The sequence below is a fragment of the Nicotiana tomentosiformis genome, chromosome 12 (genome assembly GCF_000390325.3).
Source record: "Nicotiana tomentosiformis chromosome 12, ASM39032v3, whole genome shotgun sequence".
In the NCBI taxonomy this organism is placed as follows: Eukaryota; Viridiplantae; Streptophyta; class Magnoliopsida; order Solanales; family Solanaceae; genus Nicotiana; species Nicotiana tomentosiformis.
This window is the reverse complement of record NC_090823.1, coordinates 19,720,988-19,787,737: the sequence shown is the minus strand read 5'-3', so window position 1 is coordinate 19,787,737 and position 66,750 is coordinate 19,720,988. Positions and strand designations below refer to the sequence as shown.

Below are 66,750 nucleotides of genomic sequence, written 5' to 3'. Positions count from 1 at the left end.
GGAGCGTTATGTATAACGAAAAATCTCGTCATATACGACGGAGACACAATACCGTTAGACAACTACTCTCTAGTGGTGTTATCACAATTGACTACGTAAAGTCAAGAGATAACGTGTCAGATCCACTTACAAAAGGCCTATTTAGAGAGGCAGTTGAAAGATCATCAAAGGGAATTGGGTTAAGGTCTAGGACAAGTCATCATGGCGATAACTCTACCTAGCAGACTGGAGATCCCACGAACTAGGTTCAAAGAGATCAAACAAAGTTATGAATGACGGTTCAACATTGTCAAATAACTCAACCCATTCTCGTGATGAAGACAATATTCAGAATCGAGGTAAAGCATTAAGGCTTTTTGATGAGTCAACAAAGCTTAAAGGTTTTTAATGATTTGCTAAGTCTGGAAGGATATGATCAGATAGTGTGTCTATAGGATTACACGTTTAGAAATCACCTATGTGAGTGTGAAGTGTAAGCCGCTTCAAGGGGAATGAAAGTAAAGGCCCATTCTCTAAGCACTCATGAAACCAGGCGGTGTTCATGGCTGAAACGAACACAACCGTGAGAACCATAGATGGTTAAGGATTGATTGTGTGACTTATGTTGTCTAGGTATACAACAAAACTCGACGGTTCAAAGATATCAAATCTACCGATTGACCGAGAATATCCGATATAAGTTCACTACGGAAAGTTCAAAGGGAAACCTACTTATCCAGATGCAATTAATTCTTGCATGTAAAACACACACGCGTTTGTGCATTCCTTTATTTTATAGTCATTCCCCATTCATGTGGGGGTTGTTGGGATTTTAAGCTTGTGTAGCTTAAAGAGGGTGAATGAGAAATGGAGGAAAAATAAAATATTTGAGTTTCCCTCCTTGGCAAAGGGACATTGTCCCATATTGGAAGAAGAAAAGGCTTTTGATGGGTATATACATAATTGCTCTTCTTCTAGCTCTTAAAGAGTTAAGAAGAAGGCAAGCCTCGCGCCGTCGCTCGCTCGCTCGGCTTGGCTTCGGATTCGGATTTGGTCAAAGATCGATCGATTGATTAATCTTTTTGGACAAAATTTCTTTCAATTATTTAATTAATTAATTAACAAAAAATTCAATCCGGAATAACCCGCGATCCGGTCCGGTCAGGCCCGTTTTCTTTCCCGAATTATTTTAAATTTATTTTCCCGTAATATTTCAAACAACCTTGTTCCAACAGCCATGGCTGTTTCTGAAAGGTTGCAAACATTTTCAGAAACAATACCAGCAACTCTATAAATAGAGTTTGAATCCCAGAATCTTTCCTTACGAAATTTTCTGAGCTTCTTCTTCTTCTTCTGCACAAAAAATCCAGTGTGTTTTACAGCCTTCAAGTGGCTCGCTGTTCACCGGCGTTTTGGTACCAACACTCCGGTGAGTTAAATCGTTCTATCTTGGGAGGATATATTCCAGCACCTCCGGTACTTGAGGGGAATAATTTTCTTAAGGATACACTGTGTATTCAGTGAACTCGATTTATTCCTATACTGTTTTTTCCAGAATTTATTTCGTTAAACAAGTATTACTAACTTTCTATTTTGTTTATATATTTTAGAAAGTTTAATTGTTTATTACAGCAATACAGATTAATAACAAGTACTCCTTCATTCTTAACCCGAGGTCTCGGGTTCAAGTATGGATATAAAGTCGCTTTTGTTAGGGAGCATTTTACTCCTCAATATGGTATTTATCGGCGCGAATCCGAATTTAGTCGAGCCCCAAGCGAGTGAAAAAAAAAACAGTTGCATGTTTGTCACTTCCCCCTCTGTTTGTTATGGAAGCATTAGTAGCAGATAAATTAGGAACTATTTTTGCTAGACAATTATTAACAACTTGTTTGGATTGTTGTTACATATCGTTTCATAATATATCGTATTGTATTGTTTAATAAATACAATATTTGAATAGATTGTATCATTTGTCGTCGTTTCATGATGTCACACACCAACAATATGAACAATAAACTTGCAATATTATTAAGAAAAGATAGGATATATACAAAGTAGAATTATTATATAAAACAGTAGGATAAAGAAAAAAATATTATAATTTAATAATAAGGAAGGGCAAGATGAGAGAAAATAACAATATCACCACACTAAATACATCGTTCCATAAAGTGACACTTTTCGTCGTTACGTAACGATTGATCTAGTGCCACGATACAATAAAATTTTCAGTATAATGTTTTTTAAACCGTGAGAACTTGTGAATACTTTTGCAGCAGCTCACAGGTCACCTGCCGAAATTACACTATTTGTCGTCTATACTAGCGATAAGTACTATTATAATACAAAATTGTGGTACTTTTTCGAACTTTAACATAACTGTATTAAATACTAGTTCGTGTTACGAATATATTATATTATGAATGTTCATTTAATATTCTATTTTAAATAAGTTTTTCGAAGAAACTTATCCATATGGGATTTTGTCGTAAATATGTTTATCTATTTAGTACTCTATTAGAAATAAGCCTTTTGAAAAAGTTTATTCTTTCGGTACTCCGTTATGAATAAATATTATTTCCGGTAGAAGATTATATCTATAACTGGTACAATGAGCGTATCCTTTCGATACTCCGTTATGGATAAATATTACCCCCGGTAGAAGATTATCTATATCTGGTACAATAGCAGCTCACAAGCAGCTTGCAGTAGCAGCTTACACAACAGTTTCCTTTTTCTATAAACAAAGGAGATTTCAGTTTATTATGTACATTGATTTGAAATTGAATAATATATCAGTTTCTCTCTATACTTGTTTTTTCTTTACAGTCTTTATTTTATAACAGTTCGAACTTACAGATTTTATTTATAGTGAAAGCGAATTATGTGTAACTATTAAGGCTCGAATTATTGGTCGTTGAGAGTCCTTACAAAATGAATGAATTTCCATGTTTTTATAGACTAAATATTCTTCTTAACGTAGAGGAACCTCACTACTAAACCCTATCCGTTTTGGTATTATGAAAAGCGTCTTTTTCCAATACATATAATAGTATTTTATAGGTTTTCATTACGGTTTAGGGTTAGACTAGCTAATGAACCGATTTATTAACTAACACCCCTTATAGTTGCTAGACCCAAAAACTATATGTTTTTTAACAGTAAATTTTGCCAACAAAGTTATGTGGGGTGGCAAATATCCTAATATTTTTAATCAGAAGTATAAGATTTGAATCCAAGAAATGAAGTCATTATTATATGAAGTACTTTATCTTCCAAAGTGAAATTTTTTATCTTTCAAAGTGGAATTTTTCGACATAAATCAAAATTAATCAGGATTTAGGGCGGATATCAAACATCCGTATAGGAAACCCAAAAACGAAAATTTATACTCTCTATATTTCAAATTAGATGAGGTACTTTCCATTTTAGTTTGTTCCAAAATAAATGACACATTTCTAAATTTGAAAATAATTCAACTTTAAACTCTTTATTTTACCCATTTTACCTTCAATGAGAAGCTTTTATAACTACACAAATGTCATGGCCCCACTAATCTTTTACCCCTTAAACTTTTAAGACCACAAATTTCAAAAGTCTTCTTCTTCTTTCTTAAACTTCGTATCGAGTCAAACTATCTCATATAAATTGAACGGTGGGAGTAGTCAAAATTTGATCAATACACCACTAGGTCCAACTACTCTTCAAATAAGATAAAAGGCAAAACCATAAAAGAGAAAGTACACTAACTGTATCTCTATTCTCTTGAAATGTTCACATCTTTCACTGTGCGGTAAAGGGATGCTATGTCACAATAGCACTGAATATAATTGGTCCTATGTTGTTATGAATCATATGTTCTTTTCCTTGTATAGGTCCTACATTAATATTATCAAGGAATTGGGACAGATTAAACAAGATAAACTAATAAGTGTTAGGGCGGTTGGAAAAGACCGGACTACAATGGTCTATTATAAGTTAATTAGTGAAAATGATAAAAAAAAATATTATTTATATTTATGAGTACTTAATTTATTAGCATTAATATTTCAAGAACATAAAGAGATCACTTTATCCACCATATTTTTCATCTCGCTTGACTAGGAAAAGGACAAGAAAATAAGACGAATTATTCAAAAAGAATTTATCATATATTTTAGCTACCGTGCGTATCAAGTTTAGTAATCTTAATTTGAGTTATCAACCTTGCATTGATATAATTTCTAATTAATGGTCAATAAAAAATATTGTTTTGTTGTGAACCAATTAAATCCCTCGTTGATTGTTAAGAGTATTTGTAATAGGTTTATAGGTTTGAGTCGATTCTCCCAACTAATATGTCAGTCTTTTGAGTCAAATTCTCATATTTGTTTTAATTGTTAAATATCATAAAGAAAAATATTTTTCATGAAAACTTACTCCTTCATACCAAAAGGCACTTTTAGTTCCAAATAAGATTTTGAGATTGAATTTCTAATACAATTTGATTTAGGTAATAAAATTAAGATGAGGGGAAATGCCTTAAATGGTCAACTAGAGAGATTTTTTTGTAGACTTGGAAAGAGAAGTTTCATACTATCAATTTGTTTTACCTAGGTCCAGAGGCTATATTAGCTAGTGTTGTGCATTATTTGAGTCAACCCGAATATTTGAACCAATCCGTATTATTTGGATTGGTTTGAATTGTATTTTAGCTCTTTGGATCGAAGTTCAGATCTTTAATTTAATTATTTTGGATATCGGATTGGATACGATTTGATCCAATTTACATCCAAACCAATCCGAAACCCGAAATTTATATTTTACATGTAAAGTAAGGGTGCTCTTTTAAAAATTCTAAGGTTTCTTTGTTATTTCTCTCATTGTTTTTGCCTTTTCTTTCCTTTCAATATTAAAAGTAAAAGATATAGAAATAAATGAGTTTTGCTATTGAAAATGGTAGGAGATAGTATATTAAAATTATTTATTTTATCATCTTAATAAGGCGTACAATCTGAACCGAAATTCGAAATATTTTCCGATTCAGACATCAAAATCTGATCCGATCCGAGTTTAATTTGGTTCGGATTCAGATTGCAATTTACAAAATTCGAAATTATAATCTGAAAGATGCTAAATTCTATTCGATCCATGAACATACCTAATAGTATTAGCTATGAGTTTTGTCCTTAAGTAATCATTGTTCTATCTTGTGGGGCGCTAAGGGAAGGAAAATAAGTGGTTGGGGTGCGAATGGAAAAAAAAAAAAAAAAAAACACTACCACATAACTATTTACATCAAACATTCTACTTTATTATTGATTAAGCAATATATTGAAGCGAAACTTTACTTTAGTTAATCATAATTAAGTGAAAAATAAATATATAAAAAATACTTGTTATATTTTTATTAGTTTAATATAAGCATTTGGTGTAAATAATTTTTTTCAGAAGTAAAGAGAGGGTAAAGAAAAAAAGGATAGAAGATAGGACCAACTTATACAAATATCTTATCACCCAGGATTGTGGTGAGCTTCACTTTTAACCAACGGTCTCAGGTTCGAGCTCCGAAAATGAAAAAAATCTTGATAGGAAGCATTTTCCTTCCTTACGCGACTCAAATTTTCAAATACGAATATCGTACACATGGCGTAAAAGTTATGTGCTGAATCATAATGGTGCGCACGTGAGATCATGTGTAAAACGTAGGAAGTTCAACGACTTACTTTCAGATTGAACATAAATTCCATTTCTCACGAATAGAAAGAAGAATTGAATTATAACTAAAAGAATCATCTTTTAGGTACAATCCAAAAAGAAACGAATCACTGCTGATCGAATAAAAAGATATTTTCTTGCAAAGGAGGACCCTCAATTACCAATATAAGGTAGACAACGAACAATTTTTTGTGTACTATATAAATAGCCCACTAGTTTTCTAGAATTCTATGTATTATATAATTAATTAGCTGGAGAAAAAAAAGGCACCACTGTTCTTGAATCTGATTATTAACAGACCAAGAAATTCAGAACCCAACTTGTGTATTCTTAGCTTTAACACAAACCTCCAAATTCTTGGCTGTGTTTTTTGCATAGAGTCAAAGATCATTACATAATGGCACATGGGTGCTTAAAATTTCTCCATCTTGTGTATATATATGCATGTTAGCACCAAAGTGATCCAGATATCTCGATCGGGTTCGAGCTCCGAATATGGAGTTGCTTATGTTAGGAAGTTTTATCCTCAATATTGGATTTTCTGATACGAATTCGGACGTAGTCGAACTCCACTAATGTGGTTACTGAACCAAAAAAGTAGAAAGAATTCTACCTTTGATTAATTTTTCAGTATAATAATTATAGTGTCTCAATCTCAAACAAGTTGGGACGGCTATAATTTTCATTGTTCGTATCACTCCATTTTTGCCCCTTTTAATTACTCAGTAATTGTTTAGTTTTGATTTTGGTCTTTCTCTTCACTCTTAAAACACTTGAAATTGATCCACTGGTAAAAACAATTAAAATAATTAGCCTTGTTGCTAGCGGAATTAGTAAAATTGTAAAAGATGATCATAATAATCTCAGTAACTTAATTTGATGCATTATCTTTCGAACCCTCGGAAAACAATTGCGGGATTTAAACTTAATACATTGAACGTTTAAGGTTTTAACTATTCAATCTACTTGCACTTTTAAAAATATGATTTTAAAATTTAAAATTTATTAAAATTTTAGTAATTTTTAAATATTTATACATTTGTAATACATACATAGATAACATACATAGATACATATATCACCGCTGAGAGGTGTGTGGTAGGATGATTAGAATCTCTATATTTTATAGATTTCGAATTTGAACTCTAAGAATAGAGAACTAACCTTTTGATAGGGAGCAATTTACCTTCCTTAGTGTCCTTACCAAGCGCAAATCCAATTAATTGAATTAGTGAATTTTAAATACCTAACGATTAAACTAATGAAAAAAAACCAAAATCAAAAACGCCAGCAGTGCAAGGACTGAGACTGGAAAAAAAATTGCTGAATAAACTATGGTATAAATCTACTATTTCAACACTATAAATACCTCCATGCATTCACTACCTTGTACTCATCACTTCACCAAGAAAACTACTTCTTAAAATCAATTTTTTTTTAATTAAAAAAATGGCTTCCAACAAGGTTTTCTCTACTCTTGCTCTTTTCCTTACCTTTAACCTAATTTTCTTCACATTTGTTTCTGGTTGTGGAACTTGTCCTAAACCAAAACCACCCCCAAAACCAAAGCCTTCTTGTCCTCCAACTCCATATGTTCCAAAAAAGGAAACTTGCCCAATTGATACACTAAAATTAGGTGTTTGTGCTAATGTTCTTGGATTGGTTAATGTTGTTGTTGGTTCACCACCTGTGAAACCTTGTTGTAGTCTTATTTCAGGACTTGCTGATGTTGAAGCTGCTCTTTGTCTTTGTACTGCTATTAAGGCTAATGTTTTAGGCATTAATCTTAATGTACCTATCTCATTGAGTTTGCTTCTTAATGTTTGCTCCAAAAATGTCCCTTCTGGCTTCCAATGTCCTAATTAATTGAAATAAAGGACAGTGCAGTGCACAAAGTATTCTGTGCTCACTCACGATTCGGAAAAAGTTAAAATTCAAAGTTTATCTCATTGTTTGTATTTTCTTGGAGGGATTTCTATTTTTCATATTTACCTTTTTCTTTTATTTGTTTTTTTTGGGTGGGGCTTACCATTGAGATGAAATTTGTGGGTTGTGCTCAAGTATTGTTAAGTGTCTTATTTACCAGTCGAAGTTGTTTATTGTTGAGATTGGAAAAAGAAATTCCAGTTTTTATTCAGCATATCATATTGTTTTCAATGTGTAATTTGAGTTGAAAAGTTTTTTATTTTCTTCAATAAATAGTGGCTTTTATTAAGTGGCACTTAATAGTTCAGTTGGTTTGTTTCTTGTATTTTAGATTCTTGGCCTCATTTCTTCCTTAACATTATATCATATTCCACAGTAAAATATTCCAGCGGTTTCGATTTTTCCTTTGCAAATAAATATTCCTTATACATATCCGTTGATTAAATCAATCCAATATATACAAGATAGATGTTTTCATATACATATTTACAATTAAATCATGAATAAATAATGTGTTTTCTTTTCAACTTTTAATTGCTAAGTTAAACTGTTTGATTAGATTAAACACTAATTACGAGTAAGTATTTACTCAAATATTCTGGTGCATAACATAATCGGATTGTTTGCATTCATTATATCCTAATTCCTAGGAGCAATTTAGAAGAATAAATATATGTTTATTATTATAAAATTAACCATGCACTAACAATTGAATGTACGCTTATGCATAGCCATATAGTACGAGAAGGCTCCATTTTGGATTTGTATAATTTGTTCGAATTTTGAGGATACGTAAAGAAGCTATGTTTCGTAGGAGGAAGATAAACTCAAATGAACCTCAATGAATAACTGATTTTGGATCTATGTTTGGTTGATTTAATTATCTTAGCTTTATTATGTCAATTAAATTAGGTGGTCGGCTATTTGGGTTAATTCTTCAAACTAATAACTCACAATAAAAGTGGTGGACTTTTTCTTCCTCTAACAAGATGTCTTGAATTTGAGTCCTAGAAATAATTTTTTTTTTGTAAAAGGAGCTTCTCTCTTTAATGAGTCTTATGCAAAGCGAATCTGAATTAATCGGGACCCTAAAGTGAATATCGAACACTGGGTGGAAAAAAAACAAACTACGGATAATGACTCATATCTTAGTTTGCAATTAAATTCTCTAAGTCAGCTAAGAGGACCACAGCAGTTTGGGGAGATCTCAACTCTCGTCGCTCTTGTTTCTATCAGAGTTGTGCAAGTTTTGAATAGCATGAGATTATTTTGTGATCATATTAGTTCTATTACTATTAACCCACATTTAGTTTGATGTTTGTTTTTTGCATATATATATATATATATATATATATATATATATATATATATATATATATATATATATATATATATATATATATATATATAGCTAAATTTTAAGTCAAGACTATTTCTTTTTATGCAGCCAACCATGTTCAAATGTGACCCAAAAGGAATAAAGTAGATACAACTTTGTCTCCCTCCATGCCCTATATATAGCTGCAAGAATTTTGCTACCACATGGTATGATCCTTTATCCTTGTATAATTTTAATAGATAGAAGCTAAAGTGTTAGTGATAAGACTACTATTTACTCGTAAAATGGTATAGTTAAATTTATAACGTGGTTTATAGACAAGTAAATCGATTTGACCCAAAAATAATAAATAAATAAGAACGAAAATAAGATTAACGAATGAAATTAAAGGACATAATAAGCCCGACTAAAGACTTAACCTTTCAGATGACAAAGGTGAATGCAATGTTCAAATGTTAAAATTAAGCGTAATATCATAATAGATTATAGCTTTTCATGTCCCGAATGTTTCATGTCCCGCAATAGATGTCAATCCTCCCGGTTAACAGCAACTATATAAGGGTTCAATTCTTCTCGGTCAACAAAAGGCTCCAGTTTTAGTCAAATAACTAATAATGGAAATATGAAAAGCCCGTCTGAAATGTAGTTCACCGGTTCCATCACCATTCAAAAACCTTTTAATCACTTTCCACAACTTTTCGATAATGTGCTTCTACTTCCATTCGTTCCTCTTTATGAAGTGATGATAGATAAATTACGATTTACATACATCAAACTCTGGTATTATATATGGGTAGAACCGAGCTCTATGTTTGATTGGGGCATTTGGAACAATAGGTCAAGGCTCGGCACCTACGTAAGAGATCGAAGTTACAGATGTAACTGAGCTCGATATCGAGGATCGAAGTTCGAACAAATTCATCAGATTTGTCCTCGAGTTTATCGGGGGCACGACCGACCCCGCTTCTGATTAACGACCTCGAAGAAAAGTTTTGCCAACTCACACGACAAGTATCCATGATTTTCGCATTGACCAATCATTATGACGGAAATTACGGGATTAAGTCAAAAGGGGAGCCAACGGTCTACATAATGTCCTATAAAATAATGTCTTAAAGGTTTAATCTCCCTATATATATAAAGGGGATGGAGTAATTTATTGGACATATTGTAACATACTTAAGAGAACAAGATACTATTTTTTCAGCTTTGTTCATATTATTCTCGCTTCAATAATATCACATCTAAATTCGAAGGAAATTAACCTTGGGAGGCTTAAGTTGTTCAATCTGCATGGTTTGTATTTATTTTTTTTACTTATTGTGAGCACCTAATTTTTGACTATATTTGAATTTTTATGACCTTATACTATGTAAATATTTTTAAAAATTTAATATATATTTTATTTTTAGCTTTGTTATATTTTTTATATAGGGTAAGAATTATAAATAATTTAAAAGGTCAAATTATTACTATTAGTATTATTTTTATTTTTTATCTTTATTTTTAAATAAAATAAATTTAAACAAAAACCGAAAAAATTAAAAACAATAATTTTCGAATGGAGTAAAATAATAGGAAAATTAAAAGTAAGGAATAAAAAAGTAAAAGTAAAAGAATGTGAAAATTTAAAAAATTAAAAATAAAAGAATTTGGAATTAAAAATAAAAGTAAAGGTAGCTGAAATTGTTTTTTAAAAAAAGTAAAAGTAATTAGAAATTAAAAAAAAAAAGTAAAATAAGTGGAAAATTAAAAAATAAAAAGTAAAATAAGTGGAGAATAAAATAAGAAAAGTAAAAAAAAGTGGAAATTTAAATATTATAAAAGTAAAAAATAGGAAATTAAAAAATAAAAGTAAAGGAAAGTGGGGAATTATATATTTTTTTTAAAAAGAATAATGGGAAGTGGGAATTTTTTTTAATTAAAAATAATAAAATAATAAAAACAAATCTGAAAAAAATCCGATTTTTTTTCTATAAATAGAAGAGAAATGTGGGGAGGGAGAAGGAGGAGGAAAAAAAAAAGAGAGAGGAGGGAATTGAGAGAATTTTGTTTTCTTCTTCTATGCTAAGGAAATTTCTACTCATGTCATTCTTTCTTCATCTCTTCTTTTCGAAAACTCTAGCTATTTATCAACCAAAATCCAACAAAAATACTTCTTAACATCCCTTTTTACACGCCAAAAAGTGAAGTCAATAGTCGAGGTCGAGGATTCCGTTGGAGCTCCGTTCACTTGCTTTGATATTTTTCTTCGCTTATGCTTGTTCGACGGTCGTCTGAGTTACTGTACATGTTCTTGGAAACTCATTTAATTGAAAATTTTACATTTAAAGTTTATTCTTTCCTCTATTCTTTTAATCTTATTTCATGTGATTTTATTTATTTGCCTTTAAACTTTATAAATAATAATGTAAATTAGTCCTTAAATGCTATATACTTAATCATGTTTCTGAAAATAAAGTATTCAAACTTGCTTTAAAGTTGGGAAGATTTGGACCCTAATGAGTTTGGGCTTCAATTGTTGGGTTGTAGGGTATTGGTATATGATGGTTTATTTATTCAAATATTTAAAATCATACACTTCTTCCACAAGTAATTTCATAATTCATGACCTTCACAATAATCTCAAACTTAGGAAAGAAACAAATCATGAATGCGCTAGAATGCTTTAGGCGTACTCATAATTAATTAAATCATCGTGATTATGTATACATTTGCGTGACATAATTACGATTTCCAAAACTAAAATCAAGGTATTCGTTCGCGCAACTTTGAACGAAACAACCTTAAATATAATAAAAATGCTATTAATTGCGTGCACATACACATGACATGATTTTGGCACAATAAACAAAAAGGATTCACACACGTGATTCGTTTCAAAGATAATTCCATATTTTAATATAAAAGCGGATAAATAAAATATGGAAACCAACAAATTATAGTTTATCTAAAATTAATTCAAGCCAAGTTGTAGTCAAAAAAGCGACCGTGCTAGAACCACGGAACTCGGAGAATGACTTACACCTTCTCCCCGATCAATAGAATTTCTTACCCGGACTTTGTTTTCGCAGACCAATAATAATAGAGTCAAACTTTCCTTTGACTAGGGATTCAAATAAAAGGTGACTTGGAACCCCCAAAAAATCAATTCCAAGTGGCGAATCTGTAAATAAAATAATTACTATTCAAATTTGTCACTTTAATTGGAAAAACTCTTTAACCCACAATAATCCATAACACATATATCTTTTGGGGGGGAGGGGGGGTATAAAAGGGATGTGACAGCTCTGGCGACTCTGCTGGAGAAAATAACTCAGAACTTCTGGTTCAGAGTTCAGAATTCGAGCTTGTAATGTGATCTATACTTGGCTTTCTTGATTGTTGATATTACTGTGTTTATGGGCCTAATGTGCAAATTTTTGCACATTTACCGCTTTGATATTATTTGAACTATATAAACCGCCTTCTTACGCCTCCCTTCTGAGTCTTCTGAATTTATGGTGCACACGTGCGCGTGGCCCACTATTCTGTTAGAGGTCATACCAAATAGAACGAGGATGGATCAGTAACTAGGCTGGGTAGACTTTCGTACTCCCGGTACGTTGCCCCCACCTTGGCTCGAGCTGTCTGCTTGGGTAAGCCAGATCTAAAACACCCACCCCCCGAATTTTAAACCTAGAATAATATAGCCTCATGCCGGATCCCTAGTTTCATCACGTGTATTTGACTTTGGGGACTCAACACAGGGGTTGGGCACGTATAAGACAGGTGTACCCAAAAATAAAAGACCATCATGATGCATCCTACGTGTTATTTGTGTATTTTGTTTGATCTGATTTGCATATTGACCGGCTGCTCGAATAAATACAAAAAATTAAGAAAAAGCAGAAGTGAGAAGTAGGAGAGAGAAAATTCATCCGGTTTCCAAAAATTTCGGTATTTGAAAAATCTAGAAACTCTGCTGAAGTTTTGAAAAAAAAATGAGAAAAAGAAAAGTCATTTCAAAATGAGTCAAAATATTATGGTTTCCTTGTTGTGTCAAAACCTACCGAACTACGCGGATCTAATTCTGACCGGATGTGAGATACGTTGGCAAACCTCATCGGTTCCGACCCTAATTTTTTTTAAAAAAATCAAAAATATTTTCCCTTTCCTTAATTCCTTCTTAGAATTCTTTCCTTAGAAAATCCAAAAAAAATATTTTCCTTCTTTTCTAAAGTCTTTAATTCTAAAAAATAAAAACAAAAAAACATTCAAATCAAAATCCAAATTATTTTCTTTCTTCTTTAGAATTCCTTCTTTAAAAAAATTCAAAAATTCTATAATAAAACAAAACTCAAAAATAATAATATTTAAAAGTCTTTATATAAAAAAAATGGGTTAGTCTATTCTTGATCTTCCCTAAACTACGTAATGATCTGATTCATGCAGCGTCATGATACGTAGGCAATCCTCATCGGATTCGATCATATCCATAAACAAATTGAGTAAAAAAAATAAATCGAAAAAAAAAGGAAAAAAAAATTTAAGTGAAAAAGAAAGAAAAAAGTGACAAAAGAAAAATAATAGAGAAAAACAAAGAGTGAAAAACAACAAAAAGAGAAAGAAAAAGAAATCAAGATATGAAAAATAAAAATAAAATATATATATATAAAAAAGCCTCCCCATAAGGAATCAGTTCACCTATGTTGGTGAATCATACTTGAGTTTGTTCCAAAAGCTAGTCAGGATAGGTCTACTGCAGTCAGTAGCCCCGAACCGGGCAAACTCTGAGTCCCCCTCGCACCGGGCTAATGATAGATGTGAATACTACTCTGGAGCAGTGGGACATGAAACGGAAGATTGTTGGACTCTTAAGAGAGCGGTGGAAGACCTCATCGAGGTCAAGACAATAATGCTTAAAGATGAAGAGGCCCCTAATATGATGAACAATCTTCTTCCTACTCACACCAATAGGCCAGTAGTCGAAATGATATGTGAAGATGATGGATTTGATCCGGCACTGAAGGTCATTACAGCCATTGCCGAGACAGAAGAAAAGCCAAAAAAACGGTCGCCAAGCCTGAAAGTCCCCCATCAGACGGGAGTCTCGGTAGCCAATCTTGCTATCCTTTCTGTGTTCGGATTATCTCAGGGTGTGATCCAGATATTTTACTTTATTGTCTTACTTTCCAATGTAAACCCTTCTATTTTTAAAATTCAAAAAAAAATAAAATTAATATTTCGTTGTCCATGAATGTCTCTTTTCTTATTCTCTTTTCAGTTCTGTTAATACAGATTTTAATGACATGACATGACATGCTTGCGGACTTCATGCCCAGATCCTAAAATGTTGTCAGACTTTGAAATAACGATTCAAGAGTCAGAATGCAATGAAGATAAGTTTAAGGAAATAAATCAAAGAATCGGAACAACTAAGGGAAATTGGCTCCAGATTGAAAAGGTCCATACATTGTAACAAGAGTACTACCAAAAGAGAGCGTTGTACATGGGAAACATCGAAGGAAATATCCCTGAAACAACTGTCAATGCAAGTACAGTCAAAAGATACTATGCTTGATCCTCTATGTAGCATTAATGTTCTCTAATTGGGATGACGAAGGCTTTCATTCTCGCTATCCAAACATTATCAACCCTTTGCTAACCCTTTTGAGCCGATTCTCTTTTCTTTGATTACCCTCTTTGGAACTTGGAAGTTATTATTGAAAAAGAAAATGAATGAAAATGTAAAAAAAAAAAAGAAAAAAAAAGGAGAGAAAACAAGACAAAACAGAAGAAAAACAAAATAAAAACAAAAAAAAATAGTTACCTTGAACTACGTTCGACTTGATTCCGAAAGGATACGTAGGCAGCCTCTCTCTGGGGTTTAGGCACAGCAAAATAAAAATCCACATTTCCAAAAAAAAAAAAAAAAACTGAAACTAGGGCAGATGTTACAATGGTTCGGCGATGGTTTCGCCTTAAAGGTTCCAAAGTTGTAATTCAATCCAAATCCTTTTTACCATAATCTTTTTCAAGTCTTTCCGATCAATCAACGAGAATGTTTAAAATTGAATGATACAGTCACTTGGATCTGGTGCAACCAAAATGAGAGAAATAAAATGAGAGAGTCTTTTTGGTAAAAACCCTCATGGGCACCGTAAGGTGATGGTAAGCATAGAAATTAAAATGAGAGAGTCTTTTTAGTGAAAACTCGCAAAGAGCACTATAAGGCGATGGTGAGGAGAGAGAGGTCAACTGGTGAAAACCCACAAAGGGCGCCACTGATCGAAAAGAGGATCCTCACTACCATTGGCATCGACACAATCCTAGGCAAGGTTTCTCGATTTCGAGGCAAAAGTTGTGATGAATTTCTAAGGGTCGGACGATTTACACAGATCAGGTATCCAGTCCAAAAGGTATGTCATGTTCATTGAAGTCCGCATGTACTTCAGATAAGTCCTTTCCTTTCCCCGAAAGGGATACCTCTTGTCTATATTCATTGTCCATTCCATTATTTGTTATACTTTGAATCCATTTAGGTCTAACTTTGTTCCAAAAACTAAGGCAAAGAAGGGATGGCAAGAATGATTTACAAGGCTCTCATTGATACAAGCTAATATACAAAAAAGGCACCGAGACTTGGCTGGGGCATCAAGTCGACCCCGACTGGCCATGGCGGCCGATGCTTAGAAATCAAAAACTCTTGTAAGGAGGAAATCAAATTGAAAGTGCCTACAAGGCAAAATGAAGTTGAATAGGTTAAGTACCAAGTGGCTAACCGTTTTGGCAAAGTTTGAAAAGCCAAAGGTTCCCCAATGCTCTGAAATTAAAAGTTTTGGAGGAAAGAAGTCGAAAGTGAAATGCCACAAAGGCAAAATAAAGTTGAAAAGGTTAAGTCCCATGCGACCAACCGTCATGTAAAAGTTTAAAAAGTCAAAGGCTCTCCGGGGCCATAAATGCAAGTGGTATTCACGAAACATCTAGTGGCAGGTTGAAATCATCATCAAAAGAAGATGGACACAAAGCCAAGTTGCCAAATACATCAAGGCCACAAACTGAACCAATACTTTTAAAACTCATAATTTTTCTTTATTTTGAAGCAGGAACAAAGCAGTGCAGAATGGCGATTCCTAAAGGACTAATGTCACCAAAGGTAAGTTTACTCAAAATCTCCACTTTCCTTTATTTTTAGCATGCATCACTACTGCTCATACCTCTCATTCTCGTAACTTAACCTAGATAGAACCTTTTCGCCTAGGAGATCCAGCTCATAGTTCCGGGTAGAAGTACTATTCGTTCAGGTTATTTTGTGTATCTTAACCCAAGTAGAACCTTTTCGCCTAGGGGGATCCAGCTCATAGTTTCCGGGTAGAAGTACTCTTCGCCCAGGCTATTTTTTATAGCTTAACCCAGGTAGAACCTTTTTGCCTAGGGGGATCCAACTCATAGTTTCCGGGTAGAAGTACTCTTCGCCCAAGCTGTTTTTCGTAGCTTAACCCAGGTAGAACCTTTTCGCCTAGGGGGATCCAGCTCATAGTTTTCGGGTAGAAGTACTCTTCGCTCAAGTTGTTTTATGCAGCTTAACCCATGTAGAACTTTTTCGCCTACGGGGATCCAGCTTAAAGTTCCGGGTAGAAGTACTCTTCACCCAGGATATTTTACGTAGCTTAACCCAGGTAGAACCTTTTCGCCTAGGGTGATCTAGCTCATAGTTCCAGGTAGAAGTACTCTTCTCCTAGGCTGTTTTTCATAGCTTAACCTAGGTAGAACCTTTTCTCCTAGGGGGATCCAGCCCATAGTTTTCGGGTAGAAGTACTCTTCGCCCAGGCTTATTTTTCGTAGCTTAACCCAGGTAGAACCTTTTTTTCTAGGGGGATCCAGCTCATAGTTCTGGATAGAAGTACTCTTCGCCTAGGCTTGTTTTTCGTAGCTTAACCCAGGTAGAACATTTTCACCTAGGGGGATCCAACTCATTGTTCTGGGTAGAAGTACTCTTCGCCCAGGCTGTTTTTCATAGCTTAACCCAGGTAGAAACTTTTCGCCTAGGGGGATCCAACTCATAGTTTTCAGGTAGAAGTACTCTTCGGCCAGGCTTGTTTTTCGTAGCTTAACCCAGGTAGAACCTTTTCGCCTAGGGGGATCCAACTTATAGTTCCGGGTAGAAGTACTCTTTTTCCAGGCTGTTTTTCGTAGCTTAACCTAGGTAGAACCTTTTCGCCGAGGGGGATCCAGCTCATAGTTCCGGGTAGAAGTACTCTTCGCTCAGGTTGTTTTACGTAGCTTAACCCAAGTAGAAAATTTTCGCCTAGAGGGATCCAGCTCATATTCCGGGTAGAATTACTCTTCGCCCAGGCTCTCTTTTCGCAGTTTAACCCCGGTAGAACCTTTTCGCCCATGGAATTCATTTTTATTTCAGTAATACAGGGCACCAACCCCTGGTTACATTTCTTTTCTGTAATACAGGGTGTCTTCCCCTGGTTACATTTTCTTTCAGTAATACAAGATGTCATCCCATGATTATATTCTTTTTAGTAATACATGCTACCAACCCCTGATTACATTCTTTTTCCGTAATATAGGGTACCAACCCCTGGTTAAATTTTTTTACCAGTATCAGGGTACACCAATCCCTAGTTGCTTTTCTAACATAGGGTCTCCACTCCCTAGTTTCTTTCATTTTAGACATAGGGTCTCCATTCCCTAATCTTTTTTTTCTTTTTCTCTTCGGGGTACACCATTCCCGACCTTTTATTGCTTTCAATAAAGAAGTAATTTATAATTTTGTTACAATAACTCACAAAGTTTTCCTAGTACAAACTGGAGTAGAAAAATTTTGTTCGTTTGTTTGTTTTGGTGTATAAGTAGGTTTTACCTCGAGGCACAAGATTCGAGATGACCAAAAGAAGAAATCTCACTTTAGAATAAAAGAAAAGAAAAAATAGGTAAATCCAAAATGCAAAAGGAGTTGAAAAGATGTGGAATGCTCAAGACACGACTGAAGCCACGAGCATTGGAGTCCCGTTTTGATTAAAAGAAGCTATAGAACAATGAACTGGCACCTAAAGCTAGCGAGCAACAAGGTTTAGATCACAGTCTGCATGAAGAACCAGTCAAGACTCAAGATCAAGTTTCAAAAGACTCATAGATAGGAATCGTGTAACTCATAACTGATAAGCTTGTTTAGTTTGTTTTTTATAAGAGCAGGACCGCGGACCGGAGCCTCGACGGAATCTCACTCGACTCCTAAACTCATCATTCCACCATTCTCCTTGAACTACACGTGACCTGATTCCCCTATAACCCAGGATATGTAGGCTGTCCAAAACCAGGACTCGGTTGTACCCTATCTTTTATTTCTTTTCCTTTTGAATAACGATTTGGTCAAATATTAGTCACATGACTCACCTAGTCTTTGTCAGAAAACTCTTCATGTTTCTAAGCAAAGATGGGCAGTTGTGAGTACCTAATTTTTGACTATATTTGAATTTTTATCACCTTATACTATGTAAATATTTTTAAAAATTTAATATATATATATATATATATATATATATATATATTAGCTTTGTTATATATTTTTTATATAAGGTAAGAATTATCAATAATTTAAAAGGTCAAATTATTACTATTAGTATTATTTTTATTTTTTATCTTTATTTTAAAATAAAATAAATTTAAACAAAAACCGAAAAAAATTAAAAAACATAATTTTCGGATGGGAATAAAATAATAGGAAAATTAAAAGTAAGGAAAAAAAAAAGTAAAAGTAAAAGAATGTGAAAATTTTAAAAATAAAAAGTAAAAGAATTTGGAATTAAAAAAATAAAAGTAAAGATATCTGATTTAAAAAAAAAAGTAAAAGTAGGTAGAAATTTAAAAAAAAAAGAGTAAAAAAAGTGAGAAATTAAAAAAAAAAATAAAAATAAGTGGGGAATAGCTATTCATCAACCAAAATCCAACAAAAATACTTCATAATATCCCTTTTTACACGCCAAAAAGTGCAGTCAATAGTCTAGGTCGAGGATTCCGTTGGAGCTCCGTTCACTTGCTTTGATATTTTTCTTCGCTTATGCTTGTTCGACGTTCGTCTGAGTTACTGTACATGTTCTTGGAAACTCATTTAATTGAAAATTTTGCATTTAAGGTTTATTCTTTCCTCTATTCTTTTAATCTTATTTCATGTGGTTTTATTTATTTGCCTTTAAACTTTATAAATAATAATGTAAATTAGTCCTTAAATGCTATATACTTAATCATGTTTCTGAAAATAAGGTATTCAAACTTGCTTTAAAGTTGGGAAGATTTGGACCCTAATGAGTTTGGGCTTCAATTGTTGGGTTGTAGGGTATTGGTATATGATGGTTTATTTATTCAAATATTTAAAATCATACAGTTCTTCCACAAGTAATTCCATAATTCATGACCTTCACAATAATCTCAAACTTAGGAAAGAAACAAATCATGAATGCGCTAGAATGCTTTAGGCGTACTCATAATTAATTGAATCATCGTGATTATGTATATGTTCGCGTGACATAATTACGATTTTCAAAACTAAAATCAAGGTATTCGTTCGCGCAACTTTGGACGAAACAACCTTAAATATAATAAAAATGCTATTAATTGCGTGCACATACACGTGACATGATTTTGGCACAATAAACAAAAAGGATTCACACACATGATTCGTTTCAAAGATAATTCCATATTTTAATATAAAAACGGACAGATAAAATATGAAAACCAATAAATTACAGTTTATCTAAAATTAATTCAAGTCAAGTTGTAGTTAAAAAAAAACGACCGTACTAGAACCACGGGACTCGGAGAATGCCTTACACCTTCTCCCCGGTCAACAGATTTCCTTACCAGGATTTTATTTTCGCAGACCAATAATAATAGAGTCAAACTTTTCTTTGACTAGGGATTCAAATAAAAGGTGACTTGGAATACCCAAAAAATCAATTCCAAGTGGCGACTCTGTAAATAAAATAATCCCTATTCAAATTTGTCACTTTAATTGGAAAAATTCTTTAACCCACAACAATCCATAACACATACGGAGTATATCTTTTGGGGGTATAAAAGGGGTGTGACACTTATTTTTTCATATTAAATCTGATTTCTCACTTTGTATCAAATTAAATCACATATCCTTAAAACTGTGTATAAATTCAATTGTTATTCAATTTTTGGGATAAACGTGTCTCTCAATTTCTCAATATATATTCAAGGTAAGAGCTGCTTCTTTTCTCGTATCTTACTCTTTTTCTTTCCAAAAAGAACGCCTCTTATATATGAGTACAAGCAACAAATTTAATTGCCAAAATATTAGCAAAAATCCAGTATAACTTATGAGTTATATGTAAAAAAAAATTGAAAAAAAACATGAAAAGAAAATTATTTTTTATTTCCTCTAATAGAAGTAGTGCCTTTATTTTGGGGATAGAGCAGTATTTGTTCTTCAATTTTTTGGTTCTTCCGTAAATTTGAATTTTGTATAGTGTACTTTCCGCATGATTATATCTGGAAAGAAAATACAAATAGCAATATTACAATAAAAAAAAGATATATAGAATTTAATTTGGTTGAGTGCTTTTACGCTTTTTTCTATTTAGTTTCTCTTCACTTAAAATGTTGCATTCTCATTTTGCCCTCCGATCTCTGTTATTGATTAATTTCTTCATTGTTATGGCTAACAAATTTTTTTTTTTTTTTTTTTTGCAGTTCAACTCTTGACGGACCTAAGACCGACATCTATATTAGTATTATTTATTTTTTTGAAGTTTTAGAGAATTTATTACCCCTCGAAAATAAAATTGATAGTCAAACTGAATAGTTCGGGTCGATCAAGATCAGCTTCCAATAATTTCAAAAAGTACAATTAGGCATTTTATCAGTATGAAAAATATAGTTATTTTGGGCGGTGGTTGTGCGGTAAGTGTGAGTAAATCTGACTCTAAGTTGCATAGAAGGTTTATCTTTTCTACATTCTGAGGTCTTGGGTTCGAGTCCCTGGGTATAAAGTCATATTTATTAGGAAGCATTTTATCCCTTAATATGAGATTTTCCGGCGCGAATCCGAATTTAGTCAGGCCCCAATATGGGTACCAGACACCGGGTGGGAAACCAAACAAGAAAAAAATGTATCTTTTACTTATTTTTTTAATTATTCCTAAACGTGGATGTAATGTATATTGAAGTCAAATTAATAACTCTGAGTGAACAAGAAAAGAAAAAATCAAATTAGTAAAGTATAGGTCGGGTTGCATGAATTTTTCTTCCTTCCTTTCTAAAAAATATCAAAAATATCCTTTTGACAATTAATGATGATGTTATTTATGCCGGCGCGAAGCGCAGACAGTTTAACTAGTTGCATATAGACGAGACACTAGATATATAATTAATAGAATGAAAAAGGGCCAAAATATCCATATCGTTTGGTAAATAATTTAAAATTATCTTTCATACCCACTTTTTGGTTCGTAAATACATGCATTTATTTTCTGGCTTAAAAATACCCTATGACAAACGATTGACTAGATGAGACTTAAATTTGAAACGTGTCATCTTATAATTGGTTCACATGAATATCTAATTAATACCCAACTAATGACCCGCACCACCCAATTGGAACTGACCCATAATTACTTTTTCATCATAGCTAATTGGCTAAAATTAAAAATATAATTCTAGAACCCTACGGGTAAAATTACCTCCCATCAATCACTAAGGATAGAGAGACTAAACTTGAACAAAATATAATTGTATATTTGTTTTTGGTATTTCGAAAATAGTCTTCAAGAAAGATGCTATCGAAAATATAAGTCATTTTCTAGGTTTGGAATGACGAAAAATAATATTTTTCAAGAAAGTTAGTCATTTTTTGGTGTTTGGTAACGAGAATTCTTTTTTCACCCAGGGAGAAAAATGACTTTCTCACTTGGATTCATATCACTATTTCAAGTTATTTCCATCCAATCTTTAGACTTTCTTAGGAGTATTGATTTTTTTTGTTTTTGTTTTGTTAAACAGTCAAAATTTTCATTTAACCAAGTATAGTATATACCATATACGGTCCGCTAGCTCAGTTGGACTTTAGAGCTAGTCCAATAACAAAATTAACAAACACTTTTTATCCACTGCATCTCCTCTACTTACTATCTCTACAACTAAGTAGGGTAGTTGCTCAATCTTTCTAACTCCTTGTATATTTGGATTCATTTTTCCCTCGTAGGTGCAACTCCAGTACAATATTCTTTATCTTCTAAGAGCTTGATGTCATATTTCCTTGAAATCTTAGTTGGTTCCTCTCTTGGAGATAGTCAGAGACAGATTCAATATTTGAGGTTTATGGGTTCTTATCGTAAATTCAAATTAATATGCAATAATAATTGAGTTCACAGTTAGATATATATAAATATTTAATAATTTATTTTAATATAAATACAAGATTTACGCAAGAGTTATTGAGTTTCTGAGAACCCGTATTTAATGCTCTAGGTTCGCCGCGTTGGTAGTCCATAGCTGCAAAGAGGAAGCCTAGCATGTGAGCTCGAACTACGAGGTAGGGATTTAATTTTTAGTGGTCAAGAACTTCATCCAAACACTATCTGATTTTCTAACATTATAATCAATCTTTAACAATCTTTTCTGAAAAGTATTTTCACCATCCAACCAAACATTAGTAAAATATTCTCCAGAGAAGTTGGAATATATTTCGGAAAATGTTGTCTGTGGTACCAAATTAGTAAATCGGTTAGTACTAGTTGGTTTTAGAGACGATATGAAGCTAGAGTTGAGATAATTATGAAAAAAAATATATCTTCTCTACATAAGCGAAATAAATCATTTTCTCCCTTCTACTGAAAAGCATTTCCCTTGGATTTTTTCTTACAAAAATCAAAGAGCGGATGATAATACATGAGGAGTACATATGCAATTTGCTCATTTATTACCAAGACCTTATCAAATTACCGTCCATGAATTCCATGACAATTTCTGTTATGGCCTCCAAAATGAATCTAGTGGAAACTTGAATTGGGTCGGTTGAAATCGGAAGATAAATGGATTTTGACAAAGTTAGTCGCTCGGCAAAAACTATAAACAATCGTCTAGCCCACAACTGCATATTACAACTTGTAGCCAAAAATAAATAAATTATATTAACTAGCATATCTGTGCCGCCCTCCCTCCCTAGCTAGTCGCCAAAGTCCAAATTTTGGTGATGGATCGCCACTTCTCTAGCATTCATTTATTGATTCTCCTTCTTGCACTATGCAATTTCTTCTATCGGATTATCGTGTCTGTTGGAAAGTTTCGATTGTACTTTTTTTTTTTTTTTTTGTGAAATTGAAGAAATCATGAGTTTCGCAAAAAGAGAGTACGAGTTTCTGAAGGAGATCGGAATTGGCCCTAAAAATCCAGGTTGTTTTGTCAATGACACCTGGAAAGCTAGTGGCTACGTTATCTCCACTGTTAATCCCCCCAACAATCAAGTTCTTAATTTTTAACGATTTTAAGTTTTTTTTTAATATTTAAATTGTACTACCGATTAATTTAAAGCTATTTTTGTGGATAAGATTATTGCTAAAGTTGTAGAAGCTTCTGCCCAAGATTATGAGGAAGGCATGCAAGCTTGCTCGGAAGCAACAAAGATAATATGGTTCAAAATTCACCTGCTAAAGTAACATGTATGATCTTGATGAGGGAGATTTTATTCTTCTTAGTTTCTGCCGCTAGAAAGGATCCTAGAAATCCTTTTCCTTGTAACCTCTTTCTTTTATGTGTATTATTAAGGAACAATTGTAGTTTGGCTTAGAACAAATATCTGGTATACAGTTTTAAATAATTTAATTTCAGGCCCACCATTAGTATATATTTATATGGATATTTATGTATTTCTTTTGGTGAAAATAGATTTAAATATTGGTATATTACAAAATATATAGAAAATAGACTGTCACTATACAAAAATTATATAAAATAGACTGTCACTATACAATTTATATACAATAGATTATCACTTTACAAAATAGATTGTCATTATACAAAAAATATACTAAATAGACTATTACTATACAAGATTTATACAAAATAGATTGTCACTATACAAAAAATATACTAAATAGACTGTCACCATACAATTTATATACAAATAGACTATCACTATACAAAATATATAAAAAATAGACTGTCACTATACAAAATATATACTAAATAAACTGTCACTATACAAAAAATATACAAAATAAACTGTCACTATACAAAAAATATACAAAATAGATATTTCGGGCTATTAGATATAATATGTTTGGACCGGAGGGACATTTCATGTCAATAGGAAAAAATATGGGCTATTAAAATTTTGAGGGGTTATAGGGGGTAATTTGCCCAAAAATTATATAGTATACCCGCACCAAAATATAATAGCTGATAACATATACTTATATATATATTAATATATACTATATATATATATTTCATATATAGTTTTTATATATTTGGCCAACAAATGTAATTATTTTTGGCCGACTCGTCAAATCTGTCACTTAAATGGGCTTGTTCTACTAACGATTTTAGGCCTTCGATTCAGTTATGCCTGGTAAATAATGCCTGATTTACAGAAATGTCCCTTTTTTAGGTCACCGTTAGATTTTATCTCTATTTTAAGAAATCGTGCAAATATAGCCCTTATGAAATTATTTTTTTGGCCAATGTTGGACTAAGGTATCATATTTGCGTGAAAATAGTATGGGCTAACCAGTTTTCAGACTGATAATTGAAAATAACCAGCGTTTACAAAGTCATTGAAAAATAGCAACTATTTTGCTACAACATGAAAAGTTCCAGCATAATATACTGGAGATTGGTGCAGCTGTGTATGAACTTCCAGCATATTATGCTGGAACTCTAGCACACGGAAAGTTCCAGCACAATATACTGGAGATTGGAGCACCTGTGTATGAACTTCCAGCATATTATGCTGGAACTCCAGTATATTATGCTGGAAGTTCACATATAAAAAATTCGAACTCTAGTATATTATTCTGGAATATTTTTCGGATTTTGAACAGTGTTTTCGTTCAGTTTTATCCATGAAAAGTGGCTAAATTTCGATTACTTTTAAAAATGTGGCTATTTTTGAATTACCACTTGTAAATCTGGCTATTTATTAATTTTACCTCGTATTTGCTCATACAATTTTCAGGCTGCTCAAAAAATATTAAACTGTTGTGGCGAAATAAAAAATAGCCATTTACAACAAATATTTTAAGCCTACACAGTATTGTTGCGAGAGTTCCCTTTTTTGAATTAATATAGGCTTTTTTTTTTCCTAAGAAATATTTGATTTTTCTAGTCTGGCGTAAAAGATGAATTTAGATGATGAATTAGCGTGTCAAAAAAGAGAGATGATGAACGAAATGGGACATGAAAATCTTCATTCTTGACTGAGTTAGCAGCATGATTAAATAAATAGTATAACAAAAAAAGAGACATTCGTAGATGTAATAACAGAAAACAAAAAATCATTACATAAAAATTCATAAAGTAGTCTTCTAAATAAAATAAACACGTGATGGCCATATGAAAAATTCTCGATGCGCATATATTCTGAGGTAAACTAAGACAATTTAATACTCCTTTCCGTTTTAATTTGTGTACTGTAAAACATTTTTAAACTGTTACAAAAGAAATACAGAGTATATACTTTTATATTTACAAATAATTTAATGTTAACCTTCTTATTTTATTCTTAATGAGATTATTTATAGTCGCAAAAATATTTATGACTTTGTTTTAAATCACAAATTTTAAAAACTTCATTATTTCTTTCTTGAAATCTGTGCCTAATTAAAGATGAAACAAAACTTTAAAGAATATATTTATTCATACTGGTAAAATAAACAGTCAAGGTCGTGTAGTTATTGGAAAATTTTAAATTTGAATTTCGAAAATTTTCTTAAAAAGAGAGAAGTTAAAAAAGTATAAAAGAAAACTACTTGCTAAATGCTATTACCAACTTTGGTGGCCACCTTTCTTTGACACATTAACTTTTGGGGCCAATTTCCATATTCACATGACCCCTCGAGTGGTGCTCTCCTCCTCACCTAATCCACTTCCCAACTTGATTTCACTTTTTCTTCATATGTTATGAGCTTCTTTCTAATGTAAAAGACCACACTATTAGAGCTTAAATAGTTTCCTACTTAAAAAAAATAAGCTTAGTTTTCTTATTTTATAATATTCGAAGTCTGAGAATAATAAAAAATTATTCGTAAAAAATATTTTACTTTTTTAATAGATCTACCTGAGTGAACCGAACAACTCAGCAGGAGGCGAGAAGGGTTCTTACTTCGTCCCACATAGTGTATTACTATCAGCGCTATAAGGCAATATCTAACTATATAAGCTCGAGAGATAAAAGTATGAAATTTCGATTGTATAGAGAATACATGCAATATTGATGACCAAAAATATTCTCGCGTAAGTCCCCAAAAAAACAAAGCCATCAATAGTTAAATCAAATAAAAAAGATTGTATTGATAGTGGGAGATACAATATAAAATTTCTCCTTCCAACTCTTCTCAAATCTCAACTCCTCCACCAACCTTTTTGACCATAGTTTATTCCTCCACTTTTGATCTGCTTTCACACAACCCCAACCTTGACTACTCATTATTGGTTTCTTATCTCTTATTAAAAAACAAATACAACCCCCAATACCCAAGAAAACAAAAAACAAAAGCTCTCATTTTCTTGATCTTAGGTTTAATGGAATCACCATCAATTTCACAAGAACTTGATAATGAGCTTCAAACAGAAGTTCTTTCTCCTTCTTCATCTATGGCTGACACAATTATAAAACCTATTTCAAGAACAACTGTTAATTTTGTTATGGGGAAACATCGTATGGCTGCTGCCATTTCTTCTCTCGATCAGCAAATTCAGTTTATTCAGGTCTTCATTTCTTTAATATTTTCCTTTATAATTAATAGAAATGGCATGATTTTCGTCTTGATGAAATATAGAACAAGATTATCTTTTTACTAAGTCGGGAAGATAAACCAAATCATAGTCAGTGTTTATTATTTGATTGAGCACGATAAAAATTTTGGTTCATAAGCTCATACCCTTTTAGAAATATCATTTCTTCTTCTTTTTTAATGTATTTAAATTATATATATTGATTGGTTAAAGATGTTTTACATTGTAATTTAATTTGTAATAGTAGATTAGTTAACACTTTCATCGGGTTATTGATTAATGTTGATCATAATACCTTTTTTAATTATTTTACTAAGTTACTTGATTGAGCTTTATACGCTGATCAAAGTATAGAATTTAAACTCTATTATTATTATTGTTGTTGTTTGAATTTGAAGTTAGGTGTTGTAAATTTATATTGCAGGAAGAATTGGAGCAGCTTGAATCATATGGAGAGGCCTCCATAGTCTGCAAAGAGTAAGTTTTTAGATTATTCATTTCTTCACCCCTTTCTTTTCCTATATTAACAATCTCAAGGAGTTTTTCTTTCCTTTATGGAATTATTTTCCAAAATTTCAGTTACATCCCCTGTATTTTAGTATCAAACACTTACACCCTATATACAACGAAAGTCCTATACTTATACCCCCTATGATGTAGATTCTAAGTATATTAAAATATAAAGTATAATTATTGAAATATAAATTAAAATTATAAATAAAATAATTGTATGTATTTTTATTAAAATCTTTATCCGAACTTTTGATTAAAAAAGAGAATAAACATTCTTTGTAATACATATCTTTTGAAGCTTTTAAATAGAAATTGACGCAAATTACTTAATAAGTTGACGGTTGACAAAATATTTTTATCTTTCGAAACTCTTAAATATAATGATATTCTTCCTAGTTTTCTAAAAATATTTAAACCTAATATATAATAAAAATCCTACACAAATGATATTCTTTTTATTTATAATTTCAACTTGTTTTCAATAACTATATTCCAATATACTTAGTTAGGATATACCTCATAGGAGGTGCAAGAGTAGAATTTTTATAGTATAGCTGGTGTAATTGTTTGATTTTAAAATACAGGAAGTGTATCCAAAATTAAGTCATATTGTAATTAACCCTTTTAATATATAAGTGATTATCATATACTTGGAGTGTTTAAAATAAAATACCCTATCTTAAGTTTCTTATTTCAAAATTATAAGAAAAAATCTGAAGTTGAGTCTGCTTATTTTATTTTATTTTATTGCAGATTTCTTTCAATCGTAGAATCCAAACCAGATGCTCTGCTTCCAGTGTAAGAATTATCACAAATTTACACTTCTTATGAGTGTTATGTTTTCTATTTCAGCTGCCTCCATAAGCAAATATAACACTATTTTCTTATTGACCATTTTCCAAATTAATGACATATTTTATAAATTTGAGAACGATTTAAATTTAAGCTTCTCATTTTGTCTTAATAAGAAGTTATTACTCATATTTTTGATACGTTTAATATCACAAGTTTCAAATCTTATAGCTACACAAATTTTATAATATATTTAGGATTTTCAAAAAAATATTTTTTTTTTTCCTAAACTCCAAAGTCATGCTAGGGCACATAAATTACAAAGGAGGGATAAAAACTAAAAGAAATTCCATGGGTCTCCATAGTGTCTCGTCAATTGAGCCAACTGCCCTAATCACTGATTTTATAGCTTTTAGCGTTTTGTTAGTTCTTCATTTGGCAATTTCTTAAATTATATTCTGTAAAATATGTTTAGTTTTTTGTTAATAAAATAGATTCCAAAAAAAATAATTTAGATAAAGTTGAAATAAGAACAACGAAATGTAAACCCCCAGTTTTAAATTCTATTTTTCCAAGAGTGGAATATTAGTGCTACAACCTCCCACAATAATTTTTTTCTTTCAATCGGAGTGTCAGTAGGCATCGTTCATATGGATAATGAACCCGTCATTCTATTCTTTTTTGCTTAAATATTAAACTTTATCGGGATTATTAACAAGAGTTATAATGGAGTGGTAAATATTCTCTTTCAACAGTCTCGAGTTCGATTACTAGGTATAAAATTTCCTTTGTTATGGAGCATTTTACCTCAAATGTGGGACTTTCCAACACGAATTCGAATTTAATCGGGTCTCAATATGAGTACTAGACATAAAAGGAATAGACTTTGCCGTGACTCCTTCCAAGAAATAACATTGGTATCTTTGTGTCATTTTTTCATTTTGTTTTTTGGTTTATCACGCAGTGTCCGATACCCGTTTTGGAGCCCGATTATATTTAGATTTGCGCCGTGTAGGGCTCCTTTCGGGGGAAAACACTACCTACTAAAGATTTTTCCACACTCGGGACTCGAATCCGAGACCTCTGGTTAAGGGAAGAGCAACCCCATCCGTTGCACCACATCCTTTGATGGTTCTTTGTGTCATTTCACCTAGAAATTTAGACATTTCAACCGTAATGGTATTCCTCTTTTGGGCTCCACGGAGTTTGAAAACATGGTGGACGGAAAACAAGAGCTTATAGGCTGCTTGACTTAGCTTCTCCGGGAGCAAAAGTAATTTTTTCAAAAGTGTTTTTTTTTTTCAAAGTTAAAGTATTTGGCTAAACTTTTAGAAGAAAAAATTCTTTTGAGTAGAAGCGGAAGCAGTTTTGAAGTAACATAAAAAAATAGTTTCTTTGCAAAATCACTTTTTTAAAAAGCACTTTTGAGAAAAATGCACTTAGAATACTTTTTAAAAGCTTGGCTAAACATTAATTGCTGCTCAAAAATACTTTTCAAATTAATTAATCAAATACATAAACTATTTTTCACCAAGTATTTCTGGAAAAAAATCACTTTTGAGAAAAAATACTTCTCAAAATAAGCTAATTTTAGAAACTTGACAAAATAAGCTATTAGATTAGATATGACCTTTTAAAAAGAAACTAAGGTTTCTTTATGATTAAGGAAAAACATAAAAAATTTGTTTTGAACAACAACATCAATTGCTTCGAGATGAAAATTCCTCGTTTCTCTTGTTTAGTTTTGCAAATGAAAAGAAGAAAGACATAGATAGCACAGAGATTTTCAAAATTCTAAAAGACATAGATAGCACAGAGATTTTCAAAATTCTACTTTATTTTTGAAGCTTGACTTAAATATCTCTAATTTTTACATAAAATAGTATGCCATCATCAGAAAGTTATGTGACACAACTAATAAAAGGGACTAGTAGTCTCAAGGGCTTTGGTCTGGAGTTAAAAGTACAATATGTGATGTGTGAATTAGACGCACGTCGCAAGTTCGTTTCACCTGGAATTAAAAATCTGATAGGGAAGTTACACACATATATATATATATATATATATATATATATATATATATATATATATATATATATATATATATATATATGTGTGTGTGTGTGTGTAAGGATTATTGCATGTAGTGTATTTTTACAAGTGAAAGGGACCCGAAGCGAAACTCCTAAAAGATTAGAGGAAAAATAAAAGAGAAGTAAAGACAAGAAGTGTATGACGATAATATAATTAAACCTACAAAAGATACATTTAGAGTGCAATAATTAAATTAGGCAGCAGAGCCGACTATATAAATAAAATGCAATAAAATAAATTAGGTGGCTTAGCCAATCATAAAGCAAGAGTAACATAAATATAAACTTGATTGTTATTCAAACTAAAAATTGATATTACAAGTCAAGAACTTATAATAGTATGCTAGAGGGAATAAGCTCTAACCAATCCTAGAAAGAGGGAGAAAATTCTTTCTCAAGTAGTAGTGTAATGTAGTGTGTTTTACAAGTGATAGGGGGGCTATTTATAGCCAAAAACTAAAACAAGATAGTGTTTTCTAGTGTCATAGATGAAGGCATTAGGAGTAAGTGCTTGTTGAAGTCAGTTGTGATGTCAATATGTTGTCACGCTGATGTAATCCATGATTATTTTTTATCAGAAAATTATATCGGGTCTTCTTTTGATGATGATGATTTTTCAGACGAAGATGCTTGACATTGTTGACCTAAAATTTGTGTCTTGATTTGGTGGAGAATTATTTCTATTTTTCGGATAAAATCATGTTCGCTGCTAGGACTAGTTAGTTATGCTGCTGCAATAGATTTCTGCTGTAAAATTAAAATTTGGGCAACATCTATTATGTCTAGATATTGTGAATTAGCCAAAAACCACTTGTCTATTGTTGGGACATATGCTTGAGACGGATCCCAATTTTTATACCTCCTTCAGTGGCCTTGGAGGGCTAACCACGGTAGTCCTTTGTGTCCTTCTGGTTTGTGAAAGAAAATCTTCTGGGAGTAGATCCACGGGATATGAAAAGTGAAATAATTAGAGGAGTATGGGTATATGTTTCTCATTAAAAAACCTGTGGCAAGAATAGTCATATCCTTCTTTTACTAGCAAAGGGAGAATTTCAACCTTATGACCATAAGCAGGCAACCACTGATGCATAAACCACTAAAGAAATTCAGAGGTTAATTATTTACCGCAGATGATAAACCATGAATGATTTTTAAGTTGGTTTTGGAAGGTAAAAGCATTCATCCATACTGCCTGGTAGTCATAGTAATTATAAAATTATTGATCAAAAGGTTGAGAAAGCTTTTTGTATTTAGCTGGATGTATTCCCTATTCTTTTGGTGAGATTATTTTGTTAATCCACACCACAGTGTGTGTGATATATGATTGGGCCTGCTTATCTTTGTGGGATTTAAATAAGCAGGATCTGGTGTATGTGAGAAAAAACTCATAGTATTTTTTAGTATAGTTGGGAGATTTTTGTATAAAGTTGGCTGAAGGGCTAAGTATTTGCTTAGTTACCTCTTGGGGATTGGAATTCCATAATTCTTGTTCAATTTGAATAAGTGGGTAGATACTTTCATTCTTAATGTAAGTGGGTTCCTCGGAGAAGTAGCATTTGCTTGAAGAAATAGGTTGTGGCATTGGTGAAGTGCCCGATTGGGTGCCAAATGCACCGTGCTTGTGTATTGTGGGATGTTGGATAGACATCCAGTGCGTGCAATGAGGCTTTTAGTCTCCATTGATTTTTGTGTGGTGCTTTTAGCAACCATAGGATGTGAGGAGGCTGTGTGGATTTGGGCCGCTACGAGGTTGGAAGAATATGCATGGCTTTGTTCTGCCACATTGGAACAATAATTTTAATACAATTGATACTGATCTCTCAGTTATTTTCTAAAAAGGTCAGGCATGGTCATTTGATCTTTGAATCCTATGAGTTGTCGCTAATGCATGAATTCTTCATCCGATCAAGGAGAAGACATGGTCTAGGCTAGTTAAGTTTTAGCTTGTTGAGATTCTTCTTCCTCAACTACGTCTCCCCATTTCTTTGTACTAAAAATTGAAATGGGCTCTGAATTTTCTAAAATAAGCTTGGGGAACTCCGTTCTTGGCGTAATCTGATGATTTTCTGTATTTGGGCTGGCTTGATCTAACTGTGTCTTTTGAGGGTTGCTTGGAGGCAACTGAAATGGTTTGTTATTGGGATACAACATCTGTTTGGTACTGTGTGGATACTGCTTCAGTCATGTGTGTGTGTGGGGAGGGGGGGGGGGGTAATGATTCTTATTCTTGTTTTTAATTTGCTCTTATGTGGAATTGATGGATCAATAAGCTTAGATCTATGAACACATGGATCAATAAATTTGTTTTAGTTAGATCTATGAACACACGCATCAATAAACTTACTCCTAATGTCTTCATCTATGACATTAGAAAACACTATCTTGTTTTAGTTTTTGGCTATAAATAGCCCCCATATCACTTGTAAAACACACTACATTACATTACTACTTGAAAAAGAATTTTCTCCCTCTTTCTAGAATTGCCACAGATTTTTTAGTGAGCATCAAATATCCATACTCCTTTAATTTCCCACTGATTTCACATTCCGTGGATCTACTCCCAGAAGTTTTCCTTCCACAAACCAGAAGGACACAAAGGACTACCGTGGCTAGCCCTCTAACGCCACTGAAAGTGATACAAAAATTGGAATTCATCTGAAGCATATGTCCCAACAGTAAACAAGTAGTTTTTGGCTAATCCACAATATCTAGGCATAACGGATGCTGCCCAAATTTCAATTTTATAGCAGAGATCTATTGCACCTGCACAACTAGCCAGTTCTAGCAGATGTCACGACCCAAACCGATAGGTCGCGACGGACACCCGGTACCTTACTCAATCGAGTACCAACGTAACGTATCTTTCGTATCATTCTATCATAGGTAAATGAACCGGAGTAAAGCATGAGGGAATACAAACTTATACATATGACATACTGGCCTATAAGACCAAAATTACACTGAACATAGGCCGATAAGGCCGTACAATCTTTCACGTACACGACATATGTCTACAAGCCTCTAAGGATACATAATTATCATAAAGGTCGGGACAGAGCCCCGCCATACTAATCAACATGTCCTAATCATACTGACCAATAGCAACTCCGGAGCAAATAAAATATACCAACATCTTCCGCTGAGCTGATAGCCTACTTGGAGGACTCTCGACCTGTCTATCGGGACCTGCGGGCATGAAACACAGCGTCCCCAGGCAAAATGGACGTCAGTACAAATAATGTACCGAGTATGTAAGGAATGAAAATCAATAAACAATAGACATGAGAAAAATATGGAGTAAAAGACTCGACATGCATGTCTGAATAACTCTGTAAATTATTAATATTTATAATGTCATGCATATGCATATAAATATCATACCATGTTTAGGTATATGCGTTCATAACGTCATCAAGCCCCTGAGGGCATCCCATCATATCATCTCGGCTACTGTGGGCAAAATCATCAACGTATACCAGTTGATCAGGTGGTGGTGCGTATATAACGCCATAACCTTTTTCTATATCCCATATACATATATTATATGCGTATATAACGCCATCTGGTCATGGGTCAATGTACATGTATAAATGCATAAGAAATACGTTAATAAGATTTCTCGGAATATCTTAAAATCATATGTCTTTCGGATAAACTTTATCAAATATGTATTTTTCTGAGACCCATGAACAGAAGATATAATAATAATTTACATGAGGAATCAAGAATATAGACACCCCTAGTACTTCTATGAATATAGTTATTTATGAAAATTGTGCATTTACTCGTTTCGTTTGTATCGTATGGATCATGCCAAAAGAAAGAAGAGATAGCCTTAACATACCTGAGCCGATTCTCTTAACAATTCCTCTAACACCCGTCTTTTGTGATAAAACACGTAACGACGGATAGAATTAGGGAAAAATTTGTATGATATTCTTGAGAAAGATTGTACCGTGCTCTTTTAGAATTTGCAATTCACACTTTATCCCATTGGCATGGAATCAACAAACAACGTCATTTATGTTGTAGCAAAAATTCAACAGTTTTTATGTAACCCCACCTCTAGAATACAACTTTGTAATATCAAATCATGACCAGAGAATCGACAACTGCAATCTTACGGCATGTATATAGTGAAACAAGTATTCCTCAATGCATATTTGTTCCCATTTCAATTACTTGTAGCATTCCCCAAAGAAATTCAAGAGGAAACTTAATAATTGAATTTTGAGGAAAATCTCTCATGAATTCCTCCCTGGATTCTTGATCTTAGTTATTAAGAAAATGAAACACCTTACTAGTGTAGGAAAGTTCTTAGTGGGTGTGACCCACTTATTAGATGACTAATCCACCTAATCCCCTAAATGTGACACCTGTGTAAGAAATTAAGAGTCACTAAATGGAAATAGGGGTGCTGCCACGTTTGGGGGAGGGGCTCCTTAATCTCATCAAAATATCTTAATTAATTATTAATCACACACTAAAATCAATAATTACCCAATTATTCACATAATGAGAATTATCCTAAATTATTTAAAATACTACTCACTTTTAACATACCTCATACACCTTACTATCATAGTCATGTGGTACCTTGTATGTCAATAGTCCATAAATACCGGGTATTATAGCTCGTACCGTATTTTATCCCATATTTTTTTTAAACTCCGACGGAACTCATTTTCTTCGATTCGCTTACCCTCTCATTTACGAATTTACTTATCACTTATTTGAAATAGCGTAATACTTATAATCTCAAATAATCTCATTCCCGAGCTTGCGTCGATTAGCTTACGATGAAACTTTAACATACAAAAATGCAGGATGTAACATCATTCCCCCATTTGGAACATTCGTCCTCGAATGTTAACTGATGCACTTATCATTTTCATAACTTATGTATTTCGAATACTTTTAGTACTCTCCTTGCCATCTAGGCAACTGTTCTGTGAAATTCCAAAGGCTAGGGTATTCCCCCTTTTAGGCCTCTTTCTCACACCATGACTTGTGGTCGGAATCCTTCTAATCTCGTAACTGTTGCTACCTTCTATCATGCAGCATGTTATTCTTCTCTCCTTTTTCCTCCAGTTTTTAGCCAATCTTTAGGCCTCACTTTGTAATATATACAAAACTTGACAAGATGTCGCTCTGGCATCTATAGGTGTACTAAAGTTCTTCGCTCGGTACTCTATCGAACTTACGAATATTACTATATCTTATTTCATAAACCTGGTTATCCATCCGTATGACTTTACTGCATCTAGGTAGATCATACTATACCATAACTCTTACTTTGATTTATCGTTGCTGATGTCTGCTACCAAATTCCAGCTTACTCTCGATGCTTATCCTATATGTATAAGTCTAAGTCCTTTAATACTTCCTCATTACTGTTCATCTTAAGAATGACAACCTAATCTCATCTCATACTTTGTAACTTTTAACCATCCATTGTTGATTCACCTCAATATTGATCTACAACCTACCACTGATAACTTGAAATTTCTTACGTAATACCTTGCCACTAGGGCTTATGTTGCATCGAGGAACATCTGGAGTAGTTTCCATAACCGTATTTCATAGCATCCCAATGTGATTCACCTTACACGGGTAATTTAATCATGTACAATTCATGAAATCCTCTTTTTTTCTTCAAATCATTACCTAATCGAAGGCCCAAACATCATCCTTTATCTATCACAATTACACCCTTATTCTACTACCAGGGCAGCATTCCATCGCTTCTAAATGCTATTAGTCTTAGACTCCTTTGAGTTCATTCAGGCTATACTGAACTTTCTATAACTTAGAGAAACCATCAGCTCTCTTATTTTTATGAGCTTAATCCCGAGGATTTATCCATTCTGGTCACCTTCTCACTCGCCTTTTCTCATCCTTACTAGAGTTTTCTTAAAACTTTTTTGCTCTACCATAGTTTAGCTTACGGCCTACACATATCTATTAATACTGCTCGCAACCTTCCTTCAACTTGCTTGCACCATAGATTTCCTTATATTATTCTGAAACATCAAGCGAGATATCACATCATCTCAAACTCTTCTTTACTCTCTTAACTAGGCCTCTCGGTACCTAGAAACCATAGGCTGGAAGGTATGCCACTGACGACACTGCTATCATTCCTGGATACTGAATCCCAACGCTTCTAGCCTTCTATCTGAAGTATGGACTATTCACAACCTTCCTTTACCTTACCTGCCTTAAAATCTCGCATCACATCTTTTATCTCTTTCATAACCTTTCTTCCACATATGTATAATTCACATCTACAACTTGAAGCTCTATTATAATACTTGCACCTTTGGTGCATACACAAATCCGGTGAGAGCTTCATACTGACTTCTTATGAGGCTGGTACTCTTCTGACTGGCTTTATCGTAGAGTCGTTATAGAATATGGCTATTGTACTATCTCTCTTGTACCTCTAATATTTAAGAGTGATCCTGCATTGTTCTCAATCGCGAGGTCTATAATTTTATGGTTCCAATAATCAGACTGCTGATTTACTTAGTTGGTGTAACTCTTTAGTTTCCTCTTCCCTCTGATCAACCTTTATGTAGGCTTAAGCTACCTTCCGATCTGCGGCTCATGGTATGAGTTATTACTTTAGCCTTTCATAGACGCTATGGAATATCCGTGATACCATCATCTAACAATTCAATCCCTTGTCTATGACCTGGATTCAATTCTTTCTTTTAACTTATACCAGAGTCTTCTACAGCTGTATGATTGTCAACATACATGCTGCATGGATAATACTCCGAAATCTTGAGTGCGTTCATAATGTAACTAACTCTGGATCATTGATCGAATAATTCCTTTCGTTCCATCTCAGCTTTCTTTAAACGTAAGCAATTACTTTTCCTGGTCTTTCTACCCCCTTGTTGCGTGCATACTTAGCTTATATTAGTTCCCATGCATATCGGAATTTTGTGCAATTCATATGGTCTTGAATATTACTTTTGGTTTCATTTCCCGCTCATTAACCACGCTAGGTGCCACTTCCTTATGGAGTGCATACAATATTGTTGTGAGACTGTTGTTACAAGACCATTTCCTCTTTTGGTCATTGTGCTTAGGTTGAAGCCTTCTTCCTTATTTCCTCAGCTAGTCTTTCGTTGTAGTATTTAGGGAGACCTTCTGGCTCTTGTAAAGTTACAAGCTTATCACATCGTATACTTGACGAAATTTTTGATGTTCTTCCCCGCCTATAATTATCCGTAGTTACTTATTTCCACGCCCTTGTGCTTGTAGGATTGCTTCTGAATTAATATTTTGATTGTCTTCCCAGTGGCATTCTCTTTTATTTACCTTTATCTACCCAAACTCCTATATGAATATATCTCAAGGATCACGATGTCATATCTGCGAGACTGAATTCCCCATGTTGGGGTTCACTATTTTCGTCTTGCACAATCTGTTGATTTTTCTGTGTCCTCTTGTTTAGCCATAACTAGGTTCTTCATGAATCAACTACTAACTACTCGTTGGCCCATTCTCATATCAATATTTCGCATAATCTTTCTTGGGTTATTTTCTTTGTCTTAACTTACGTTTCGCACTGGTTCCTTATCTATCAATAACATCTCAGGTATGAACCCTCACTTCCTCTCCTTGACATCGTGCTTGCATAATGTTCTGGAACCATAACATATCTGTAGGATTTGAATGAGTGTAATCTCATCCCTTTCTCCTTTTTATCGCATTCTTCCTTTAACATTCCATAGTTACTAGAACCATTTAATTCTGATTTAATGTCACATCACACCATATTCCCCCCTTTAGGGGAGCACTAAGATTTAGTGCTACGATGATCTACGTATATATATTTTACCTTCTCATCGTTGGCATCTTTTCACATCATTGATGATCCTTACTCGCCTTGCGGTAATCCTTCTGTACCAAGGATAACGAAATTCCCCACTCGCGAGGGTGACACTTACTGTAACTGGCACATACAGTCCCTTAAGCTTAACTTTACTCACCTTGCTTGCTTTAGGGAAGCGTCTTTCTGAATGACCTTTAAAGGGTATTCTTCTGTCGTCGATTCTATTATTGCTGGGACGCAATCTCTGAAATTCTCATAATGCTGACTATTACTCAGTCCCCAGTTCATGTTTAGTTTATCTTGTTCATCAGTCCATGCTGATTTCTTATTACTGTGGGGTTTAATTTTTTTCCTTTTAGTAATCACGTTGGAGTCACGAACTTATTTCTCGAAATGAGGATATGACTTTATGGCCTATACTCTTTTGTTGTCTCAAGGCCTGTCACCTCTCATCCTTTCCTTCACTTGACTATTGACTCTATAATACTGTCATCTTTTTGATCTACCGTTGTCCCATGTATCACATCTTACTCATAATGCTTCCTCATCTCTCTTCTTATTTCCCTGCTAATATTTCTACCTATCACTTTCTTTTGAAGACTTCAACAAGACATTCTTTTGCTTTTAGCTCCCCTTGCTTTATTAATTGGCTCTTCGGGTTGCCTAACATTCTCGCTCTACTAGGGACGAGAGCCATACTAAGGTAACATTTATCCCTTCAAGGCTTCCAGTGCCTATCTTTATAGTACTCAGATCTAGCTGTACTATTTTAGAGTGCACCATCTGGGTGTTCCACAAGGGGATCTATTAGCACATTTGCAATATCCTTCGAAAATGTCATCTAACGCAAATAATCCATCCACCATTTTGGATCATTCTAACCCCAGCCGGATCCTGATATCCGTCCCCCTCTTATACTACTTTTGTTAGCCCCCATAGGGCATAAATAATATAGGTGTGGACAATTGTACATACCTCTGTTATTGTTGAAGGTAACTCAAAAGGCTTATATTCCTCTGCCTGATTTGTAAATACTGATAATCTTCATTAACTGGGCGCCTCGTACCCTTCTTCATCTTGCTTCTTTTACTTGTTGAATCATGTACCTTCTGATTCTCTCGTTGCTTTTTTATCATATGGGTGGATAGACATTCTTGCCTTAAGGATCCTTATCAAGAACCTTACACATTGTTTTGTACACACATGATCTGCTGAGGACCTCACATTTACTCATTATAAGCATGATGCAAAATTCGAGTTCCTCTGACTCAACTCTTCCACAGCTATATCTCTTACCAACCGTCTTTCTGGATGTAGGCATCGTCGTATTATGAATAAGATAGAGTTTAGGAAATTGAGTTCTTACAACTGAGCTCTACCACACGATCTAGAGTAAGAAGAAAGAGTGACAGTCCTAAATGCCCTGTAGCCTCATGCTTATAAGTGTAGTGCACAACACACCCATAAACAAGACTCTACTAGACACGACTTGTAGACTCCCTAGGACAGAACTGCTCTGATATCACTTTTGTCACGACCCAAACCGATGGGCTGCGACGGGCACCCGGTACCTTACTCAACTGAGTACCAACGTAACGTATCTTTCGTATCATTCTATCATAGGTAAATGAACCAGAGTAAAGCATGAGGGAATACAAACTTATACATATGACATACTGGCCTATAAGACCAAAATTACACTGAACATAGCCGATAAGGCCGTACAATCTTTCACGTACACGACATATGTCTACAAGCCTCTAAGGATACATAATTGTCATAAAGGTCGGGACAGAGCCCCGCCATACCAATCAACACATGTCCTAATCATACTGACCAATAGCAACTCCGGAGCAAATAGAGCGCACCAACATCTTCCGCTGAGCTGATAGCCTACTTGGAGGACTCTCGACCTGTCTATCGGGACCTGCGGGCATGAAATACAGCGTTCCCAAGCAAAATGGATGTCAGTACAAATAATGTACCGAGTATGTAAGGAATGAAAATCAGTAAATAATAGACATGAGAAAAACATGGAGTAAAAGACTTGACATGTATGTCTGAATAACTCTGTAAATCATTAATATTTACAATGTCATGCATATGCGTTTAAATATCATACCATGTTTAGGTATATGCGTTCATAACATTATCAAGCCTCTGAGGGCATCCCATCATATCATCTCGGCCACTGTGGGCAAAATCATCAACGTATACCAGCTGATCATGTGGTGGTGCGTATATAATGCTATAACCCTTTCCCATATCCCATATACATATAATATACGCGTATATAATGCCATCTGGTCATGGGTCAATGTACATGTAAAATGCATAAGAAATACGTTAATAAGACCTGTCTATCGGGACCTGCGGGCATGAAACACAACGTCCCCAGGCAAAAGGGACGTCAGTACAAATAATGTACCGAGTATGTAAGGAATGAAAATCAGTAAACAATAGACATGAGAAAAACATGGAGTAAAAGACTCGACATGTACGTCTAAATAACTCTATGAATTATTAATATTTACAATGTCATGCATATGCGTATAAATATCATACCATGTTTAGGTATATGCGTTCGTAACATCATCAAGCCTCTGAGGGCATCCCATCATATCATCTCAGCTACTGTGGGCAAAATCATCAACGTATACCAGCTGATCAGGTGGTGGTGCGTATATAATACCATAACCTTTTCCCATATCCCATATACATATAATATACGTGTATACAATGCCATCTGGTCATGGGTCAATGTACATGTATAAATGCATAAGAAATACGTTAATAAGATTTCTCGGAATATCATAAAATCAATATGCCTTTTGGATAAACTTTATCAAATACGTATTTTTCTGAGACCCATGAACAGAATATAGACACCCATAGTACTTCTATGAATAGAGTCATTTATGAAAATTGTGCGTTTACTCGTTTCGTTTGTATCGTATGGATCATGCCAAAAGAAAGAAGGGATAACCTTAACATACTTGAGCCGATTCTCTTAACAATTCCTCTAACACCCGTCTTTTGTGATAAAACACGTAACGTCAGATCGAATTAGGGAAAAATCCGTATGATACTTTTGAGAAAGATTGTACCGTGCTCTTTTAGAATTCGCAATTCACGCTTTATCCCATTGGCATGAAATCAACAAACAATGTCATTTATGTTGTAGCAAAAATTCAACAGTTTTCATGTAACCCCACCTCCAGAATACAACTTTGCAATATCAAATCATGACCAGAGCATCGACAACTGCAATCTTACGACATGTATATAGTGAAACAAGTATTCCTCAATGCATATTTGTCCCATTTTAATTACTTGTAGCATTCACCAAAAACATTCAAGAGGAAACTTAATAATTGAATTTTGAGGAAAATCTCTCATGAATTCCTCCCTGGATTCTTGATCTTAGTTATTAAGAAAATGAAACACCTTACTAGTGTAGGAAAGTTCATAGTGGGCGATGACCCACTTATTTGATAACTAATCCACCTAATCCCCTAAATGTGACACATGTGTAAGAAATTAAGAGTCACTAAATGGAACTAAGGGTGTTGCCACGTTTTGGGGAGGGGCTCCTTAATCTCATCAAAATATCTTAATCAATTGTTAATCATCCACTAAAATCAATGATTACCTAATTATTCACATAATGAGAATTATTCCAAATTACATAAAATACTACTCACTTTTAACATACCTCATACACCTTACTATCATAGTCATGTGGTACCTTGTATGTCACTAGTCCATAAATACCATGTATTATAGCTCAGACCGTATTTTATCCCAAATTGTCAAACTCCGACGGAACTCATTTTGTTCGATTCGCTTACTCTCTCATTCACGAATTTACTTATCACTTATTTGAAATAACGTAATACTTATAATCTTAAATAATCTCATTCCCGAGCTTGCGTCGATTAGTTTACGACGAAACTTTAACATACGAAAATGCGGGATATAACAACAGCAAAGTTGATTTTATCCACCAAATGAAAAATATTCTCCACCAAATCAAGACACAAAATCCCGTTCAGCAATGTCAAGCATATTCGTCCGAAAAATGATAAGAAGTAGAAGACCCCGATATAATTTTATTAGAAAATAATCAGGGATTACATCAGCATGACAACATATTGACATCATCCATGACATCAACAATCACTTAATCTTAATGACATCATCAATGACATTAGGAAACATTATCTTGTTTTAGTTTTTGGCTATAAATAGCCTCCTTGTCACTTGTAAAAATACACTACACTACCACTAGAGAAAGAATTCTCTCCCTCTCTCTAGAATTGGTTAGAGCTTACTCTCTCTAGCATATTATTACAAGTTTTTGACTTGTAATATCAATTTTTTAATTTGAATAATAATCAAGTTTATATTTATATTTATATTTATATTATTCTTGCATTATGGTTGGTTAAGGCATTTAATTTATTTTATTGTATTTTATTTATTTGGTCGGCTCTGCCGCCTAGTTTAATTATTGCACTGTAATTGTATTTTCTGCATGTTTAATTATATTAACGTCATTTGCTTCCTGTCCTTACTTCTCTTTTATTTCCGCCCTAATCTTTTAGAGGTTTCGCTTCCGGTCCCCTTGTGTGTGTGTGTATGCCAGTTAATTTCTTAAGAAATATATATTTTAGCCGCTCCAAAAGATAATAGATTTTGTAATATGTGTATTATATACAAAAAGTATACATATTTTATATATTTTTTGGCTAATGAATGTAATTAGTTCAATCGACCGGTCAATTTTGTATTTTGTACTTATTTTTTTGGTAGGCAATTATTTAAGTTAAAAATTTCTTAATCTGATATTTAAGTGAAGATAAGTAGTGTTGAAATTTCAAACCGTCCAAACAAAATAAAGTGAATGTTGGTTTGCTTTTGCAGGACAAAAGGCCCATCAGATGTTAAGTGGGATAGATGGTTTAAAGGAGCCAATGGGTCAAGACGTAACAAACGATGGATCTGAATTCCCTTTTTCACCAAATCACCAAAGAAATTAAGTAAAACATCTGAATTTTCCTTTTTATATACATACAATCAGATATTTTTATTTGTATATTTGCTTTTTACAATGTTGTATTCAGGTGTAATGTTAAAAGGAAAAGGGAGAAAAGAGCCACCCCAAGGTAGGGCCGTTCAAAATCGAACTAAAACTGTAACCGAACTGAATCGATGGCTTATTGACTTATTGGTATCGGATTATCGGGGTAATAAATGGTGAACGGATTCTGAACCGATAGCTTATTGACTTATTGGTATCGGATTATCGGGATAATGAATGGTGAACGGATTGAGATTTCATAATTAACTGCTTAATGGTTTGGGGACAGATTACTCAATTTTCTTGTCGGGTAAATCGTTAACCCGTTAATTTTTTTTTATATTTACACTTTTACCCCTATGTATATAAAGTACTATTGAAACTATAAATGGCTAAATCCCTAATTTCTATTTTCTAATTCTCAATTATCTGCAAGCACTAAAGGCAGAGAAGTCGTCAGTCTCGTCTCTCTCTTGAACTGAAAACTGAAAAGTCGAAAAATCGAAATCTCAATGATTAATACATGTATGTCTGTATGAGTAGTCTTGATGGTACTAAAAATTTGGTTAATAAGTGTATGACAGTATGAGTAGTTTTGAAGACTTTTCAATTAAAAGATACCGTTTAGTTAGATCTTAGATGGTATTAAAAATTTGATATTGATTTGAAACTGTTTGGTATTGATTGAATGATTGTTCAAAAAATTCCTATTTGGTTTAGCCGATAACCGCTCGATAACCGCCCAATAATTGTTAATCAGATACCAATCCGCCGGTTGTCTTATTGGATGGTAGCGAATTACTACATTTATAATCCGATGACCGTTAGGCCGAACCGTCAAGCGTAATTATCCGTCCGATCCTACCCCAAAGGTCAAGATTATTCAAATTGATCCTTACAAATATTATACCAAAGTGCTAGTTGACCACCCCATAACTTAGAACGGTCGGCCTGTTTGGACGCTAGAACGGGGTAAATCGTGCCCATTCTGTAGTTGGGCACGATTAGGAAAATAAAAAGAAATGAAAAACCGAAACTCTTTTGATGAATAAAAATGAAAACAATATGAGTTGAAGAAGACCAATACTATCTTTCTCCAAACCAAACTCACAAAAATAGAAACGACAAGAGAAAACACGAGAAATCGAAAGTTAATATCTTTCGTGTATATTATCAATTGTCCTAGTTTAAGTGTCACATTTTATTTTTCGAAGATCAATTAAACTAATCTCTTGATTAACACCATGCTAAATTTATTAAATTTCAAATTTAAAATTAGACACTACAACAGTTCAATATAGTACTGAAGCATTTGGCTTCGACGACGACTTTACGGCTTTTCCATTCACAACGGCTCCATAAAACAATATTTTGCATCATTATTACCTAAAAATAATTACAAATAACTGTTCACAAAATAAACTACATAATAATATAAAAATAAGACAAATTACATACTATTATAGACTAAAATGCTTTTATATATTAGAAATTTCTAAAAGCCCATCAAAAGTTAAATTCTCTATACTCATAGTTTCTCTACGAAACTTATTAAGGTTTGAAAAGTGTGAGAAGAAATACATGAGAGACATGCTATCTTTTTCTTTTACAAGTTTGGAAACATTATCGTGCACCAATAAGGGTTATGATGAAGTAGTAAATACTCATTTATCTTTAATCAAAGGTCTTAAATTCGAACCCTAGGTATGAAATCGTCTTTGTTAGGAAATATTTTACCCCTCGAAACTTCCTGGCACAGATTCAAATTTAATTGAACCTCAGTACTAATTCTTGATTATGAATTATATATAATTTTTAATGCACTAATCCCTTTTCACATTGACTTAATTGGACTATGGCTAAGTTGAGCATTCTGGTAGTACTGTTGACAATGAAATTTGTGGGTAAAGTAAGATAACTTTGCTACGTTTACAAGATAAGCTATGAGTGTCAAAGACATAACAAAATTAATAAAAGTATTCGTTCAGTATAAGTTTTTACTTCAACACTTACATGTGCTACAGGGATTCCTTAACGCTATTGAAAGCCACAATGCTTTATTGCATTTGAATATAATAGATAATCTTGCCAAAATTCTTTCATTGAAATTACCAAATTCACATTGGATACAATTCTTTTACTAATCAACAAAGTCTTCCCTTCCTTTTATTTTTATTTGATGGGGTGGGGCAGGTGGGGAGCTAGCCTTACCGTTGAGGGTTCGACCGAACTCAGTTGCTTTAGTCCAAATTCCGTATTTGTCTTAAGAAATTCATTAGATATGTACAAATTATTATTTAGAACACAATAGCTTAACAAGAATAGAATTGCGAACCACAAACTTTAAATCCTCTAAAGGGGTAGTGCTTCTTCTCTTTGTACATACTTTGATATATTTATGTAAATAGCTACTTAAAATTGCTACTTATCTTTTTCTGGGAAGGAGTATATCTGCGTTCTACGCATACATCAAAGTAATGAATGTATGACATATACACCGAGTACGAATAAAAATTTTCGCAAACTCTAAGTATCTTTGCCCAACTAGGCTAGCTAAATTGAGTGGCAAAAAAACACTAATTTTGAAGAGATTATAGAGGGTAGTTTTGCTTGAGGATACATTAAAGTTGAATGTTTATTTTAGTATCATAATCATAATTTAAATAGAAGGGCATGGCTCTTAGTATACACAAGAACTGAATTTGACAAAAATGGTGGATTTTAAAGGAGTAAGAAACAACAAAGGCCATGACCAACGGTTGTTGGAGGCCGCCACCACCAAATCAGGCGGCCTCCAGTTACCGCCCTTCCATCACCAACGGTTGTTGGAGGCTGCCACCACCAAATCTGGTGGCCTCCACTTACCGCCCTTCCACTACCAACAGTTGTTGGAGGCCGCCACCACCAAATCTGGCGGCCTCCAATTTCCGCCCTTCCACCACCAACACCAACGGTTATTGGAGACCTCCACCACCAAATCTGGCGGCCTCCAATTTCCGCCCTTCCACCACCAACACCAACGGTTATTGGAGACCTCCACCACCAAATCTGGCGGCCTCCAATTACCGCCCTTCCACCACCACCATTACCATTACCACCAACAACTCTTCTCTTGTAAAGTTATCAAGATTTTCATCTTATTATTTACAATTTCTACTTATTGCCTTGTTCTTTATTGTCACTCTAATACATACCCTTTAGAATCCTTTCCAAATTCTTACAACTCCTTTTCTTCATTTTCTCAAGATTTCAGGCAAGGAAATATTCTACCTTCAACAGTGAGTTATCTATTACTCCTTTTCTATTTCATAATGCACTTTGTTTCTAGAAAATAAAAAAGGTTACTTATTACAATAAATTAATTACATTGACAGTGTAAATGTTATTTGCAATGATCCTTTTATTTGTATTATTTGGAATTCTCAAGGAAGAAAGAAACTAGTATGCTATTCGTAGGTAAAACAGTAAAAGACGTCTGTGTTAAACAATTACTATGAACTTATTATTTCCTCTTCATTTTCAATTGAATTTAAGTTATATACATATTGACATTAAATAGAATATTTACGCTATCAATGTAATTTAACCTGTTATAATAAGTATACTTACCATTGTTTGAGGTCTTATTGAATAAAATTGTAATTCCTTTTAAATGACCCTATCGTTTATATTCATTTAACAACTTAAATTCTTTCTAAGTATTACCTAATTAATTTCGTGGACATTTTCAGAGCAAGAAGCAAAGTAAATTAAAACAAGTGTTAAAAGAGGCAGCCATGGAAGACAAAACAGTGATCATAACAACTCTAAATGCAGCATGGACAGCTCCAAATTCCATTTTTGATCTTTTTTTGGAGAGCTTTAGAATTGGAAACAATACAAATTCTCTATTGAATCATGTATTAGTTGTAGCTTTGGATCAAACTGCGTATTCTCGTTGTTTGGAGATTCACTCACATTGCTATGCATTAATCACAAATGGAGTTGATTTCTCTGGGGAAGCACATTTTATGAGTGATGATTATTTGAAGATGATGTGGAGGAGAATCGATTTTCTTCGTATTGTTCTCGAGATGGGATATAACTTCATTTTCACGGTAAGCTTTCTTTTGTCATTTCCTTTTACTAACGGTGGTGTCCGAGCCGAGTATCTATTGGAAACAGTCTCTCTATCTTCATATGATAGGAAAAAGACTGCGTACGCTCTACCCTCTCCATACCCCACTTGTGGAATTACACTGAGTTTGTTATTGTTGTTATTGTTGTTGAACGATGGTGTCCAAGGATAAATACTATCCGCCAGCGATCAGATATTTATACCGAACCAAGAAATTTCACTTTAAAAGTTAAAAATTAAGCAAGAATAGTTATAATTTAACCATAACTAAATGAAGAATATTTGCATGGAAGACTATCTCCCACCATGTCTTTTTATTTCTGCTAGAATTTGAATTCTGATTTTTTATGGTTTCACCCTACTTTATTTACCTCTAAATCACATCCTTAAGTGCAATCTTCTTATGATGTAAACCACCAATCATCTTTATTGAAAAAATAAAAGAAAGCTCTCTCTTTTATAATACATTTTTCATTGGTCTTTTCTCTAAAGTTAAACTGCTTTTATAATTTTTCAAATGATGCCATTTGCAATTGCTATATATGTTTTTCTGAATTATTTCTTAAATTTTCAAAGATCGGTTTATTTATTTTTGTTTTCTGTTCTTATGATACTCAATTTTCGCATTGGGCTGACTAATTTCGGATTCGTGTTAGAAAATTTTATATTGGGGCTAAAGCGTCCCATAACAAAGGCGACTCAGTTAAAACTTGAACCCGAAACTTCTGATAAAGGATGAATGAATAAATACTTTTCATTCTACCACAACCCTTATTATTAAAAAGTAAAACATTCTTGCTCGACCATTAAGATAAAGAAATGGAGACCAGTGGACTAATGAGTAATGAACCAATTAGTAACAAATTTTGAGACCTTAGGTGGTTTTACTTTTTTACTTATTTTCATATCATAGTGTGACTTCTTTCTAGTTACATCTTTATGATTTTACAATTTGTGACCATTTTATTTAATAATTTCTTTTTAATTTTTGTGTTTTTTAGGATGCAGATATATTATGGTTTCGAAGACCATTTGCACATTTTTATTCACATGCCGATTTTCAAATTGCTTGTGATCATTATGTCCACAACTCATTCAATCTGAAGAACGCGCCAAACGGAGGGTTCAAATATGTGAAATCTAATAATCAAACGATCCAATTTTACAAATTTTGGTACGACTCAAGGAAGATTTATCCAGAAAAACACGATCAAGACGTGCTCAACATAATCAAATTTCATCCATTTCTCAAGAAAATTAAACTGAAAATAATGTTTTTGGACACAGCTTATTTTGGAGGATTTTGTGAACCTAGCAAAGATGTTAATTTAGTGTGCACAATGCATGCAAATTGTTGTGTAGGTCTTGGTAACAAAATACATGACCTAAAAATGGCCATTAATGATTGGAAAAATTATATGGCTTTGCCAAGTGGTGAAACGATTTCAAAAAGACATACTTGGACTGTTCCAAGAATATGTGGGCTAAAATTCATAAAGAACCACTTTTCTTCACATGTAATTGAAAAACAGTCACTGGATCGAGTTTTAAATTCTACAAATAAAACTTCATAACAATCTCGTGAAATTTTACTTGTGGAATTTAAAATTTCGTAACAATGATTATATTTTAGTTACAAGACCAAAAGGTGATTAGCCCTCGTTATTATTATGAATATGTGGGTCAAGATAATCATTTTCTTTTAAACATTAGCCGTTTTTTATGTTTTTCTACCTTTTTTTTTCCTTTACTACTCATGAATGAGGTTATAATAATTCAAAATTAATCTTGTGTACACAATGCGTGCAAATTGTTGTATAGGTCTTGGTAATAAAATACATGACCTAAAAATGGCCCTTGATGATTGGAAATATTATATGGCTTTGCCAAGTGATGAAAGGAAGTCAAAAATATATACTTGGACTGTTCCAAGAATATGTGGATAAATTAAGATGATCATTTGAATGAACAACCTTTTTCTTGTAAACATTTCCTTTTTTTTTTTTTTTTTTTTTGGGCCAGTCTCTAAATCCGTTTTTTTCTTTACTATTGAAAGTGTTTATAATAATGCGAAATTAAATACCTCTCTAGACTCTATAGTCTTTGATCTACTTCGAAACGGCATTTATCTTCTCTACATGATTACTCCTCGAGTTTTATATTTTTAAATTTCTTACCGTAGATATTTAATGTTATCTATGATTACCACCAAGGGTTATGGTGGGGCGTATAGAATTTATTTATTTTAATTTAAAGGTTTCGAGTTCGAGTCTTGGATATAATTTTTTTTTTATAGAAAGTATTTTTATCTTTAATCGACCTTACGCGGTGCGATGAAGAAGAAAAGAATTCGGCAAAATACAAAATTGGCCGGTCGGCCAAAACTAATTACATTCGCTAGCTAAAAAGTATACAAAATATATATATAATACACATATATACAAAATAAATATACATTTTATCAGCTATTAATTGTGAGACCGATTAAAAATATACATTTCTCTTGTAAATATGGTCAACAGGAACTTCCTACTAAATGAACATATTGATTCTCATGTCAGGGACAAGGTAATCTGAAAATTAAGTTGCAATTGCAGTTGTTTTGTTTCTTTCGGTTATACTACATTATGTTGGTTTCCTTGCATCCTTAGCATAAAAAATCAGGACTCGTTTGATACAAAGGATAATGAATAATTAATTTCAAGATTAAATTTGAGATGAGTTTATTTCATATTTGATTGGGATAAAATCGTGGTATAACTAATTCCGGGATTGGAGTATTTTTTTATTCCTATGGGAGAGTGTGATAACTAATTCCAGAATAATTAATCATGAGATAACTTATTTTCCAACCAAACGAACTTTCAAGGTATAAACAACTCTAGCTTTCTTTAGCTCCGCTAAGTTCAACTGAAATAGAGCTCAATTGATCTCACTTTTTGTGATGCTAAATTGGACAAGAGTGAGTTGCTCTAGTGGTTAGCGCCCTCCACTTCCAACCAACAAGTTGTGAGTTCGAGTCACCCCAAGAGTAAGGTGGGGAGTTCTTGGAGGGAGGGAGCCGAAGGTCTATCGGAAATAGCATCTCTATTCCATGGTAGGGGTAAGGTCTGCGTACACACTACCTTCCCCATACCCCACTAGTGGGATTATACTGGGTTCCGAGTTTGCTTTTTCGGCCGAGCTCGTTGCACGAGGCTTACCTAGTGCAGTTTACTTTTCCAATGTAATTTGCGAGCTGTTGCACTGGAGCAGGGTTTACCCAGACGTACCCAAAGGTAACGGCAGCAGGTTCCCTAGTTTAGAAAGAAAAAAAGGGTGGATTTCTTGTCAAGGAATACCATCATCCAACAATCACTTCAATTTGAATTTTTGCCTATGTTACAACTAATTCCAAATTTCTATGCGATACCCTCTGCGTACTGTCTTAGATTGTATATCACAAACATATAAGAAAGAAAAAGGAAAAGAACCAAAAAAAAAAATCTATGTTAATTTATCCTCACATTCAGGACATAAGTATTAGCCATTCCTTCACTTATACTAGGCTTTCGAAATATATGTGATCTGTCTACAACACTCACTAGTTCTTGCTGGCTAATATACATTTAACACTTGTCAACATATATCTTTTGCCTTTTTAGCAGGTTTTGAGATAATTCTATGTGAGGATGACATTGTCACTTGTGCTCCATGAAGAAGGGAAGATTAGAACGTGAATTGAGAGGCTAAAATGCCGAAGAATTGTATACATCATGTTGTTTTGTAAAATTGAGAGGCTAAACTGACATAAATTTGTAGCTACAAGGTCGGCAGAGTTATCAGATACATGTGATGTCAGATTGATTAGTCGAGGTTCGTCCAAGCTAGCTCGAATACTACTGTTCTAAAAGATGCCAAAGAATTGTATAACTTGAGGCTAAACTGACATAAATTTGTAGCTACAAGGTCCGCGAATGGGAACGTACGAAGAACGAGGAGGCATTCTTTATAGACAAGAGCCCTGAGAAATTTCACGATAACTGAAGAGATAATGTGGCATTCTACCTTTATAAGGCTATATAGATTTGGAAGGCATTGAACTTTGACATTTATAATGCTGATAAAATAATATTGAAAATTTTTGTGAGATATGTTATCGTCTGAGACAACCACGTTCTCCAAGTTACTTGTTGAATATTGAAGTTTTGATGAATGATGGAGAAGAATGCAAAGGCTAAGAAAATTCTTATCTGTGGACTTGGTCCTGATAAGTACAATAGAATTTATATGCGCTCTAATGCAAAGCAGATATGGGATGCTCTCCAAACTGCTCATGAAGGAACAAACCAAGTAAAGAGATCAAGGATTGAGCTACTCATGAGAAACTATGAGCTTTTCTTCATGAAGGAGTCTGAGCCCATCCGGGATATGATGACTAGGTTCACTATCATAACCAATGAACTTAAATCACTTGAAAAGGTGTTTACCTCAGAAGAGTTGGTTAGAAAAGTTCTAAGAATCCTTCCAGCTTCATGGGAATCAAAAGTCACTGCAATCAAGGAAGCCAAGGAATTGGACAAAATCTCACTTGATGAGTTGGTTGAAAACTTAAAAACTCATCAAATGAGAAAGATGGAACTGCGTAAGAAAGAACAGAGGATAAGGCCTTGGTTCTTAAAGCGTCAGAGGATGATGAATCTCACTATGATGATCCTGATCTAGCGATGTTTGCCAAGTTCAAGAGGTTCATGAAGAATTCCAAAAGTGCATCTAAGAGAGACACCAGTAATAAGACCAAGCAGATCGCCAAAGCTAACTATGATAGGTGCTACAAGTATGGCAAGCTAGATCACATGGCCAAGGACTGTCTAATGTGGAAAATTAGGCGGAGAAAAGAACGAGCTGAAAAAGAGAAGCGGGAGAAGATAAGAGAAAATGGTTCCAACAAAGGAAAAGTCCTAGGCAAAGGATTTACTGAATCAATGAAGCAGGCATTCTTGGTAGCATATGAGGACAGCGGCAGTGATCAAGAGGAATAAAATGAGGATGGGGCTATAAGTCTCTATGCTGTGATTGACGAACCCCAAGCTGTGAAGACAGAACCCCTAGTATAGCTTGGAATGCACATTGGAAGACCTTCTTTATTTGATGAACACCACTATGATGAATGGAAGCTACATATGGAAATATTTTTTCAGGATACTGACTTTGACCTATGGGTAATTGTCAGTCATGGACCAACACTTCCAACCAAATTGGACAGTGAAGGTAATAGGTGCAACAAAAGAAAAGAGGAATACGATGAGAAAGATCGTCAGCTAGTTCAGAAAAATACTAAAGCAAAGGACTTGCTCTACAAGAGCCTGTCTAGAAACACTCTCCTTAGAGTGTCCTCTTGCATCTCTGCTCATGATATACGGATGACCTTGGAAATTGACTTTGGAAATTAAAACATTGAAGTGGCTTTGATGGCGATTGAAGAATCTAAAACAGAGGAAGAAGTGATAGAAATGATGGCCATGAGTGACTCAAAAACTGAAGAAGAAGCAAACTAGGTAAGTATATCTGGCTTGAAAGAGAATATTCAAGCTATGTAAAAAAAAACAACAACTGATGGCCATAATTATAACCTTAATGAATAAAATGGATAAAATGAGTACTGAAAATGATCAGCTAATAAGCAACATTTCTTGTGTCAAACTTGATATTAAAGAACTCGAGTCTAACAAAGCTAGTTTAGAGAAATAGGCCAAAGACTTTAAGAATCAGGTTCTTGATATTACTTCTGAGAATGAGAAGTCTCTTGATGTATATGGCAAAGGAAAAAGAGTGATCTGCAGTATAAGCTTGAAATGGAATTAAAAATTATTAATGATAGTCTTTGTGATACTGAATGTAGAAATAAAGTCCTGCATGAAAACCTAGAAAAGGCTAATTATGAACTCTTTAGACTAAGCAAATGACATAGATATTCTGATGCTTTGAATTGGCTGAATGAAAAATGTAGCTCTAACAAATCTGGAATTGGCTACAGAAAATCTGTCCCTAAGTTTGACCCAAAGTATGTAGGAATTTTTGATAATTACATGTGCACTCATTGTGGAAGAGTAGGATACTTTAGAGACACTTGTCCTGCCTTAATTTATGCTTAGTTTAGAAAAACCTTTGGTATTGCTAAAAATGTGAAGAAGAAAGAGGAGCCAAAGGTTAATCCCCATGTCCATACTAAGTGGATTAAGGTTAACAAGAAAATGACTTCTAATCCTCTCCCCTTCTGGGCAAGAAGGGATCCGATTCATTCTTTTTCTAACAAAAAGGGACCCAAGCTTGTCTGGATTCCCAAAACTAACACGTGAATTTTGGTGCATGCTAAGGTGAGAGTAAACAATCAGGATTGATATCTAGACAGTGGATGCTCAAGACATATGACTGGAGAAAAGAAAAACTTCCTCTCATTGACAGCCTTCTAAGGAGAGAGTGTGTCATTTGAAAATGGGAAAAAGGGCCAGATAACAGGTATTGGCAAGGTTGGCAAGTCACTCCCTCATGCTATAGAAGATGTGTATTATGTGGTAGGTCTTAAACACAATCTTCTTAGCATCTCTCAAACGTGCGACAAAGGAAATGAGGTAAAATTCAATTTCAAAATTTGCATTGTCACTAAGCTTGATACTAATGAAATTGTGTTAAAGGGTAAGAGACATAACAATGTCTACAAGATATCGATTATGTCACTTTCCCAGAGTGAGCAAACATGCTTGAGTGTAGTGGAAGATGATCCACTACTATGACATAGAAGACTGGGACATGCCAGTCTCTCTCAACTCAACAAGTTGGCAGCAAAGGACTTGGTCCTTAGGCTACCTAAAGTTGAGTTTACTCTGACAAGGTATATGATGCATGTGTTAAAGGGAAACATGTTAGGTCATCCTTTAAATATAAGAAGTTTGTAAGTTCTTCTAAACCTCTGGAACTTTTTCACATGGACCCATGTGGAGCAATGAGAATAAGGAGCAAAGAAGGTAAGAGGTATGTGCTTGTGATTATTGATGACTTCTCCAGGTATACTTGGACTTTGTTTTTGGGATCCAGAGATGAAACCTTTGATGTTTTCTGTGTATTTGTAAGAAGGATTCAACAAAAGCTAAGATGTAATGTTTTAAGTATAAGAACTGACCATGGAACTGAATTTGAAAATTCAAAATTCCTTGAGTTATGTGGCTCACATGGCATTGACCATAATTTCCCTGCACCTAGAACTCCACAACAAAATGGGGTTGTATAAAGAAAGAATAGATCCTTAGAAGACATGGGGAGGACCATGTTGATTTCCAGTGGACTGCCTAAGAATTTCTAGGCTGAGGCAATCAATATTGCTTGCTACCTGCTTAATAGATGCATGGTCAAACCCATTCTTGAGAAAACTCCCTATGAGTTACTTTGAGGAAGAAAACCCAATATCATTCACCTGAGAGCCTCTGGGTTCAAATGTTTTATGCATAATAATGGGAGAGAAGCTCTAGGTAATTTTGATGATAGAAGTTTTGAGGGAATTTTCTTGGGTTACTCTCCACATAGTAAGGCCTATAAGGTTTTTAATAAAAGAACTATATGTGTGGAAGAAAATATTCATGTTATGTTTGATGAATCTAACAATTTGGCTGAGAAAGGTTTGCAGGATGAAGATTATGATGTAGGATTCACTAGTGATGGAGGTACAAAGGAATCTGATGAAGATGGATCTGAAAAACACAAGGAAATTGACAGTGATCATGAGGAACAAGAAGAAGGAAGAACTGCTCTAACTGTTGACCAGACTAATGAAGCCACACCTACTGAACATGCTCCTTTGGGTCACTCCTCGGGTGAATCTTCTCTGGGTATACAGATCAGACCATGGAAGCATCAAAGCTCACATCCTCTTGAGAATATCATCTTTGATGCAAATGCAGGGGTGCAAACCAAATATTCTCTAAGAAATCTATGTGCACTCATAGTATTCCTCTCACAAGTTGTACCTAAGACCATCAAAGAAGCTCTAAAGGATCCAGACTGGATCATAGCCATGCAAGAGGAGCTAAATAAGCTTGAGAGAAGCAAGGTCTGGAACCTGGTGCAGAAACCCAAGAACAGAATTGTCATAGGTACCAGATGGGTGTTCAGAAACGAGTTGGATGAACAAGGAAATATCACAAGGAACAAAGCCAAACTGGTGGTTCAGGGAGGGCATTGACTATGATGAGATATTTGCACCTGTAGCTATAATGGAGGCTATAATAATACTGATAGCCTTTGCTGCCCACATGGAGTTCACTTTATACCAAGTGGATGTAAAGAGTGCCTTTTTGAATGGTTACCTGAAGGAGAAGTGTTTGTCAAACAACCTCCTGGATTTGAAAATGAAGAATTTTCTGAATATGTGTTCAAACTGGATAAATCTCTTTATGGACTGAAACAAGCTCCAAGAGCTTGGTATGAAAGGCTCTCAAAATTTTTCTTAGCCAACAACTTTATAAAAGGAAAGGTGGACAACACTTTATTTCTAAGAAGCAGAGGGAAGAATATTCTAATTGTGCAAGTGTATGTGGATGGCATTATCTTTGGGGCCACCAATAAAGTAATGTGCACGGAATTTGCTGAGATGATGGGAAATGAGTATGATGGGTGAATTGAACTTCTTTCTAGGGCTGCAAATCAAGCAAACACCTACTGGTACCATGATACATCAACAGAAATATATCAAAGAATTACTGAAGAAGTTCAACATAGAATGCTCTAAGTCTATTGATACCCCCATTGCTATTGCAACAAAGCTGGACCTTGATGAAGAAGGGAAAAGTGTGGAACAAAAACTATATAGAGTAATTATTGGGTCACTGTGCCTCACAATAAGAAGGCCTAATATAGTGTTTAATGTGGGACTATGTGCAAGATTCTAGACAAATCCCAAGGAATCTCACTTGAAGGCTATCAAAAGGATAATAAGATATCTCAAGGGGACCTATGACCTCTGTCTATGGTATCCCAGAGGGTACAACTTTGATTTAGCTGGTTATGCTGATGTTGACTATGCAGGTTTTCATGTTGACAGGAAAATCACTTTAGGAACAACTCATTTTCTAGAATCTTGTCTGATGTCTTGGGGAACCAAGAAGAAAAACTCAGTGGCCTTATCTACAGGTGAGGCTGAATATGTGGCAGCAGGATCCTGTTGTGCTAAGTTACTATGGATAAGACAATAGGTAAATGACTATGATATATTTGTTGATTGTGTTCCCATTTTCTGTGATAACACCAGTGCCATAAACATTGCTAAATATTCATGTCAGCACAAGAGAACCAAGCACATTGACATTAGACATCACTTTCTCAGAGACAATGTTGAAAACGGGAATATCTCAATTAACTTTTGTAAAACTGAAAATCAAATTGCTGATATTTTTACTAAAGCTCCGAGTAGGGATCACTTTGAAAGGAATAGACTAGAACTAGGTCTAATCAACTTCTCCCACTAAGTTGACTCCCGGTGATTGGTTAGAAAAGGCATAATAAGACGTAGATAATTAATTACAATATGTTTGATTCACCTTTGTGCTTGTATTAAGCTCACACACTTGCTTAGAAAATTTGGCTGATAACTGTGTTGCATGATACTAATATGAAGTGCTGAAGCTTTATTGCAGATACTAATATGAAGTTTCTAAGGAGTTGGTTCTTTGACTCAGGTATGTGCCATATTGTCTTAAGTCACTGAGACTTTATATTCTAAAATTACTTTTATACTTATACTTTTAATTCCATTGGCATCACTTCTAATCGTCTTCTAGTCAAAGAGTAAAGGGAAATCCTTGTGCAATTACAGATCAATTACTCATAAAAACCTTACAGTCAAAGTAACCGTTATAAGAATCCTGTTAGAACTCAAATTCGGTCACCTTCTCTCTTCCAGTCAAATCAGGAGTAACGCCTTTAAAAGGCTCTTATGATCAACTTCTCTAACCCTATTGTTTCTCTCAAACCCTAAGCAAGAATCGAAAGCAATTATCAAGAACTAATCCTCTCTTTCTCTTCTTCGAGTCTCTCACCTGATCACTATGCCTAAAGCCAGTCAAACACCGTCTAAAGCTAAATCATCAACCAAGGCTGAAGCAAAACCTAAAATATTGAAGCCCAAATCGAAGAAAAATGCCAAGCCTTCAAGAGAACCCACACTCATACTTGTTCTTTCTCCCTCGATATCCTCCACTATACCTGCCTTATCCTCCCTTGTTCCTACTGTCCATGCTGTTCCTATCATTCCCACTTCAAAAATAACTACCCATGCACCTGAGCAACCTGCAAAAAATATCTCTAAGTCAACAAAGGTCAAAGCAACTCCAAGAAAATCTATCAAGAAAGTGCCTGAAGCTGCTACGCCTGGTGACACTGTAGCCAAGGGATCTGTGAGTCAGGGGGAATCAATGTCAGTCACTACTGATCAGGTACCACATCTTACTTTCAAGTTAGATATTTCAGTGTCTGCTATAGATATTTAACCCCTAGATACTCTCCCACCCACGAGTGAGAAGCCACCAGTGGGGAAATTCCCTGTAGAAAAGAGTGTAGGGGATCTGGGAAAAGAGATAGATCCAACGGATATGGAGCATGTGGTTGAGGGGGAAGGACGTAAAAAAAACCCGTGCAAAAGGAGGCTTCTGATGGCTTTGATTTTAGTTGGACTGAGGATGAGGAAGATGATGAAGGTGAAAAAGAAGAAGAAGTTATGAACAGTCAAGAGGAACATGATGCTCAAAACATAGCCAATGAAGAAAAAAAAAGTGAGAATGAGGGAGTATCTGGAGATGAGAAGGAAAGTGATACATAGGATAAGACAGGTGAACAAGCTAATGATTCTGCAGAAGAAGAAAATCAGAGTGAAGAAGAGGAGGATTCTGAAAGTGAGGAGGAGGATCAAGAAAAGGTAAGTGAGAGTGAAAGAGGTGATGACGAGAGTAAAGAAGAAGAGGGGAATGTGAGTGAGGAGTCTGAAGGTTCCATGACAATTGGAAACACTGTCATAGCCCCTTCAGAAGAAATTGGTGAAGAAACAAGGGCTCAAGAACCTGGGTCTCTGTTAACTTCTTTCACTGGAGATGAAGAAGTTAGCAGTGATAAAGATGATATGCCACTATCTGAGGTAGGGAAGAAGTCAAGAAGGACCACTGTGAAAGCTACAAAGTCAACAGTTTCAACAAGGAAATGAGTGGTTCCTCCTGCTAGAACTCTTCTCACAAGGAGTAAAACAAAGGCTGTTGATGCACAAATCATTAAGGAGTCCAGAAGTGCAAAGAAGCCAAAGAAGAAGGTTTCAATTGTGGAACCTATTGTTGAGGTGGATGGAGAAGATGAATCTGACTCTGCCTTGCCAAAGTCACCAAACCCTATACCTCTTCTGCAAGTGCCAGTAGGGGTAATACAAGAAAGAATGTGCCAGCTGAAGTTGATCGACTCACAGAGTTTACAGAAAAGTGCTAAATGGGAAGATTCTTGCGAACACTGATGATAAGAGGATGGCTCAACTGGTTAAGAAACTTAAGCTACAGGGGTGGAAGCACATGTTTGTTAAAGCTTTCCCACCAGTATGTGTTCATGCTGTGGTGGAGTTCTAAACAAATTTCACATTTGATGGGAAGGTAGTCAAGAGTAAGGTAGGGGGCTTTGACATGGAGTTTGATGCTGAGGATCTGGGGCTGCTTCTGAATATCCCTTCTTTGGGATTTGACAATTACTTGAACAAGAAGTGGACAGCCATAGACAATGATGTTGACACTGGCATTGTGGTCACTAGGAAGTTCTCCCAAAAGTTTGAACTAGATGATCCTTTGAAAGTGTACAAGACTGATATGACTCCCTTTCACAAGCTGCCGTTTCATTTTTTCAACTCCTGCATTCTTCAGAGGTCTGAGAGAAGACATGAAACTACTCTACTAGACATGGATGTGATGGAACTGCTTGACACTGATCGACCTATCAATATTCCTAACCTGATGATTCAGCACATGGCACGAGCTAAAGATACTTCCAAACCAAAACATGCTATGCCATATGATTTCATGTTGACAAAGTTATTTGATAAGCTCAACCTTGCCTTACCTGAGCTTAAGTTTGGAAACCACAATGATATTTTGGATGTTGTTACCCTCAAGCAGTGTGGCTATGAGGAGATTAAGGCTAGAGGACCCACAGGACCTGCCATCATTTCTGGGAGCAGTAGGGTTGCAGAATTCAGTAAGAGGTTGGAGTTGGCTGTAGAAGAGAATGCCAAGCTTCTTGAAGACAATAATGAGATGAGAAAGGAAACAAAGCAACTCAGGGAAGAGCTCAGAAGAGACAGGGAGGCCCATGCTCAACAGATTGCTACCCTTGTGAAAGCTTTGACCCCCTCTGCTTCTCACCCTTGAACCTGTTACTTCCTAGTATCCTTAGTGTAAATGCCTAATTTTGGTTCTTTTCTTTTTCTTTTTCTATGTATGTATGTATGTATGTATGTATGTATGTATGTATGTATAGGTCTAAGGTCTGATTATAGTTTAATTAAGAAATGAATAAAAGGTTGGGATAAGATGCATTTCAAAATGAAATGGGCCAAAAAATCAGACCAAATCAGTGGCCCAAAGGCAGTGACCCGGTCCGGATAAGGCCAACTAGGGTGATGAGCTAAACGGCGTAGTTTCATGGTGAAACTACGCCGTTTTGCCTAATGAATCAGAGATCTAATGTCAACCATTGATTATCCTTTGATCCAAAGGCCCTTATCTATGCCCCACACTAGATATTTAAAGTCTAAAATCCCCCAAAATTGCCCCATTTACCTTATTACTCTCTCCCTTTCTTCTCCCCTCCTCTCTCTCTCCCTTTCTTTGCCCTGCCTTACCCCGCTGCCGGAAATCACCCACGGTGGTAGACGACCTCCAATCGACCCCATTTTTTCACCATCCCCTTGTCTCTTCCTCCTCTTTCCATATCTTTAACCCGAATCCTCAAATTCCCTCTCAAACTCCACAAATCCAGCCAAATCTGAAACCCCAACCACCCAAATTTTCCTTTTTTCTTTCTCAAATTAGTGACAAATACCACCACCCGACCACACAAATCTTACCTAAACATATCTCAAGGATATCTACACGTTCCCTCCAGATTTCACCCCTAAAAGCACTACCACTGCGGCCAGCCGCCCTCACTGTCGCGACCACCACTGCCCGCTGCCTCTGCCACCGCCTGCTTCTTCGTCTTTTATTTTTTGACCCAAAGGCACTTGTTTCCTTTTGGCAAGACGCCGAAATATATTGGTTTAGCGTTTGCCAAAAAGAAACATGTCCCTCAGGGACGGAAAGCCACTACTTGCCATCCTTGGCATCATCTCGTTGCTCGATTCGACGTCGGATGTCCCAGAGCTTGGTATAAACCTCGAACCCTTATCCTTTCCTCTTAAGTTTTTATTTTTCTGTTTCTGTGTCATTTGTTTGTAGTTTTGTTTTAGATTAAATTCTGTTTATATTGTTTTTGTTTAATGTTCATGTTTTAGTCTAACTTCTGATTTTTGCCGTTGTTCAAGTTAATCGATTTTGATGGAATATGTCACTGTTAAGTGTTAATACATGTTTTGCCTAATCGTCATGTTTCGTTTCCGTCTCTGATCATTAGTCTTGGTAGTCGCTTTAACTGAAATCTTAAATCTATCATTCCATGCTTCTTTAATTTTTGATTTCGATAGTTCTTAGAATTAAACTTAGGCTCCGATAATCAATGATTCAGTTTGCTTATGTTAGTATAGTTGGAGTTTGGTGATGATTCTTAGTCACTCGTTAGGCTTGAATCACCTACTGGATTGTAGTTTCGAGTTGTTTTCTTATGATGTCATGTTTTAGTTTGAGTTAATAGTTTGTGCGTTTAAAGATAAATTGTTGATTCCTACTAGTTTGTGTGTTTAAAGATTCGAATTACTAGTTGTTTAAACTAGAATGAATCTGATTTCTCTTTGTGGACTAGATAACTTTGAATCTTGGTTTGAGAGATTGAGAGGAAAGAAAAGAAAGGGAGAATGCTTGAGTTAGGGTACCTGTTTGGTTGTTTTTACTGTTCAGAGACTTTGGAGTACAAAACTTAAAAGTGAGTGTTTGGTGACAAATACAATACTTTTTGACTTCTTTTGAACTAAAAGTCTGTCTTTGAATATTTAGAGCAGACTTTTGGTGAAAATACTATCTTTTGGACAGATTTTGAACCAAAAAGTCTTGTCTTTTAAATAGTTCGAGCAGACTTTTGTTGAAAAATCTGTCCAAGTGACAGATTTTCAATCATGAATGTCTTTCTTATTCTCCTATAAAAGACAGACACACTCTATCACTTGGAAAAAAAAATCTTTTACACACTAAAAAAGAAACAAAAAAAATAACTTGAGAGAAATCAGCTAAACAACAAGTAGTAAGCTGAAAATTTCTGGGCTTTTTGAGTGTTTCTTAGAGTGCAAAATTTGTGAGAAATAGAGGTGTTCCTGCTAATTTCTAGAGCAACTTAGTACTAGTTTTCAAGTATTGTACTGCTGGTATTTTCTGGGTTGTTTCTCGGGTCACAATTTGTTGATTTGTCGCTGTTTCCCCTGCTGTTCCTACTGCTTCTGTTGCTGAATTTCTGCTACTGTTACTGCTGCATTTCTGCTTTTCAGGTAACCTTCTAAACATTTGTAATGCAGGTTCTTGTTCTTTCATAGCAGATGATGAAAAGTTGGGCATGTTTGATAGTTTTGACTAATTTTCTTAAAGGATTCGCTGAATGTTTGAGTGCTAAACATGCATATTTGTAATCAGTTTCTTTGTTGTAGTTAAATAGTTTAGTTTATTTTGTAGTGTGCAGATCCATCTATCCATATTCCTTGTCGTTAGTTTGAACTATTCGGATCTGGTATATAGTCTAAAAGAACAAGAGGATGCATGCTTTACTGGGCTGCAATAGGAGTTTTGTTAAGTTTTTTTTCCATTTATAAAAGCTATGTGCTTTAGTCCTTGTTATGTTTGTATACTTCTGGAAGGTGGGTATGGAAAGGTGGCCATTTTGTTTTTGTCAAAATTACAATCTCATTAATAGAATAAGTTTAATCCGTATGGATATCATGTGTACTTTGGTATAGTTTGTAAGATAGTTTTCTTTTAAGAATTTGCCTTTAGTTTATCAAGCATTGTCAGTAAGTTTGTCATGGCCCATTCGTTGAGATGAGTTTCTTAGTTATTGGACTTTCTTAGTTTTATTTTTCCATGTGTCAGTAGTAAAGCTTATTATCAAATTCGGTTAGTCCCGTGGTTAGGTTGAATTACAAAATGTTTGTTTGGCTGAGCTAACACGAAAATCAAGGTTGTAAATTAATATGGGCCGAATGATTAGCTGTTTGGCCGAACATAAATGACATGGTAGCTAGCCCTATATATATATATATATATATATATATATATATATATATATAATGGCCCATTTCCTGTGAATAATTTCAGCCGGCCCATTTTCTTATAATGAATTCCAGTAGTCCAACAGTTCTAAAATCCCTAAGCTGGCCCATTTCTCCTTTAACAAGATGTTGGCCCATTGCTTTAAAATAGGTAGAATCGGTCCAACATTTATTTGCATAATTTTCCCAACATTAAGGCATAAATAAAAATGGCAAGGTCGTGAGGATACGCTTTGTTTCAATTTTTTCATTTAATTAAAACTTTGTTATTTAGTTAACTTCGAGTAGGCTCCAATTTTAGGTGCGACACACGAACTAAGGTCGGGGGTACTCGTCTTGGTTAGTGTAAGTTAGGGTCGGGGATACTCGTCTTAGTTTGAGATTAATAAAGTCATCAACAATAAAAGTGGATAGATAAAACATAAAAACCAATAAATCACAGTTTATCCTGAAATAATATAAGCCAAATATAGTCAATAAAGCGACCGTGCTAGGACTACGGGACTCGGGGAATGCCTTACACCTTCTCTCCGGTCAACAGAATTCCTTATCCGGACTTTGTTTTCGCAGACCAATAATAATAGAGTCAAACCTTCCTTTGACTAGGGATTCAAATAAAAGGCGACTTGGAACACCTAAAAACTCAATTTCAAGTGGCGACTCTGTAAATAAAATAATCCCTACTCAAGTTTGTCACTTAATTGAAAAAATTCTTTAACTCACAACAATCCATAAAATACATCTTTTGGGGGTAGAAAAGGGGTGTGACATTTAGTTTTTGTTTATGCTATTCTAGTGATGCCTTATCTTTTGTTCCTTTTGTCTTAGTCTGAGTAGTTTGCAGTATGCTTAGTTTATTTTGTTGTAATGATGAAGACAAGGCCATGGGCTTCTTTTGGCACTACTTAATATCTCCTATTGCTCTGCTTTACTGCGTTGTACTTTATTGGATCATCAGCCTAGTTTATTTGCCCTTTCTTATGCTTGTGTTGTCGCCTGTTTGGCCTTGAATATTACATTATCTGTTCTTAGTGTCTAACATTTTTTTGTGTGTGTTTTCGATGATTCCAAAAGGGGAAAGATAAGTTTGGAAGTTGCTGTGAACATACATATCTGTCAATAGTGCTTGTTGTGATTATTTGGTTCTTTGAGGTGATTATCTGGTTCTGATGTGCACAAAATTTGTCATCATCAAAAAGAGAATTTGTTGAATATTGAAATTTTTGATGATTAATAAAGTATGACTAAATATTCAAAGAACCAGGTCCTCAACGTAGCTGTTTAACTGTTCTGAAGAATCTGTTCCTCAGGAGAAAGAACCAGCTCCTCCTGAGTGATACTTGTACGTTTGTACAAGACAATAACTTTATCTCAAAGGTACCCAGGTCCGATTTTGGTGGACGATGGCTACTATAAGTGATAAGGGTCGTTGCTGAGAGAATATGGATAATTTAGTCAGAGACTAAAGTCCTAAAGCGTGTGGAATTCTTGGAACAGTAGAAGTCCTATCAAAGAGGAAGTTGACTTTGTATAGGACTCCTAGAAGACCTCAAGTCGTGTTTAAATAGGATTGACTTTGGACTTCTAAATCATCCTTTTGCACATCAACTAAAGAATCATAAGTTATTTACTTGCGTTGAGTACTTGCATTGTATTCTCTCCAGGTCAGTCTAGTGACTGTGTTTTAGGTAATTGAGTTGTAATCAAGTGTCATAAACAATCAGTGAGTTAGAGTGTGCATTTCGTTTTACAAGTTGGGGTAACTTGTGAATCAAATAGGAGTAGTAGGAGTACTGGAAAATATTTAATTACAGTCATGTAATTGATACATTTTGACTAAGTGTTTTAATGGAGTTGGAGCTGAAAATCTTACGTGGTAGGTCGTGATTTTTACACCTTTTGAGACGGGTGATTTTTCACATAAAAATCGTTGTGTTCATTTTATTGCTTATTTATTTTACGCTTAAGGAATACGGTAAAGAACCAAGTTTTTAGTAATTTATACGGGCACTCAAACTAACATTGCTCAATATTTTTTTCTTCCCTTAATTGGTAACTAGTCTTTACTTGTCGTATTGATGATTAAGTTTTGCCAACACAAAAAATTACTTCTAGAACAAAATGATAACTATATTAGATATTAGACATGTTTCATTGCAACTAGGCAATTAGAAGTAAAGAGACGAGAAAAGTGAAGAGAGTCGAAGGCAGTATTAGGTGATCTTTACTCCAAAGCTAAGATAGTGATCATATACTTTTATGGTTGAGATATAAGAATCTTTTTGTATTATTGCTCATTCACGTCGACATTGTATTATCACTATTTTGTCCACTTTGCCTTAATAGACGTCACGGATTTTGTCATCTTGAATTTCAACTTAAAAGACATCTCAACAGTTGAATTTTTGAACATGCAATTTTATGGCCCAAATGATTTTGTAGAAATGACATCGGATAGCCGATTTGAGTTTGAAATTTCAAATATGAAGGTCTCAAGTTTGATTCAGAAGTGGCTGAACTTTGTAAACTTGCGCTATTGTTTAAGTGGCGGTCCTAAAAACAGCAAATTGATTTGTGCACTTCACCTATTTGCTTAAGGCAAGTTTCACAGTGAATTTAACCGCCAGCGACACTAGCGGTCTGTGTTACTACATTTGGTTCGGCTTTTAATTTTGCAGTTGATAATAATAATAATAATAATAATAATAATAATAATAATAATAATAATGACTAAGAACCATAATATACAGAGACGGATCTAAGAATTAAGTTTTATGGGTTCAACCTGTAAAACTTTTACCATTGAACCCATTCTATTTTAAAGTTATGAGTTCATATTGCTATATATTATAATATTATTAAATTTTTACACATAAATTTTATTGGGATTTTAAGCTTGTGTAGCTTAAAGAGGGTGAATGAGAAATGGAGGGAAAATAAAATATTTGAGTTTTCCTTGGCAAAGGGACATTGTCCCATATCGGAGGAAGAAAAGGCTTTTGATGGGTATATATATAATTGCTCTTCTTCTAGCTCTTAAAGAGTTAAGAAGAAGGCAAGCCTCGCGCCGTCGTCGTCGCTCGCTCGGCTTCGGCTTCCCGGTTCGGTCAGGCCCGTTTTCTTTCCCGGATTATTTTAAATACATTTTCCCGCAATATTTCAAACAACCCTGTTCCAACAGCCATGGCTGTTTCTGAAAGGTTGCAAACCTTTTCATAAACAATGCCAGCAACTCTATAAATAGAGTTTGAATCCCAGAATCTTTCCTTACGAAATTTTCTGAGCTTCTTCTTCTTCTTCTTCTGCACAAAAAAAAAAATTCAGTATGTTTTATAGCCTTCGAGTGGCTCGCTGTTCACCGGCGTTTTGGTACCAACACTTCGGTGAGTTAAATCTTTCTATCCTGGGAGGATATATTCTAGCACCTCGGGTACTTGAGGGAAATAATTTCCTTAAGCACACACTGTATATTCAGTAGGCTCGATTTATTCCTATACTGTTTTTTCCAGAATCTATTTAGTTAAACAAGTATTACTAACTTTCTGTTTTTGTTTTTCCAAAAAGTTTAATTGTTTATTACAGCAATACAGAATTATAACAAATTTATGCTCCGCGCCAAAAGTACCGGGTTAAACCCAATACCAATGCCTTGCATCCGCCTCTAATAATATATGCTATTATTGGGGAATCGCTCTCTAGTGTTATGCATTGATTCTTTTTTGGTTTCTTGTATGGATCTTGATGTACTTTCTTTGTTGGATTATTCCAAAGCCTTCTCTTAAGTGACGTCTCTAAATGCGATTAAATATATTCTCTGTCAATTATATCTCAATTTAATTTCTTCAACCTTTTAACATGATTTGCACATTCTTTCCAAATGATATTTTTCCTTTTATAGTTTGGCTAAGTTTTCGCCCATAAAAAGT

General features: G+C 34.4%; 5 protein-coding genes and 1 long non-coding RNA gene across 7 annotated transcripts; all 6 read left to right on the top strand.

Moving 5' to 3' along the window:
• The first annotated feature begins 7,053 nt into the window (after positions 1–7,053).
• On the top strand, positions 7,054–7,900 carry LOC104105501 (14 kDa proline-rich protein DC2.15-like). The gene has a single exon (XM_009613821.4). It carries the CDS (start codon positions 7,129–7,131, stop codon positions 7,543–7,545), a length of 417 nt encoding a protein of 138 aa, XP_009612116.1. The 5' UTR covers positions 7,054–7,128; the 3' UTR covers positions 7,546–7,900.
• An 18,693-nt stretch (positions 7,901–26,593) lies between these two features.
• Positions 26,594–43,443, top strand: LOC104102718 (guanine nucleotide-binding protein subunit gamma 2-like). 2 transcript variants are annotated; one of them, XM_009610517.4, is made up of 5 exons: positions 26,594–26,890; positions 27,342–27,394; positions 28,184–28,228; positions 43,091–43,206; positions 43,291–43,443. In XM_009610517.4, the coding sequence occupies exons 1-4, from the start codon at positions 26,705–26,707 to the stop codon at positions 43,170–43,172; spliced, it is 366 nt and encodes a 121-aa protein (XP_009608812.1). In that variant the 5' UTR covers positions 26,594–26,704; the 3' UTR covers positions 43,173–43,206; positions 43,291–43,443. The 2 variants fall into 2 exon arrangements, with proteins under 2 accessions (XP_009608812.1, XP_009608811.1); XM_009610516.4 differs by having other exon boundaries at positions 43,091–43,443.
• A 2,266-nt stretch (positions 43,444–45,709) lies between these two features.
• On the top strand, positions 45,710–48,951 carry LOC104102720 (uncharacterized protein At4g15970-like). Its single transcript, XM_009610519.4, has 3 exons — positions 45,710–46,525; positions 46,979–47,344; positions 48,366–48,951. Exons 1-3 carry the CDS (start codon positions 45,959–45,961, stop codon positions 48,936–48,938), a joined length of 1,506 nt encoding a protein of 501 aa, XP_009608814.2. The 5' UTR covers positions 45,710–45,958; the 3' UTR covers positions 48,939–48,951.
• A 3,515-nt stretch (positions 48,952–52,466) lies between these two features.
• LOC138902324 (uncharacterized) lies at positions 52,467–52,796 on the top strand. Its single transcript, XM_070190174.1, has one exon. The coding sequence runs from the start codon at positions 52,467–52,469 to the stop codon at positions 52,794–52,796; it is 330 nt and encodes a 109-aa protein (XP_070046275.1).
• Positions 52,797–57,440: 4,644 nt separating this feature from the next.
• Positions 57,441–58,885, top strand: LOC104102719 (uncharacterized). The gene is made up of 4 exons (XM_070190173.1): positions 57,441–57,847; positions 58,060–58,199; positions 58,245–58,522; positions 58,634–58,885. The coding sequence occupies exons 1-4, from the start codon at positions 57,441–57,443 to the stop codon at positions 58,883–58,885; spliced, it is 1,077 nt and encodes a 358-aa protein (XP_070046274.1).
• A 1,317-nt stretch (positions 58,886–60,202) lies between these two features.
• LOC104102717 (uncharacterized) lies at positions 60,203–62,490 on the top strand. The gene is made up of 2 exons (XR_687754.3): positions 60,203–60,783; positions 62,078–62,490. It is a non-coding gene; the product is annotated as an uncharacterized lncRNA (long non-coding RNA).
• The last annotated feature ends 4,260 nt before the right edge of the window (positions 62,491–66,750 follow it).

Excerpts from the sequence above, each read along its gene's own strand:
- LOC104105501 (XM_009613821.4), top strand. The coding sequence starts at position 7,129 with ATGGCTTCCAACAAGGTTTTCTCTACTCTTGCTCTTTTCCTTACCTTT.
- LOC138902324 (XM_070190174.1), top strand. The coding sequence starts at position 52,467 with ATGCACATTGGAAGACCTTCTTTATTTGATGAACACCACTATGATGAA.
- LOC104102718 (XM_009610517.4), top strand. The coding sequence starts at position 26,705 with ATGGAATCACCATCAATTTCACAAGAACTTGATAATGAGCTTCAAACA. Across the intron at positions 27,395-28,183 it reads GCCTCCATAGTCTGCAAAGA|ATTTCTTTCAATCGTAGAAT; the intron begins GTAAGTTTTTAG and ends ATTTTATTGCAG. Across the intron at positions 28,229-43,090 it reads CCAGATGCTCTGCTTCCAGT|GACAAAAGGCCCATCAGATG; the intron begins GTAAGAATTATC and ends TTGCTTTTGCAG.
- LOC104102720 (XM_009610519.4), top strand. The coding sequence starts at position 45,959 with ATGGTGGATTTTAAAGGAGTAAGAAACAACAAAGGCCATGACCAACGG. Across the intron at positions 46,526-46,978 it reads GAAATATTCTACCTTCAACA|AGCAAGAAGCAAAGTAAATT; the intron begins GTGAGTTATCTA and ends GGACATTTTCAG. Across the intron at positions 47,345-48,365 it reads GATATAACTTCATTTTCACG|GATGCAGATATATTATGGTT; the intron begins GTAAGCTTTCTT and ends TGTGTTTTTTAG.
- LOC104102719 (XM_070190173.1), top strand. The coding sequence starts at position 57,441 with ATGCCTAAAGCCAGTCAAACACCGTCTAAAGCTAAATCATCAACCAAG. Across the intron at positions 57,848-58,059 it reads GTACCACATCTTACTTTCAA|TTGGACTGAGGATGAGGAAG; the intron begins GTTAGATATTTC and ends CTTTGATTTTAG. Across the intron at positions 58,523-58,633 it reads ATGATATGCCACTATCTGAG|GCTGTTGATGCACAAATCAT; the intron begins GTAGGGAAGAAG and ends AGTAAAACAAAG.